General features: G+C 42.2%; 2 protein-coding genes across 2 annotated transcripts; one reads left to right on the forward strand and one right to left on the reverse strand.

Moving 5' to 3' along the window:
* Positions 1 to 13,762: 13,762 nt before the first annotated feature.
* Positions 13,763 to 17,523, forward strand: LOC108718596 (dendritic cell-specific transmembrane protein). Its single transcript, XM_018266925.2, has 3 exons — positions 13,763 to 15,052; positions 15,823 to 16,152; positions 17,007 to 17,523. The coding sequence occupies exons 1-3, from the start codon at positions 14,054 to 14,056 to the stop codon at positions 17,157 to 17,159; spliced, it is 1,482 nt and encodes a 493-aa protein (XP_018122414.1). The 5' UTR covers positions 13,763 to 14,053; the 3' UTR covers positions 17,160 to 17,523.
* Positions 17,524 to 25,507: 7,984 nt separating this feature from the next.
* dpys.L (dihydropyrimidinase L homeolog) lies at positions 25,508 to 57,902 on the reverse strand. Its single transcript, NM_001094978.1, is given in 10 exon segments — positions 25,508 to 25,651; positions 26,108 to 26,206; positions 33,210 to 33,417; positions 40,535 to 40,677; positions 42,031 to 42,172; positions 42,279 to 42,435; positions 46,746 to 46,935; positions 50,352 to 50,531; positions 50,673 to 50,831; positions 57,503 to 57,902. Coding segments are annotated over 9 exon segments (1,494 nt in total). The 5' UTR covers positions 57,758 to 57,902; the 3' UTR covers positions 25,508 to 25,651; positions 26,108 to 26,146.
* Between the last annotated feature and the right edge of the window lie 6,363 nt (positions 57,903 to 64,265).

Below are 64,265 nucleotides of genomic sequence, written 5' to 3' on the forward strand. Positions count from 1 at the left end.
CTTAGAATCAAAGTTCAACACAGGAAAATGACATTCTGCAAATTTCGATTCCAGAGCTGAAACGGAAAATTAGGTTGAGTTTTAAAATAAATCTCCCTTTGACTTTCAAATAAACTCATCAGCTTTAGCCACTTTTTTCAAATTCTGTTTTTTTGCGTGAAATAAGCCTGGAATATTGGAGTTTAGGGAAATTGAAATTTGCAGTTTTGCTGAAAGAAACTGAAAATCTTGTATGTGCACCCATTTATGAAAATAATTGAAACTCAAAAACTTGATTGCTTGGAATCAAAGTTGAACGCAGGAAAATGACATTCTGCAAATTTCGATTCCAGAGCTCAAACGGAAAATTAGGTTGAGTTTTAAAATAAATCTCCCTTTGACTTTCAAATAAAATCATAAGGTTTTAGCTGCTTTTTTACATCCTGTTTTTTTGCATGTAATAAGCCTGGAATATTGGAGTTTCTGGAAATTAAAATTTGCAGTTTTTGCAGAAAAAAATGGAAAATCTTGGATTCGCACCTATTTATGAAAATAATTGAAACTCAAAAACTTGATTGCTTAGAATCTAAGTTGAATGCAGGATAGAAACTTTTTTACATTCTGTTTTTTTGCATCTAATAAGCCTGGAATATTGGAGTTTCTAGAAATTTACATTTGCAGTTTATGCAGATAGAAACCGAAAATCTTGGATGTGCACCTATTTATGAAAATAATTGAAACTCAAAAACGTGATTGCTTAGAATCAAAGTTCAACACAGGAAAATGACATTCTGCAAATTTCCATTCCAGAGCTCAAATGGAAAATTAGTTTGAATTTTAAAATAAATCTTCCTTTGACTTTCAAATAAACTCATAAGCTTTTAGCCACTTTTTTACATTCTGTGTTTTTGCATGTAATAAGCCTGGAATATTGGAGTTTCTGGAAATTAAAATTTGCAGTTTTTGCAGAAAGAAACGGAAAATCTTGGATGTGCACCTATTTGTGAAAGTAATTGATGCTCAAAAACTTGATTGCTTAGAATCAAAGTTGAACGCAGGAAAATGACATTCTGCAAATTGGAAACTGATAATTAGGTTGAATTTTAAAATAAATCTCCCATTGACTTTCAAATAAACTCATCAGCTTTTAGCCACTTATTCTGTTTTTTTTGCGTGAAATAAGCCTGGAATATTGGAGTTTAGGGAAATTTAAATTTGCAGTGTTTGCTTGCCAACACTTAAAAAATGTACATTTGATTTTTTAAATAAATTTGCTTAATGTGTTATATTTTAAATTTCTATTCCAAGGGTCAAGGTATAACTTGCTCAGTTTTTGGCTGTTGCTGTCTGTATGGACACAAGTATAACCTCCAAATAGGCTTTCTATTCTGTGATACCCGTATTCAAAGAAATGGTTTGACCATCTGTCCAATGTGTAAAAAGGAGAAAGACCCAGTCAATGTGATGGTCCACATCCTCCTCTCTATGACCTGATGATACATCAATAACTTAATTTCTTATACACCGTAAGATTCGCTTGTTTGGTGAGGTGTCCAGATATTCGATTGGGAAGGCTTGTAGGAGGACCCCATTCACAGGCAGATAAGCTGCCAAATTGGTCTAAAGGACCTGAATCTGCAGCTTAAAGAAGAAGTAAAGCTTAACTAAAGAAGAAGCTAGAAATGTTGTACATTATGTTTTGTGCTTCTGTACCAGCCCAAGGCAACCACAGCCCTTTAGCAGTAAAGATCTGTATCTCCAAAGATGCCCCAGTAGCTCCCCATCTTCTTTTCTGCTGATTCACTGCACATGCTCTGTGCTGCTGTCACTTACTGAGCTTAGGGACCCACTCACAATATACAGTACACATAGAATAGAAATGTCACAATATAAGGCGGATTAGTAATTAATACAGATAATTAATACATGGCAGCACAGAAACCAGTGCAATTAGCATCAGAATTTAATAATCAGTCCTGTAGCATCAGCTTATATTACAGACAAACCTCATTTTCTGCTGGATAATTAGTGACGAGCCCTAAGCTTAGCTTCTCAACAGCTGCTCAGAGCCCACTGAGCATGTGAGTGTCACAGACACTTTCCAAGATGGTGACCCCCTGTGACAAGTTTGAAGTCCTGGATCATTGCTGCTATTGAGAAGCTGAAACTTTAGGCTGATGCAATAAGTGCAGCATATAAAAAATGACGTTTTTAGCCATATTCATTTTTAGAGTTTAGTTTTCCTTTAAATCTTCCTGTGTTTGGGCCTTCAAAGGTTGCCTTCACTGAAACAACATAACTTTGCCATACACCAAACATTACATTCTGCATTACCCACTGAGGCATTTACTAAGTCTTGATTCGTCCGTCAGACTGCTACATGTTGAAGCACAGTTCATTGTTCCAGAAAACATATTTCCACTGCTCCAGAATAGACCGCAACCTTCACACCCCTAGAACCGACACTTTGCATAATTCCCAGTGTTATGGTGTATGAAACTATGCTCCTGCCAAGTCATTCTACTAACGTTGCTTCCGGTGACAGTTTGGAAGTCAACAGTGAGTTTTCCTATAGAACACGTTTCACTTTCAAAGGGGCATCCAGATAAATTTGGCCCCAAAAAACGTGTCTAGGCCAAACCCATTGACTAATGATTGACCAGTTCATACCAGTAAACCCCCGATTCTCTAAAGAATCGTTAATGAAAGAATGGTAACAACAGTGAGGCAGCAAAATGCGATGGGTGCTGATTCACTCGGCATCCCCAGGCAGCAACTGGCGACGCTAATTTGTGGGGATGTAGAGTGAATCTGTGCCTATTGCTTGTTATTACCTATCTGCTATTAGAATTCTTAAATTTTGAGTTTATTGGTAGTAAAGTGTTACTGAAAAATTTCTTTATAAACAACATTTTTTGTGAAAATGTTCTCCTGTCCTTGAATGAGTTCTCCCTGGTGAGCTGTACTTAAAATCTTGACTTTAACATCAGATGAACGCTGCACTCTTGAAAATGCAACATAAAGTTGACCATGACCAAACACAGGCTCAGATAGGTAAATGCCGACTTTATCCAATGTTTGTCCTTGTGATTTGTTGATTGTCATGGCAAATGCAGCCTTAATGGGGAATTGTCGTCGTTTAAGTTTAAAAGGTAATTCCTGGTCAGAACTGGTAAGGTCAATTCTGGGAATCAAAACAGTATCACCGCTATGGGATCCTGTAAGCACTTCTGCCTTGATAACATTTTGTCTCATGCTCTTCACAACCAACCGTGTACCGTTACATAAACCTTGCTTAGTGTTAGGGTAGGGGCACACGGCGCGATTTCGCCGCGATTCTGCGCTGGGCGAGTTGTCGCTGCGTTTTTTAAGCCGAAATAGCTTTGCTAACTTTGGCGCTGGCGTCAATGCAAATCGCGGCGAAATCGCTGCGCTAATTCACACGCGGCGATTCTTTTTCTACTGTCGCCCGGAAACGCTCAGCGAGGCAACTTCGGACGACAATAGAAAACGAATCGCCGCGTGTGAATTAGCGCAGCGATTTCGCCGCGATTTGCATTGACGCCAGCGCCAAAGTTAGCAAAGCTATTTCGGCTTAAAAAACGCAGCGACAACTCGCTTAGCGCAGAATCGCGGCGAAATCGCGCCGTGTGCCCCTACCCTTAAGGTTTCTTAACAGCATGACTATTGTTCCTACTTTGAGTATAAGATTGTGTTGTGGTAATCCAGCATTGTTGATAGTGTTTAAATATTCTAATGGGAAGTTAAGTTTCTCACTTTCGTCTTCAGAATCAATACAGTCAGTACTCAGAAAGACACAGCTTTGTCCAGGAAGTAATGCAATCACTTGGTTGTTTATCATGTCAACATCAATATTTTTTGGAGATAATATAGCCCGTTTTGCTAAAAATGGCCACCCACGCAGGTACGCAACCGGTTCCCCTCCTAGAGTGACGCTAGCGCCGCCATTAGACAAACTTGCAAAGGAGTAGCAAGATGGCCGACGCTTATACAGACTTTAGTGGGCGGATGACAAACTCGCAGAGGAGTAGCAAGATGGCCGACGCTTATACAGACTTTAGTGGGCGGATTTGGCAGTGGGCGGATGACAAAGTCGCAGAGGAGTAGCAAGATGGCCGACGCTTATACAGACTTTCGTGCAGGTACGCAACCGGTTCCCCTCCTAGAGTGACGCTAGCGCCGCCATTAGACAAACTTGCAAAGGAGTAGCAAGATGGCCGATGCTTATACAGACTTTAGTGGGCGGATGACAAACTCGCAGAGGAGTAGCAAGATGGCCGACGCTTATACAGACTTTAGTGGGCGGATTTGGCAGTGGGCGGATGACAAAGTCGCAGAGGAGTAGCAAGATGGCCGACGCTTATACAGACTTTCGTGCAGGTACGCAACCGGTTCCCCTAGTGTGACGGTGAGCGCATCTGCCTCCCTAGATCCTAACCTTCCAGCGGTCGCCGCCTGAGTGAGCAGGAAAGAAGAGGCGGCGGGAGGCAGAAGGAGACGGTGAGCGCATCTGCCTCCCTAGATCCTAACCTTCCAGCGCATCTGCCTCCCCAATCCTAACCTGTTCTGATCCTAACCTTCCAGCACATCTGCTAATCGAAGGCCGCATCTATGTCTTTCGGCTGAAGTTGCGCGCGCATCTCATAGATCCTAACCGAAGTTGCGTGCGCATCTGCCTCCCCTCCACTCGGGACATAGATAGGCCTTCGGTTAGTATATAGGATGAATAAGATTGAACTGATTATTGTGGTTTTTGAGTTATTTATCCTTGAACTCCGATGCCTGAATCTGCACCAAGGAGTAAGTAAAACGTTAGGGGCATTTGCCCAGGGTAGGGAGAAGGAGGGAGGGGTTTTTGAACTTTAGGGTTTAGTTCTCCTCTAAGCAATCTGGTTGCTAGGGTCCAAATTACCCTAGCAACCATGCACTGATTTGAATAAGAGACTGGAATATGAATAGGGGAGGACCTGAATAGAAAGATGAGTAATAAAAAAAGAGCAATAATGGAACATTTGCAGCTTTACAAAGCATTTGTTTTTAGATGGGGTCAGTGACCCCCCATTAGAAAACTGGAACGAATCAGAAGAAAACAGCAAAGAATTTAAAAAAAAAAACATAAAAAAATAAATAAAGAAGATCAATTGAAAAGTTGCTTAGAATTGGCTATTCTATAATATTATTTAATACTCTGTATTGTAATACTCTGTATTAACGTATACCTCAAATAAAGCTGTCTGGTTAATTTCCTGAGAGAATCTGTTTGGTTCAAGTAAGGCCCAGGGGGAACTTCGGGGCCAGGTTCGCTTTGAGTAAGTATTTATTCAAATCCAAGAGGGACTTACTCATCGTGGCTGAGAATCTTATATTCCTGGAGGACTATAGGAGCATAAATCCGACATTTTGGCCAAGTGATTATTTTAGTCTCCTAATACTCATGCTGCAAATGCAATAAGAACCAAATCACAAACTGATTTTTGTCAGTATACGGCCACCATCCCAATCTACAACTTTCGGAACCCGACAGTTAGGCTGACGCTGTTTCTGGTATTCTGGGAGTTAAATTGCAGCAACAGATGAAGACAATTTATCCTGGGGCTCAGAATATTAAATGTATGGGACCTGTTATCCAGAACGCTCGGGCCTGGGGTTTTCTGGATAAGGGATATTTCTATAGTTTTGATCTCCACACCTTAAGTCTACTAGAAAATCATTTATAAAATTAAGGACACTAGGAGGGGGGTCCCTGAGATTGCAAGGGGGACTTCAGATTGCAGCCCCGGTGGACACAGGAGGCCCCAGTCCTACCCTGTCTATAGGCAACTTCTACTTCTTGCCACATTGGCAAAACGCAATTAAAAGTCTCCACATTCAATATAATCCAAGGAAATACGTAAAAAGGGATTCATTTGCATTTATTAACACTCAATCATGTTAATGTTACATTACTCTCAACCTAAGATTATTAGTTTCATAAATATAAATCCTATTTGCTCGGATGTGTCAGGCAGATTTCCCATCAGCACATCCTTTGTGCAGTTGCCTGGCAACCAATAACAGCATCTGTTGATTGATGCAGTTTTCCATGGAAACAGAGACTCTCATTCACAGTGATAAGCTTTTTGCACTATTATATTATTTTTAAACACACCATTGTGCCTGGAACCAACATTATTCCTTCCAACTACAAGAATAGTATATTGACTCCACTGACTATCTCTACTACTGCAAATCTTGTATCATTTCTCCTCCTGACAACACATGATATATGTATTAGTATGAAGAATATATGAAACCTTAATAATTTTCTAGAAATGTACATTGTCAATGTTTATGTAGCAGAGCAGATTATATGGGAAAGCAGGTATACTAAGGCAAGATGGCATAGTAGGGAGAGATGGTGTCTATAGTAACAGTGGGATAATAGTCTCTGGGAAGGGAGTGTGACTGTGGGATAGCAGGTATAGTAGGGAGAGATGGTGCCTATAGTAACAGTGGATAATAGTCTCTGGGAAGGGAGTGTGACTGTGGGATAGCAGGTATAGTAGGGAGAGATGGTGCCTATAGTAACAGTGGGATAATAGTCTCTGGGAAGGAAGTGTGACTGTGGGATAGCAGGTATAGTAGGGAGAGATTGTTCCTATAGTAACAGTGGATAATAGTCTCTGGGAAGGAAGTGTGACTGTGGGATAGCAGGTATAGTAGGGAGAGATGGTGTCTATAGTAACAGTGGATAATAGTCTCTGGGAAGGGAGTGTGGCTGTGGGATAGCAGGTATAGTAGGGAGAGATGGTGCCTATAGTAACAGTGGATAATAGTCTCTGGGAAGGGAGTGCGACTGTGGGATAGCAGGTATAGTAGGGAGAGATGGTGCCTATAGTAACAGTGGGATAATAGTCTCTGGGAAGGGAGTGCGACTGTGGGATAGCAGGTATAGTAGGGAGAGATGGTGCCTATAGTAACAGTGGGATAATAGTCTCTGGGAAGGAAGTGTGACTGTGGGATAGCAGGTATAGTAGGGAGAGATTGTTCCTATAGTAACAGTGGATAATAGTCTCTGGGAAGGAAGTGTGACTGTGGGATAGCAGGTATAGTAGGGAGAGATGGTGTCTATAGTAACAGTGGATAATAGTCTCTGGGAAGGGAGTGTGGCTGTGGGATAGCAGGTATAGTAGGGAGAGATGGTGCCTATAGTAACAGTGGATAATAGTCTCTGGGAAGGGAGTGCGACTGTGGGATAGCAGGTATAGTAGGGAGAGATGGTGCCTATAGTAACAGTGGGATAATAGTCTCTGGAAGGGAGTGCGACTGTGGGATAGCAAGGTATAGTAGGGAGAGATGGTGGGCCTAATAGTAACAGTGGGATAATAGTCTCTGGGAAGGAAGTGTGACTGTGGGATAGCAGGTATAGTAGGGAAGAGATGGTTCCTATAGTAAACGTGGATAATAGTCTCTGGGAAGGAAGTGTGACTGTGGGATTAGCAGGTATGTAGGAGAGATGTGTTCTATAGTAACAGTGGATAATAGTCTCTGGGAAGGGAGTGGTGGCTGTGGGATAGCAGGTATAGTAGGGGAGAGATGGTGCCTATAGTAACAGTGGATAATAGTCCTCTGGGAAGGGAGTGCGACTGTGGGATAGCAGGTATAGTAGGAGAGATGGTGCCTATAGTAACAGTGGGATAATAGTCTCTGGAAGGGAGTGCGACTGTGGGATAGCAGGTATAGTAGGGAGAGATGGTGCCTATAGTAACAGTGGGATAATAGTCTCTGGGAAGGGAGTGTGACTGTGGGATATATAGTATGGGATAGAGGCCTATAGTAACAGTGGGATAATAGTCTCTGGGAAGGGAGTGTGACTGTGGGATAGCAGGTATAGTAGGGAGAGATGGTGCTATAGTAACAGTGGATAATAGTCTCTGGGAAGGGAGTGTGACTGTGGGATAGCAGGTATAGTAGGGGGAGATGATGCCTATAATAACTCTGGGAAGGTAGTGTGACTGTGGGATAGCAGGTATAGTAGGGAGAGATGGTGCCTATAGTAACAGTGGATAATAGTCTCTGGGAAGGGAGTGTGACTGTGGGATAGCAGGTATAGTAGGGGGAGATGATGCCTATAGTAACAGTGGGATAATAGTCTCTGGGAAGGGAGTGTGACTGTGGGATAGCAGGTATAGTAGGGAGAGATGGTGTCTATAGTAACAGTGTGATAATAGTCTCTGGGAAGGGAGTGTGGCTGTGGGATAGCAGGTATAGTAGGGGGAGATGATGCCTATAGTAACAGTGGGATAATAGTCTCTGGGAAGGGAGTGTGACTGTGGGATAGCAGGTATAGTAGGGAGAGATGGTGCCTATAGTAACAGTGGGATAATAGTCTCTGGGAAGGGAGTGTGACTGTGGGATAGCAGGTATAGTAGGGAGAGATGGTGCCTATAGTAACAGTGGGATAATAGTCTCTGGGAAGGGAGTGTGACTGTGGGATAGCAGGTATAGTAGGGAGAGATGGTGCCTATAGTAACAGTGGATAATAGTCTCTGGGAAGGGAGTGTGACTGTGGGATAGCAGGTATAGTAGGGAGAGATGGTGCCTATAGTAACAGTGGATAATAGTCTCTGGGAAGGGAGTGTGACTGTGGGATAGCAGGTATAGTAGGGGGAGATGATGCCTATAATAACTCTGGGAAGGTAGTGTGACTGTGGGATAGCAGGTATAGTAGGGAGAGATGGTGCCTATAGTAACAGTGGATAATAGTCTCTGGGAAGGGAGTGTGGCTGTGGGATAGCAGGTATAGTAGGGGGAGATGATGCCTATAGTAACAGTGGGATAATAGTCTCTGGGAAGGGAGTGTGACTGTGGGATAGCAGGTATAGTAGGGAGAGATGGTGTCTATAGTAACAGTGGGATAATAGTCTCTGGGAAGGGAGTGTGACTGTGGGATAGCAGGTATAGTAGGGAGAGATGGTGCCTATAGTAACAGTGGGATAATAGTCTCTGGGAAGGGAGTGTGACTGTGGGATAGCAGGTATAGTAGGGAGAGATGGTGCCTATAGTAACAGTGGGATAATAGTCTCTGGGAAGGGAGTGTGACTGTGGGATAGCAGGTATAGTAGGGAGAGATGGTGTCTATAGTAACAGTGGGGATAATAGTCTCTGGGAAGGGAGTGTGGCTGTGGGATAGCAGGTATAGTAGGGAGAGAATTTTATTAAAATATTAAACAATTACAAAAGAAATACAATTACATTTCAATCAGATCAGAAGTAAGCAATAAATCAATAATACATCAAAAAGGAAAATAAACATTCCTGCAAAGCATCATGTTTCCGCCATCAGCCCATAAACAAGATTTAACATTCTGGTTATGTTCATATAATGCATATCAGGAGCCATCTTTATGTTTTTTTATTTAAAGACTTGTCAGAACTTTTGCCTCCTGATCTTTTCACCTGAATCCTTATACCTGTCTCATGGCTCTCAATCCCTCCTTCCTCCTCCTCCTCCTCCTCCAGTGACTCCCAATCTGCCTCCTGGGATTCAGAAATCTCTTCCCTCTTACTCTTTTTCCTACTGGAAATAACGGAAGGGAGACTTTTCCTTTTCTCAGGTGTTTCCTCTATTCTCGCCTCTTCTTCCTCTGCCAATTCCCCCCATGATTTCCCCCCTGGCAAAACAAACCTATTTTCAGTTTCAATGGGAATTACACCAGGGCACTTATTCTCTTTAACTTTCTTCTTTGATTTGCTGCCCACCACTTTCCACTCATCCCTTCGTCTCCCCTTCTCATGGGACATCAGTACCTTTGTCTTTTTATTCCCTTCACTCTTCCCTGTGTCACTCTTCCTTCCATCTTTCTCTGCCACCTTCCCTCTCACCTCTGTTTGGGGCCCTCTAGCTGTTTCTCTTACCCCTTCTGCTCTCTCCTCCCTCCTTGTCTCAGTCTGTGGCAGGTTCTCCCCTGGCATTGGGTTGCTCATCTCCTGTGCCAAATTGGGACAAGCTCGCTGAATGTTGCGCCAGGCTTCGGGGCATGATCTATAAACATGGCCTGACTTCATGCACAGGTTACACTTTATTGCCTGGACACATTCTTTGCTCGGGTGCCCAGTCTCCCCACACAAAGCACATTTCTGTACATTACATTTCATGGCATAATGCCTGTTGGACCCACATTTATAGCATAGTCTGGGCTGACCCACATAGAAGCAGACACCCCTTGTTTTCCCAATGAAAAACGAATTTGGGAGATGACTCTGAACATTGTGCTCTACATGCAGTTTAACTTGGACTTTATATCCCCCCGTCCAGAAACCCTCCTCATCAAACAGTCGCACCAGGGGGGATAAGACAGTGCACTGGCGCCTGAGCCATATGAGGACGTCCTGCTCATGTACCGTCTCATTCTTCATCATTATAGTCACTACTTTAGTTTCAGGTTTGGAGACAGGTATTACCCTAAACCCCTCCCACTCCTTGGCCTCTTTCTTCAGATGATACCTCCTCCAGAATTCCTCTAACCCTTGGGATAATTTAAAACTGACGTCAAATTCAATATCTGTGACACTTGTTAGAGCATAAATATCTTGTGGGGTGAAATCCAACAACTGTTTAATTATGTTTCTGGCAACAAACCTGCGCCCCGGGAAATCCTCTCTCTCATTCTCCCACTTAATTTTAACTACATTTATTCTCTTATCAATCTGATCATCAGAGTCATCTTCCCTCTCACGTGCGAAGAACCTCCTCCCTTCCCAAACATTACCACCAGCAGCCCTCTCACTCCCACCTTGCACATTGCTCTCCCCAGCAGAATAAACACCATTTTTCTCCTCCCCTCCCCCACTCACTTGCATTGCATCAACCACATGCACCTCAGCTGCACCTCTCTCTGCAACTTGCTCCACACTGCCCCCAGCACTCACCGCATTCATTGCACTCACTCCCCCTTCAGCCAAGCAGCCTCATCGCTCACATGCATTGTATTAATTGCATTTATTGCATTCATCTGCACCTCACTGCCCCCAGCAGCTGCACACACATTATCAGTATGGTTCTCAGGATTATGTCCAACACTATTATATTGTGTAATGTCTGTAGCACTGCTACATTCAGCAACAGTTTTTGAACCCTCTGTTTCATTAAGCAGTTCAGCAACTTTAAGCAGAGTCTCAGCAGTCACTTTGCCTTCCTGCATCTCCTTAAACCTCTGCCGGTTGCCATAAAGCTCCTTCCATGGCTCAATAACATTCAGAATGTCTTTAATGTAAGTCTCGGTCTCCTTCAAATCCTTATCAAGGAAAGTCAACTCCCGTATAACCTGGTTTCTCCTCTCTCCTTTCAGCGACTGCAGTTCATCTATCAGATTATCAATGTCTCTGTTTAAACAGTTTTGTTTATCTTCCAAACTCCTCAGGTCCTCCAATGCTTTAATAATAGTGTCATATTGTATCACAGTCTCACTCACTTTGGGAAAATTCCCTTCACTCACTTCTGCTTTCCCCATGGGGGTCACAGTCATTACCTGCTCAGTGTCCAGGGCCACACGGTTTCCATGTTCCTCACTGGCAACCGCCATTTCCAGGTCACCCAGAGCACTTTCTGCAACCTCTAGGGCCATACTGCACTCAGGCTCCATGTTGTCTGTAGCCATCTCCTGGTTGGTCAGAGCACTTTCTGCAACCTCCAGGGCCACACTGCTCCTAGGCGCCTCACTGTCAGCAGCCATCTTGCAGCCATCAGACTCCACTCTCTCCTCCTGGCTTGCCTCTGTTGTAGCTCCGCAGCTCCCTGCAGTCACTCCAACACCAGCCTCCAGTTCCACAGAGTCAGAGTCACTCTCCATGCCGCTTCTTTTCTTTTTCTTTCCTTTAATGGAGCAGGAAACCTTGCCCTTTGTTGTGCGTTCCACGGTCACCTCTATATTAGGATCAGTAGCCCTCCTGCTACTGCCCAAACGGGTCTTCACTGAATAACTTGCAGGCATAATCTCCTTCTTCCCCATGGAGTGGGGAAAGGCAATAAAAACAAAGCAGAAGTGTCTACAATACTAACCCCCAGACCCAGCCGGGCCTAGGAAAAAGCCACAACTCCACAGAGCTCTCCAAACACCTCCTCACAGTAGCAGTAGTGATTAGAAAATGGCCTCTGGGAAGGGGGTGTGGCTGTGGGATAGTAGGGAGAGATTGTTCCTATAGTAACAGTGGATAATAGTCTCTGGGAAGGGAGTGTGGCTGTGGGATAGCAGGTATAGTAGGGAGAGATGGTGCCTATAGTAACAGTGGATAATAGTCTCTGGGAAGGGAGTGTGACTGTGGGATAGCAGGTATAGTAGGGAGAGATGGTGTCTATAGTAACAGTGGGGATAATAGTCCTGGGAAGGGAGTGTGACTGTGGGATAGCAGGTATAGTAGGGAGAGATGGTGCCTATAGTAACAGTGGATAATAGTCTCTGGGAAGGGAGTGTTACTGTGGGATAGCAGGTATAGTAGGGAGAGATGGTGCCTATAGTAACAGTGGATAATAGTCTCTGGGAAGGGAGTGTGGCTGTGGGATAGCAGGTATAGTAGGGAGAGATGGTGTCTATAGTAACAGTGGGATAATAGTCTCTGGGAAGGGAGTGTGACTGTGGGATAGCAGGTATAGTAGGGAGAGATGGTGCCTATAGTAACAGTGGGATAATAGTCTCTGGGAAGGGAGTGTGGCTGTGGGATAGCAGGTATAGTAGGGAGAGATGGTGTCTATAGTAACAGTGGGATAATAGTCTCTGGGAAGGGAGTGTGACTGTGGGATAGCAGGTATAGTAGGGAGAGATGGTGTCTATAGTAACAGTGGGATAATAGTCTCTGGGAAGGGAGTGTGACTGTGGGATAGCAGGTATAGTAGGGAGAGATGGTGCCTATAGTAACAGTGGATAATAGTCTCTGGGAAGGGAGTGTGGCTGTGGGATAGCAGGTATAGTAGGGTAAATGAAGCCTATTTCTGCACTTTTTTGTATGGAGTGGTTTCAGGGAAAATTAATTGAATATTGTTGAGAGACCAGATACACTCTATCTATAAAGAGCTGGATTTCCTTTTTGTTTTGTTTTTAGGCTGCTTCTGGTAAAGTGCTGCCCAATCTTGCACCTTTGTCACCTTGCCTCATGGCTAAAAAGGAAGGTGGCTGCTTGTGTGCAGCATAGGGGCCTTGGCCGGCAATAAGTGTAGAGGCCCCACTGCTCCTTGTAATGACAGGTGCCCCTTCTGGTGCCTAAGGAATGAATATGGCTAAAAATGTGATATTTTAATTACTGAACTTATTGCACCAGTCTAAAGTTTCAGCTTCTCAATAGCAGCAATGATCTAGGACAATCAGAAAATGAGGTTTGTCTGTATTATAAACTGATACTACAAGGCTGATTATTAAATTCTGATGCTAATTGCACTGGTTTCTGTGCTGCCATGTAGTAATTATCTGTATTAATTACTAATCAGCCTTATATTGTGACATTTCTATTCTATGTGTACTGTATATTGTGAGCGGGTCCCTAAGCTCAGTAAGTGACAACAGCACAGAGCATGTGCAGTGAATCAGCAGAAAAGAAGATGGGGAGCTACTGGGGCATCTTTAGAGACACAGATCTTTACTGCTAAAGGGCTGTGGTTGCCTTGGGCTGGTACAGAAGCACAAAACATAATGGACAACATTTCTCTTTAGTTAAGCTTTAGTTCTCCTTTAACACTTTTGTGAATTCCCCTCTTAGCGTTTTTGCCGTGACATCGGAGGAACGATGGGAAGTAGCCATTGACTTCCTTATAAGTGTCCACGGGGCACATGTACAATCAATGACTAAATATGGCTGGTTCCTCTTTCATTAAAATAAATATGCAAATGTGCCTTGTCATGGTTACAAGACGTATGCAGTCAGAAGTTATCTAATGCTGAACAGGACAACGCATAGAAGGGATTCCGACTCTTGATGACCCTAAAAAGAACCATCTCACTCACCATTACCATTGCAGCAAGTGGCTGGAGGAATAACTGCCTGGGATATCACTGGCTACACCCAGTCCTGGTTTCCTGGAATCATGGGAGTATTTGCCAGTGGAAGAGGATCTGGATGGAAGAGCACAGTGGGTTTCTGTTGTCTTTGTATAGCTCTTGGGTTCACTATTGGTTCCATCATTTTTTTACTTTTGCACCTTTCTGGAACATTTACCCCTACTGTGTCTTTGATTGTTTCCGGCCTATTCGCAGTTCTTCTGTCCATTCTCTTCTTCTTCTATAAGACATTGCGCTGCATGGGAGTCATCTTCCTGCTCTCCTGCGGGATGAGAGAGGGTAGGAAAGGTGTGATCACTGCTGGTGCTGGAATTGTGGTCTTTTATAACATCAAGAACATTATTGACAATCTCAGAATCCTGGCGGACAGCATCACCTGTGACTTGGAATCAAAGCGCCTCTCCTTGAGGGTGATGCCTTTCGAATTCTACAGAGATGCCATTGTAAGGGTTTACAAGGAGGGTAAAAATTTTTTCGAACCATTTGGAAATTTTGTAACTGACCAATTCCAATGCCGTCTTTCCATTTTAGACAAAGACCTGGAAACCATGGTCAATGAAACGAGGCACCAAATTGATGATGTGGTGGCCAGCATAAAGCATCTGATTGATATTGCTTCTTATGCAGGTCACATAGTCATCCTTCTGCTTGGCATCTCCATTGTTCTCGTTGGAACTAGGCTCTTTGTAAGGAGGTTCTTGAGCCAAGACAGTAAATACTTTGAAAACACGTACATTACAAAAACCTTTGTGAGCTATGATAACGCTATGAAGGAGCAGAATGAGGCAGGCGTCTTGCCCCTCAACAAGAAGGAAAGACTTAAATACATCAAGATCCCATGTCTAAGGATTCCAAAGAAGGAGCGCAAAAGGATGACCCTTTTTCTTGTGCCGGTCTTTATTAATATCACAGTGTGGGCTTTAATCACGTTTATAGATCTTATGCTCTACTGGCTTATTGTAACCGGAAGCACCCATCTGCAAGAGATGCCTCCTGTCACTGTTCCAATAAACGTATCTCTGAATGTAAGTACTCAATCCTTGCGGCCATGTATGAACAATGAAGTGCTTAGATACAGGGCTGTGTTAATTTGTTCTGGTGCTGGGGGCAAAACATGCTTTGTTGGGTCCCATTATTTATATAAAGCAGGATCCCCAAATGACGATCATTAGGGCAAATGGTCTGATGCCTCTGAGATTTTGGCATTAGGTAGAATATAGCATTGCATGTCTATAATGGTCCTCTCAGGATATTAGTGAATTGCTTTAAATGAAAAACGAAGCGTTCCGAGTGCCATCCCACCGGCTATTTACATTCTAGCTGACGAGAAGGAATTTCAGGGGCATTTGTTGTTAGGCGACTAATCTAGTAGCAGCTCGTGCCACCACCCATAGCTTTCAAGGGCTTGTGTAAACTTGATGGCTTTCTAGTGCCTTGTGTCCCTTAACTCTCCTGGCTTGTAACATGGTTTGCAGGTTAGGTGCGTGTCAGGGGACACCTATGTGCATAACAACTCTTATCCCCTGGAGATAAAAATGCTATGTGTAGTAAGTCATGTAATACTGTGTTTGGGAGCATACAGTCATCCTACAAAGAAGCCATCCATTCTCTTCTTTGATGGTATCATGAATATTGGTAGACAACTAATCTTTAAAATGTCCTTAGGGAATGTGGGTCCAGTGAAGGCCCATAAAGCCTGGAGTCTGGTGACCAATCGGAAATAATACATATAAATATGTTTATTTATTTGTAATTGGGTTATTACACCTGTTTTCTCTAACTTTCTGGTTTACAGAATAAGGGGACGATCTCCATTATTACAATTAGCAAGGATTCCTCAAATATCCAGAATAGCTCCTTTCAGATTCATCTCTTTGACACCAAGTGCTCTCCAAAGCCTGGAATCTCTCTCTTGAATTCATGGATCTCCCTTAGCATCATAATTCTTATTTTGTTTCTCTTCGGATTCCTGTCTTCTTTTCTTACTCAAATCAAATTGCTGCTTATAGCGTCTTTTTACCCAAGCAAAGATCTAGAACGGGTAAAGTATCTTCATCGCAAAATACTCAAGAAAAGGGTAGGGTCCTCAGCAAGGAGGCAAGCACTGAGAGATATTGTATTAAAGGTAAGAAACAATGGCATTATTTATCATTCTGTAGCCTTATGTCCTTCTGTTAGCTTTTCTCTAAGTGCTATAGAAATGAAAAACTTGTTTCTTCAGGTTCCTAGGGTAGGACATGGTGGGCAGATTATTGAGAGGGACTAAATGTCGGGACTGGGCATACCTCCAGAGTAGGGGTGCACTGAATCCACTATTTTGGATTTAGCATAACCCCCTGAATCCTTCATGAAAGATTTAGCCGAAACTAATCTGAATCCTAATTTGCATATGCAAATTAGGGGTGGGAAGGGGAATCTATTTTTACTTCAGTGTTTTGTGACAAAAAGTCACGCCATTTCCCTCCCCCGCCCACAATTTGCATATGCAAATTAGGATTTGGTTCAGCCAAATCCGAATCCTGCTGAAAAAGGCCGAATCCTGTCTGAATCCCGAACCGAATCCTGGATTCAGTGCATCTCTACTCCAGAGTGGCATCAATGATCAGGATGCAAGGTGTAAAACCAAATATGAGTAATGGATCATGTTTTAAATTTTCAACTCTATCACCTGGATTGTGCCCAAATGTGCAGCACTTAGAGCTCCCAGTATGGAGGGCAAGAAATTGTAGCAGAGCCTTTGATCTGCAGATCTGTATTCATAGGATGAGAGTGGTTGGTGGCTTGTAGGCAAGAGCTGTCTGGATACATGGCAGTATGGGTTCCTACAAGAATGAGTAAATAAACTTTATTACACCAGAATTCAACCACATTATCCTGATTCGGCCCATAATGTTGGTGGCCAAATGTGCTGTCTTGGTAATCTAGCCCAACAAGTGGATCTTACAGTGCACGTCCACCTGAAACCACTTTCTTTTGCAGGCAAGCTTCTGGATTCCAATACTAGCAAGTGAGCAGTTAACCCATGAGAACTTACAATGGCAGGTGGAAAAATGTGATCATCAGAACATAGACCATGGGACTCACTCCAATCAGGGATTTGTAAATCCAGTATTTGAAATGGAGACCACATGACACGGCTCATCTTCTCCCACTTTTCACATAAACAAAGTCATACTCTACCTGACATGAAGATGAGAGTGAAGCATCAGAAGAAGATGATGATACATGATTCATAATGTTCTCCTGTCTGTCTGCCATTATCCATTCTATTGCCGTTTATTTCAGCTGTTACTTAACATACTGTACAATGAATATTAAAACAAAGTATATATAAGCCATAACGCTCTGAATCACCGCTAGTGTTCTTTAAGATACAGGCCTATGCTTATGATTAAGGGTGCCTGTGCTCGAAACGCGTCAAGCTAGATGTGATCCGTGCCTTTTAACATGGATTAATAAAGTTTCTGGATTTTAAAGAACTCCAGCGCGTGGAAATTCCAATTTTTTCCTCTTCCTGCTTCCGAGGATGACAGAGGTAGGGCACCTGTATCAATTCATGGATTACTATTGATGTTGACATGATAATGGCTTTTCTCAGTGCTTTCTAGACTTTAAAGGAGAAGGAAAAGTTGAGTTTACTTGGGGGGTGCCAAAAGTTAGGCACCCCAAATGATTGTATTGACTTACTTGAAACCCCGGGCTGGTGCTCCTATCAGCAGAAAACTGCACCGGTCCGGAGGTTCTTCCAGTGAGCACCATGGAGAGATCACTTCCTTCTTCTTCTTCTTCATTCAAGCCGGTGCTCATGGGCAGTAGCGGGAACTGCTTTTGCCCCAAGAAATTTGAAGAAAGAAGAAGCAGGAAGAGGATCGATCCGTGGGGATCACTGGAAGAATCCTGGGCCGGTGCAGTTTTCCACTGATAGGAGCACTGGCCCGGGGCTTCAGGTAAATATATATATATATTGTATTTAGCAGCATCCTCAAAATAAATCTGCACGCACTCCTGCAACCATGGCCATGGAGGTTAAAAATGTAACTTTATTCCATATTAGTTAAAAGGTATGCGTCCTAACGCGTTTCGTATCGACAGATACGTAGTCATAGGCACTTGTTAACAAAATAACCGTTACAACAATTTAAACCTAATTAGAGGAAATGACGTCCTGGTTGACCCTGCTTAGGGTACTCCCATCGGACTCAATACTTAAAAGCAATTAACTCTTAACAAATTGGAATGTTACTACTACAAAAAGTCATCATTTGAAAAAATGTACAATTGGAAAAGATTACAATCTAGAAAAAATTACAAATAATTCATTCCTACTTTATACAAAGCATGCAAGTCTTAATAAAACATTTCTGTGTGAATTTTAAATTCTAAACTTTAATTATAATTTTTAATTTATAATTTAGCATTCTAGCCAAACTTAATACATTTTAAATTTCATGGTTAAAAACGACTTCATGCTTTTTGATTCTACAGAAAACTCTACATCGAACAAGCTGAAGGTCTAAATCTATCACTTAAACACATACATTATTACTTTTTAACTTTTTAACAGATACATTGTTACTTCCTAACACAGACTCATATTGAAACCTTGTTACATGATCTCTAGTCATGTCTGTTGACTAAAGTGTCACAAATCCATACATATTCGACAGTTCATATTCCTGCCTGCTACTTATGGTTGATACAAAATTGGGGACCTACCAACTTTAAAGTGATGTTTAAATTAATTCCAAAACCCCTAGTGTCTCCAGGTAGGTATCATCATGGCGGATGCTGCTAAGGACAAGGCTGTAATACAAAATGGATGCATTTTTTTGCATGAGCCCTAAAGGGTGTGCTCTCTCATCTTACCTGATACCTAAGTTAAGGTACTTGTCAATATTGTACTTGTCTTTTGCAAATTGTACTTTTGTCTCTTGCAACCCCCTGAATCCTATTGAATTTAGGTGCAATCATAGCAAAAAACAAAAACAAGGGGAATTAGAATCTATAGGGATCTTAGAGGTGAGGAATGGATGAAGTTTCCACATACTGTAATGAGAATCTGTAGGGTGTTGCCTAGAGAAGGTCAAATTCTGTCACCTAGGACACAATGGTGGTGACCCCCCTATGCCCCCAACAAGCCTTGAAATGGAACTCTGTTTAACATTACAAAGGCTTGACTCATTTCTCATCCTACAAATCTCATGCTATAAATATCTAAAAACTGCTTATATGCACTACATGGAAAAAAGTATGTGGACACTATCATACAATGACAATCTTGGCAATTCCTCATTATTAGCAACCTTTTGAGGGAGGCTCTTTCTTGTTCCAGCAGGATAGTAACCCCATTTACAATGTAATGTCCATACAAAATTGGTTGGTTGAGATGGGAGAGGAAGAACTTGACCAGCCTGCACAACCCAATCAAACATCTGTGGGATGAATTGGAATGCTGATGTGATCATTGTCCAACCTCTTACTTATGAATGGAAGCAAATCCTATCCATCAAGGTTCAAAAATCTAGTGGAAAGTCTTTCCAGAACAGTAGAGGGAGGACTAAATTCATATTAATACCCTTGGTTTTAGAACGAGAAGTTGGAAAATCAGGTGTCCACATACCTTTGGCCATGCAGTGTACTTACAGCCTTTGGATTTTTAACCATGTTTTCCCAATAAGGTACTCTCTGATCCTGAAGGCTCAATGTAAATGGCCACTCTGCCCCAATACAAAACTGTCCCAGGAGTTGACCTGCAACAATTGGTTCTGCTTTGGTCCTGATATTACTATATGAATAACAAAGCAAAGCAAGTGAGTATGTGCAACATAAAGATGAAATGATGCATGTCAGCAAAAGACTCAAATTTGGAATCACATACCAATCAATACTGGCATCCAGAGCCAAGGAGCAGTACAAGCCAAAAAGAACATAACTAAGGGATACATCACAAATTAGTGTAATTAATTTCTCTACTTTTATTATTGTGCAGGCAGTGACCTCCTCCTATTATCTATATCCAAAGAAAACATTTAAATAGAAGGGCCACTTAGCTAATGAATTAAGAAATATTGGAATCTGCTAATCAAATAACTGAACAAATAAACATTTTAGGAAAACTAGTTTAATGTGGCTAAGGAAGGTAGAAACAGTATAGACTAGTTCATTGTCCTCCAGCCTAACATGAGAGGAGTTTATAAAAGGATAAGGGGGATATAAGGAGTTGAATTCCTGTTTGTAAACTATGCCCAGTGGGGGGGATGTGTTATGGCCATCCCTTAGACCAGGGGTCCCCAACCTTTTTTTTCCCGTGGCCACATTTAAATGTAAAAAGAGTTGGGGAGCAAGACAAACATGAAAAAGTCCCTTGCGGTGCCAAATAAGGGCTGTGATTGGTCATATAGTAGCCTCTAAGTGGACTGGCAACCTACAGGAGGCTCTACTTGGCAGTATACTACGTTTTTATGCAATTAAAACTTGCTTCCAACCCTGAAATTAAAAAAAAATAAGCACCTGCTTTGAGGCCACTGAGAGCAACATCCAAGGGGTTGGTGAGCAACATGTTGTTCACAAGCTACTGGTTGGGGATCACTGCTGTAGTCTATAAAAGTGAATGGATCCAATAGTTCTTTTTCTTAGGACTCCACTGCTGAAGGGTGCGGATGCTGGTGGATGGCCTCAAGCAGTAGGCCTTAGTAGAAGCCTGAGTTAGAAGACCTCAATAGAGAGAAGCCTGGATGGTAGGTCAGCCAGAATGGAGGTAGAGAAGGAATGTCATGAATGAGGGCTTGTAGTAAGTGTCAGTGTTATAGCACACTCCAAATGTGAGGCATGCTTAATTAGTTAGAGCAGTTGTGTGCTCCACCAAGGATATTGTAGTGTAGAATTGTTACCCAGACGGCACTTACCAGATTGTGGGGCTTCCTGTGGGTAGGGCCTTGGGTGCTCCTTAAAATCCCTTGGAGGGAGACATGTGTGAGTCAGTTTGGAGACACTTGGAGATACTTTACCTCCAATATTCCAGCAAGGGTCCCAACTTTGGGGCATATTTACTTACGTGTGAATTTTTTCGCTTCTGAAGGCGGCTCTGCCTAACTTTGTACAACTACATCAGCGAATACGCGTATTTATCAATATGCAAAACTTGTCTCGGCAAATGAATGATGGCGTACTTTGGCCAGCAAAAATTCGCCAGCACAAAAGTTACTTTCTTCCTAGCAAAAATTTGTTACTTACGCTTATGCAGTGGCGTAACTATTGGGAGAGCAGAATTGCACCAGGGCCAGCTCCACCTCGGGGCCCCTCTGAGATAATGCCGTAGCACGGTGGTAAGTAAACTGTGTATTTAGAGGGGTGGGGGTGCATATCCTGTGCCCTGACCCGCAAGACATTGGTTACGTTACTGCACTTAAGTCACTTTAAATAGGGCGGGTACATATAGATCAGATATGCGTCTTTATTAGTGATGTTCTTGATATTGCTGGAAGTGGCCAGTTATTAAAAGCAAAATAAAGACAAAAGATATCCTCTATTGTCCTAGACATAAGCCCACCCAATGTGTCATGAGCTTCAAATGGTTAAAAAAGTGTCAATAACATATATTTAACAGTTGCCACATAATCCCTCATTAAAATATGAAAAAACACTAGCGTTTTTTCTTTTTTAATGACTTTTTTTTGAGTACAGGACTGACATAATAATGTTGAGGACGTAGCTTCATCTTATCAATTCGCCAAGTAGAACCTGGGGAAATAGACTTTGACAAAAAGGGTAACGTTATTGGAAAGTTCACACTTTGATATATTTGCAGATTAACGATCATTTGCCTGGCGAAACATCCAGGCCCGGATTTGCGGAAAGGCCACCAAGGCCCAGGCCTAGTTCGGCAGGATTTTAGGGGGCGGCATGAAACCCAACCACACCCTCTTTGATTCAGAAGCTCTGGGGCTGATCATGAGATACAATCGTTTTTTTAAAATTTCCCATGCACCAATCCCCATGCTCCCAACTTGATGATGAAAATTTGTGCACGTGCCCAAATAAGGGGAGGAGACAGGAGTGATGAGCGGCAGTGGGCCTAGGGGTGCCCGCTATGTAAATCCGGCCATGGAAACATCTCTAGCTCTGAGCTTTTTCTCTAGCCAGTTGTCTTATTCGCCGTTTATTAAATTGCCAATGTCCCTGAGAATTGTCAATTTGCCGAATTTTCACAAAAAAAAAAAAAAAGAGATTCGCTCTATACTAAATTTGCCTACAGAAAGACTCACATGTAGCAGTGCTCCACCTGGAGATACCCTAAACATTCCCCCCATTTAAACACCAAACCCTGGAGGTTGCAGAAGGGTTTCTGTTTTTTTTATGGACTTGTTTTCATTTGGAAACATATAAACCGCCAGCATTGGGAAATGGCAGGGTAAAATATGAAGGCAAAGTCATGGGCTCCTCCTGTGCTGCAGAACTGAACTCAGCTGCACAATGCAAGTCTGTATACGGGAATATTATTGAGCCATTTTTGCTCCAAACAAATATAGCTGCTTCCCACAGACCCAAAACACACAAATCTACTTCCCTCTGTGTTATAAATGTAACCCACTGACTAAGTTCATCCTTGGAGGCTGCAGTTGTGCAACCGTGAGTCACCCACTGATTGGGAAACTTCAGTTAGTGGCTAAACTGCAAATATCTCTTTTATTCTACAGTCGGCTCATCTCATCTCAGAATCAAGTCTGAATCAGTGTGAAACAAGTGCCAACTGGGATCTGACTCTGACAATTAATGGATGAAAACATTTGGCACAAAATGTGACCAGCGGTTCTGTCTAAGATTCTAGCAAAGTTAATAAGCTCAATGTTGGCACTGAATTATTATTGAAAGGGGTTGTTCACCTTTCATTAACTTTAAGTATGATATAGAGAGTGATATTCTGAGACATTTTGCAATTAGTTTTCATGTTTTATTATTTGTGGTTTCTGAGATATTTAGCTTTTTATTCAGCAGCTTTCCAGATGGTAATTTCAGCCATCTGGTTGCTAGGGTCCAAATTATCCTAAAAATCATACCATATGGATTTTACTAAGAGACTGGAATAAGAATAGGAGAGGCCTGAATAAAAAGATAAAAAATAAAAAGTAGCAATAACAATACATTTGTAGCTTTCCAGAGCATTTGTTTTTTGGAGTGTGCTGCAGGTAGGGGGGCTAGGTGAGTCTTTAACTGCTCTTAAAAGGGAAGGAAACCTAGTCGGCGCAAACCCCCCACCCCCCCTCCCATTTGTTGCCCACCCTCCCTACTCCCCCCTGGCCTACCCGTCCCGCTGGGCAAATGCCCCTAACTTGTTACTTACCCTTCTGCGCAGGTCCAGTCCAGGGAGTTCACAGATGACATCTTCTTCCACGCAATCTTCTTCCTGCTTTGAACGGCGCATGCGCAGTAGGAGCATTTCGCCGGTATGATCTACTGCGCATGTGCGTGACTTTTGGCGCATGCGCAGTAGATCCGTACCGGCGAAATGCTCCTACTGCGCATGCGCCAAAACGCCGGTCAAAGCAGGAAGAAGATCGGTGAACTCCCTGGACTGGACCTGCGCAGAAGGGTAAGTAACAAGCAGGACGGGTAGACCAGGGTGGAGGAGGGAGGGTGGGCAACAAATGGGAGGGGGGTGGGGGTTTGCGTCGACTAAGTTTCCTTCCCCTTCAAGGGTGGTGGCACATGCTGCTACTGGGGGAGATTAGGCCAGCGACAAATCTCTTCTTCGGGCGACTAATCTCCCCGAACTGCCTTCCCATCGGCTAACATGTAAATGGCCGGTGGGATGGCACTCGGATCACTTCTGCTTTCCAAAGTCGCCCGAAGTTTCCTCGTGAGGCAATTTTGGGTGACATCAGAAAACTTGAGTGCCAGTGTCAGACTGGCCCGGCGGGACACCGGGAAAAAACCCGGTGGGCCCCGACCCTCATGTGCCCGGGCCAGATCCCCCTCTCCCGATGCTCGGTGTGCATTCGCGCCAATGGGGTGCCGTTTCTGTATGCGCAAGGGGGATGAGGGGGTCGGAGGGGGGCCCTGGTCAGCAGTCCCAGTGGGCCCAGGGTCCCCCAGTCCGACCCTGCTGAGTGCCATCCTGCCAACGATTTACATTTCTGCCAGTGGGAAGGCATTTACGGGAGATTAGTCGCCAGAAGAAGAGGAGATTTTTCGCTGGGCGACTAATCTCCCCCAGTAGCCTTGTGTGCCCTGGCCCTTACATATCAGGGCTATAGAGGAGCACAGGGCTGGCCTTAAGCTGTTTTGTGCCCAATCAGGCCCCACACCAGGGGGCAGCGCAGGTAGCACATACAGCTGCCCAGCCAACCCTGATAGGCCCATTCCTCCCTCTCTGGTTACTTGCATACCTCCCAACTGTCCTGTTTTGAGTGGGACAGTCCCGCTTTTAACAGCTCAACCTGCAGTCATTTGCACTGAAATGTCCCGACTTTGTATTTGATCTCGTGCGCTGAACAGTCAGAAAAAGATACAATGTTTCTAAATTAATTGGCTTTTGGCAGAGAGCCCGGAATAGATACTTAAGATACTTTTGCAACAGTTTTAAATAAGCAGGTCTCTTGGGGAAACTGTGGGCAATTTACCTTCATTAGCAAAACTATAATAACACATAAAAACAACAGAAATGCGTTCAAACTTTCATAACCTGCCAAATTTTGTAAAATGGACATGGTAATTGGGGGGCGTGACCACAAAAATCAGCATGTTCTGTGCGCCCTCTTTCTGTTTCTGAAATGTTGGGAGGTATGTACTTGTGTCCTGCTAATTCCTCTCCTTCTCCCCTGTCTCTTTGTGCTCCTCTATCCTCCCTTCTCTCTCTCTCTCTCTCTCTCTCTCTCTCTCTCTCTCTCTCTCTCTCTTCCCCTGTGTACCCCTAATTCCTCCCCCTCGATCTCTCCATGTACCCCTATGTCCCCCCTGCTCTCTCTCTTTCAATGTGCCCCTATTTCCTCCCTTTCTGCTATCTCTCTGTGCTCCTCTATCCTCCCTTCTCTCTCTCTCTCTCTCTCTCTCTCTCTCTCTCTCTCTCTCTCTCTCTTCCCCTGTGTACCCCTAATTCCTCTCTCTCTCTCTCTCTCTCTCCCCTTGTGTGCCCCTATTTTATTCTTCTCTTCTATCTCTGTGTGCTCTTATTTCCTCACTTCTCTCTCTCTCTCCCCATGTGTGCCCCTATACCCTCCCTCCTTGCCCACCCAGCCAGCCTTGAAACCCCCTGCCAGCCAGAAGCACTTTGTCTAAGGGGCTCCGCCAAAATGGTCCCAATTGGGCCCCGCAGTTGATAAGCCCAGCCCTGGAGGTCCACTGGGGGATCCTCATCAATGGAAAACTTCTGGATATGGCTTCAAAACAACCATCTTTCCCACAATTTTGGAAGTCCCACTGTGCACATTTATCACCTGGGCAAAAACCTTGTGCTTTATTCAAATGTAAAATGCGACACATAATTAAAAATATTGTATAGTATTTATTATTTAAATGTAGAATAATACTGATGGTCCTGTCTTATATAGCTGAGTGAATCCTTTTTACATTAGTACACATTTTATTTGCTTGCTCTTCATCTGCGCTGTGTTAGATGTGACGTTTCCCTAGAGAGGAATGAAAAACAAACTTGTCACATATACAGACATCATATACAGACATGCAATACGATAGCTGTTTCTGATTACCAATAAGCCCCATGTACAGTATCCCTTCATACTACAGACCTTGCAGAATAACACAATTTAATGCAACACCTTACTGTGACATTATTCACAGCGTGTGGAGCAGGAATACAGTATAAAATGCCCAAATAGAAGTGTATTTGTTGGGAATTTCCTGATCTGCCCTTATGAACCCTTCCTAAATCTGAGATAGAACAACCCATGCCCAAGCCTAATGGTATAATGATGTCAGATAGGGACAGGCTCTTTGTCTATAATGTTACTGGAAAACCCTGTCCCCACATTGTTCTGACCCACTTAGAAAGAATAGTCAAAAGTACAAATGGTCACGTAATTCAGTTGATCATGGAGTTTTAGCTCCGGTATCTCATACTCTACCTTGTTCACAGTATGTAGAGCATCGAGGTAGATTTCACATTATAGTTGAATCACTTCTCCTTTGTATGGCTCTCGCTGTACTGCCGCTGGCTGGCAGACCTGCACCAAAATATCATCATCATTATTATTATATAGGAGTAGTTTAAAAGCAGGGTTTGAACACGTGACATCAGAAGCTCATTATGCGCATACGCTACAACATGGCTGCTCGCAATGGGAGCTCCCAGTGCTGGTTTCCTAGCTCTAGGGGGCAATTTTTTAAAAAAAAAAAAAAACTACTTTTACCACCAAAGAGAGTGCGGGCTTTATAATCCCGCACCTTTTGTTGGAGATAATATTTTTCCCAACAGGTGCCTTTTAAGCAGGAACTGCAGTGAGGGATTGGCTCTGCTTGGCAGTCCCCCGCCAGTCTAAATGTGAGCGCGCCTAACTGCAACTTGTGCACGCATGCGCATTAACAGAGAGGAATGAGGGGAGAGCGTCTGATTGGAGGGCAGTGTCTGATGGGCAAGGAGACCATCGGATGGGAGGGGAGAGAAGAGAGCGCAACACAGGGCAGTGAGCAGGAACTAAACAGACAGAAGATGGTTTTAGAGGTTCATGCCTGGCGCCCCTATGTTGTTTCTCCCTATGCAGGTGCCTCTCCTGCCTTTCACTCCTAGTTCTGGCCCTGCCACTTGGGGATATTTCCTGAGGAAAAATGACTTGTTGATGCTCTCAGTCCTCACTCTCACAGTCACTGATTTTACAGGGAGGCCTACTGATTTACAAAATTAGCGCTGGGCGAATTTATTCGACAGGCATAGATTTGCGGTGAATTTCTGCATTTTGCCGTCCACGAATGTTTTCACAAAGCTGCGGCGAAAATTTACCATGGAAAATTTGCCACAACAAAAATAAATTGTCACATGTCAAAATTGGCGCGAGCATAAAAATTGTTGTGCGTCAAAATTATTCAGACGCCCATTGACTTTAATGCATTTGGACAAAAGAGTTGCATGTATTAAAATTGTCGCTCGTGTCATTGTTGCACGTCAAAATTATTTTGAAGCCCATTGACTTCAATGCGTTTCGAACATTTTTGCTGTTTCGCAAATTTTTTCGGGGTTTCGTGAATTTTTTGGCAAAGCGAAATGGGACAGATTCGCCCATCACTAATCAAAATTCATATTTGTGCCAGAAGTAGCGCGATTGTGCTTATCATATACAAACCTTCCACGTATCCACTGAAGCTACTCTCTCAAATACTGGCCGCGGCACGATGGGTTGTGGCTTTATACTGGTTGGCCCCCAAATTATCTTTACTACAATTGGGGGCCCATTTACTTAGCTCGAGTGAAGGAATAGAATAAAAAAAGTTTTTTTGGCTACTTCGACCATCGAATTGGCTACTTCGACTCGAACTAAAAATTGTTTGAATATTCGACCATTCGATAATCGAAGTACTGTCTCTTTAAAAAAAACTTCGACCCCCTACTTCACCACCTAAAACCTACCGAGGTGCAATGTTAGCCTATGGGGAAGGTCCCCATAGGCTTTCTAATGTTTTTTTGGTCGTAGAAAAATCGTTCCATCGATTGACTAAAATCCTTCGAATCATTCGATTCAAAGGATTTAATGGATTTTTCGTTCGATCGAACTAATTGCGGATTTATTTATTTATTTTTGAAAAGACTGTTAAAACGCATAAATGAAAAGATATAAAAAAAATGCAATTCTTTGTGCAGAGGGGGTGGTGGTGATCATGGATGGTGAAGTAGAAGGAGTCACATCTTGGACTCATGTTCAAGAGAGACTGTAGTAAGTATTGCAGACTTAGTCATAATGGGGCCCCAGAATCGAGGGGCCCTGGGCAAATGTCCCTTTTAATAAAGAGCCTTTAAATGTACTTTTAGTATGATGTAGAGAGTGAAATTCTGAGACAATTTGCAATTGGTTTTCATTTTTTATTATTTATGGTTTTTGAGTTATTTCGCTTTTTATTCAGCAGCTCTCCAGTTTGCAATTTCAACAATTTTCTGATTGCTAGGGCCCAAATTACCCTAGCAACCATGCACCGAATTGAATAAGAAACTGGAATATGAATAGGAGAGGACTTGAATAGATAGGTGAGTCATAAAAAGGAGCAATAGTCATATATTTGTTGCTTTACAGAGCATTAGTTTTTAGATGGGGTCATTTGAAAGCTGGAAAGATTCAGAAGAAGGCAAATACTTAAAAAACTATAAAAAAATAAAATAATGAAGACCAATTGATTAGAATGGGTCATGCTAGAAGATGCTTTAACTTAAAGGTGAACCACCCCTTTAAAGGAGAAGGAAAGGTTAAAATTAATTAAGCTTTATCAGAAAGGTCTATATAAATACACCAGTAAACCCTCAAAGTAATGCTGCTCTGAGTCCTCTGTCAAAAGAAACACTGACTTTCTATTGTGTACACATGGGCTTCTGTATCAGACTTCCTGTTTTCAGCTTAAACCTCCAGGGCTAGGGCTTGAGCATGCTCAGTTTGCTCTTCTCTCCCTCCTCCCTACGGTAATCTGAGCCCACAGCTATGAGTGAGCAGGGAGAGACTCAGGCAGGAAGTGATGTCACACCAAGCTAATACTGCAGCTCCTATCCTAAACAAACAGAGAGCTTCTAGAGCTTTATACTCAGGTATGGTAAAACATTCTACAGAATAAATATAGCATTCTAGCTTGCACTATTGCAGCTAATCTATTGGCAATAAAATGCCTCCATAGCTTTCCTTCTCTTTTAAGATGACCCTGCCCTCACCAGCAACACATGACATTGGCACAGGCTACAAAGATAATTTATATGGACAAATAAAAGTATACGATGATATGCCTGTGCCCTTTAAATCAAGCGTATGATGAAGCGGTTTTCTCTTCGTGGTTAGAATTTAGGAATGAAAATAATCAGTGGCATGAACAGGTGGTTAAATGCTGGCAGCGAAGTGAATACATATTGGCTGTTTAATTAGGTTAATGCCAAATGATTACAGTAGGAAGCAGAATAAATATATTCATTGTAACACTGGCAGTGCTGCAGCAATTGCCGTTTATTGAGAAGCGATCACAGACCAGGCCTGATGGTATGACATGCTGATCTATTTATTAACACACACACAGGGCTGATGAACATGAGGTGCTCTGTTTGTTACAGACATCTGCCCATCAAACGAAAACGACAGCCCTCGTTCCCAGCATCAGATGTAGAGGCGTCTGTTACCTATTCACATTATTGTAACTGCGAGAGGATGGGAAATAAATGCTAATGGCAAACCCAATGGCTGGTAATATGACACCTACTTCCACATGCGACGGCCCTGCTTTAGCAAAGATCCATTGTATGTGTATTTATTTTATACAGGTATGGGATCTGTTATCCAGAAACCCGTCATCCAGAAAGCTCCGAATTACGGAAAGGCCGTCTCTCATAGACTCCATTATAATTAAATTTTTTAAAATGATTTCCTTTTTCTTTGTAATAATAAAACAGGACCTTGTACTTGAACCAGACTTAATCCTTATTGGAAGCAAAATCAGCCTATGGAGTTTTAGGGGCAGATTTATCAAGGGTCGAATTTCGAAGTACAACAAACTTCAAAATTCGACCATCGAAGTAAAAAAATTTGAATTCGAATATCGAATTCAAAGTTTTTTCAGCAAATTTGGCAATCCTGCGGTCGAATAAAAATCGTTCAATTCGATTGATTTTAGCGTACGATAGAAGGATTTTTATTCCATGTGTAAAGACTTAGAAAAAATGTTGTAGAAGGTCCCCATAGGCTAACATAGCACTTCGGCAGGTTTAATTTGGCGAAGCATTGAAGTCGAAGTTTTTTTAAAGAGACAGTACTTCGATTATCGAATGGTCGAATATTCGAACGGTTTTTACTTCGAATCGAAGTCGAAGTACATTTGAAGTCGTAGTATCCTATTTGATGGTCGAAGTATCTAAAAAATTACTTTGGAAATCTAACTTTTTGTACTTCGAAAATTCATTCGAAGCTTAGTAAATCTGCCCCTTAATGTTTACATGATTTTCTCGTAGACTTAAGGTATGAAGATCCGAATTATGGAAAGTTCAGTTATCCAGAACCACCCAGGTCCTAAACATTCTGGATAACAGGTCCCATAACTGTACTGGTTTATTTGTACTACCAAGGGAGGTTTAAAGGTAAGACAGAGAGGGCATTTGTGTACAGACCCCAGTTTCAGAGGGGCTATTATTAGTGATGGGCAAATTTCTCTTGAAAAATTAACGAAAAAACTGTGATAATCGAAAAATTTACGCTCGTGTCAATTTTGACACTGACGCTAAAGTCAATGGGCGTCTGAATAGTGTTGAAGCGCAGTGATTTAGACGGAATCGGCTTTTCAGATACACTTCCAACATTTTTTGACGTCTGCGAATTTTTGTGGGAGATTCACGGGTTTATTCGCGAAACACAGAAATTAGAATTCATGCCTGGCGAATATATTCACACATCACTAGCTATGATATTTAACCCCTCTGATGCCTAATATTGCCATTATCTTAAATATATACATCAGGATGTTCAAGACTACTACTACTACTACTACTACTACTACGTGGAGCTGAACTTTCACAATAGCCATAGGCTACAGGCCCTCAACATAATATAAAATCAGTTATTCAGGACATGACTACACCTGTCACGTGGTTCACCTTTAATTTAATTGTGTGTTTGCTATAGAATGGCTAATCCTAAGCAACGTTTTAACTAGTCTTCATTATTAGTTTTATATAGTTTTTGAATTATTTGCCGCCTTCTGATTCTTTCCAAATTTCAAATAGGAGTCACTGACTCAACCAAAAAAACTCTGTAAAGCTACAGATTTATCGGTATTGCTACTTTTTTATCTTTCTATTCAGAGCCTCTCCTGTTCATATTACAGTCTCGTAATCAAATCGATGCGTGGTTGCTAGGGTAAACTCAAAAATCACAAATAATAAAAAATGAAAACCAATTGCAAATTGTCTCACAATATCCCTCTCTGAATCATACTAAAACAACCCCTTTAAACAACTGTTTGCTTCTGCGGGCTGTGGCAGTTGCAGGCTGAACTTTTCCCCGTGTGCTTTCCACCATGACCCCTCCATTTTCCTCTTCCACCTCCAGCACTTGCTTTTTAAAAATGTGCTTTGTGGGAGGGCGGGCACAGGCCTATAAATAAATACGCCGGGTTAGGGTTGAATGTGGGTAGCAAATGGGTGGGTAAGGGTTGGATGGGGGTAGCAAAGGGGTGGGTTAGGGTTGGATGGGGGTAGCAAAGGGGTGGGTTAGGGTTGGATGGGGGTAGCAAAGGGGTGGGTTAGGGTTGGATGCGGGTAGCAAATGGGTGGGTTAGGGTTGGATGGGGGTAGCAAATGGATGGGTTAGGGTTGGATGCGGGTAGCAAATGGGTGGGTTAGGGTTGGATGCGGGTAGCAAATGGGTGGGTTAGGGTTGGATGCGGGTAGCAAATGGGTGGGTTAGGGTTGGATGCGGGTAGCAAATGGGTGGGTTAGGGTTGGATGTGGGTAGCAAATGGGTGGGTTAGGGTTGGATGGGGGTAGTAAATGGGTGGGTTAGGGTTGGATGCGGGTAGCAAATGGGTGGGTTAGGGTTGGATGCAGGTAGCAAATTGGTGGGTTAGGGTTGGATGGGGGTAGCAAATGGGTGGGTTAGGGTTGGATGGGGGTAGCAAATGGGTGGGTTAGGGTTGGATGGGGGTAGCAAATGGGTTGGATGGGGGTAGTAAATGGGTGGGTTAGGGTTGGATGTGGGTAGCAAATGGGTGGGTTAGGGTTGTATGGGGGTAGCAAATGGGTTAGGGTTGTATGGGGGTAGCAAATGGGTGGTTTAGGGTTGGATGCAGGTAGCAAATGGGTGGGTTAGGGTTGAATGCGGGTAGGAAATGGGTGGTTTAGTGTTGGATGTGGGTAGCAAATGGGTGGGTTAGGGTTGGATGGGGGTAGCAAATGGGTGGGTTAGGGTTGGATGCGGGTAGCAAATGGGTTGGATGGGGGTAGTAAATGGGTGGGTTAGGGTTGGATGCGGGTAGCAAATTGTTGGGTTAGGGTTGGATGGGGGTAGCAAATGGGTGGGTTAGGGTTGGATGCGGGTAGCAAATGGGTTGGATGGGGGTAGTAAATGGGTGGGTTAGGGTTGGATGTGGGTAGCAAATGGGTGGGTTAGGGTTGTATGGGGGTAGCAAATGGGTTAGGGTTGTATGGGGGTAGCAAATGGGTGGTTTAGGGTTGGATGCAGGTAGCAAATGGGTGGGTTAGGGTTGAATGCGGGTAGGAAATGGGTGGTTTAGTGTTGGATGTGGGTAGCAAATGGGTGGGTTAGGGTTGGATGCGGGTTGTCAATTTGTCAATCCGCATATGAGGAGCGCTCAGTCCTTCAAGCCACACGTTCCAAATCAGGCGCTGCCTATCGTTACAGGGGAAGTCTGGCGCTACCACCACCTCCTGACCAGGCCATAACAAAAAATGGTCACTTTGCACCTTGATGTGTGTTTTGTCCACTGAAGCAAATCTCCTAGAATGGAGCACCCATCTGTGTGTAGCACTGCCAGCAGATCAAGCTAGGAAGTACCAGTGGATAGAAGGTGCTAGGGAGTAGAGGGCTTCCTTGGGCCAGATGTTGAATTCCATGTTCTGCTCAGGGGTGTAACTACAGAGGAAGCAGACCCTACGGCTGCTGGGGGGCCCAGTAAGTACAGGGGCCCCGTTAAGCCCTAATTTATATACAATTTCAATACATATTGGTCAATACAGGTCAACCTCTAGACATTTTAGGGGTCTGAAAAATAATTTGCTTTGGGGCCCAGTAATATCTAGTTCAGTAGCGTCACTAGAGGGGGGCGGGCCCTGGTGCGTGACGAACAGCCAGGCCCCGCCCCCCTCTGTACAGCCGCATTTGCCCGCATTTGTCAGTGGCGCGTGAGCTGCCGGGGGGCCTTGGCCCGCTCGCACCCCCTGCTCCCCCGGTAGTTCCACCACTGATCTAGTTCCACCACTGGTTCTGCTCCACTTATCGCTCCAGCATGTGCACCTGGGCATTAGTAAATGATCCCACTCACGGCATCTCTCTGGTGTATCCGGCCATAGACGTAATCAGCGAATGGCTTCCGAGGAATGTACTTTCCATGTCCTTCCACAGTATTCAGAATTCCATTCTCATACACCACTCTGCCTCCGGCGATGGTCACCAAAGGGACCCCGTGACACTCCATCCCTTCAAATATGTTGAAGTTCACAGCTTGATGGTGAGTTTTGGCAGAAATGGTCCTGCAAAGAAAAGGCGACCAGTTTTGGTTATTAATTTTTTTTAACTTTTACAAGATGATAGCATATATATAGATATATAGATAAAAGACTTGAGGGCTTGCAAAGCAATTTCAGGATACACAGTATTTGGCAGGTTTGATATACAAGCAAGCTGGATGTTTGTATGAACCAAACTTAAAAGGAAATTATATTTATATTTTTTTTAAAACTATTTGCCATTTCTAAAACTGACGTACACTGTATAGAATATAAATAGGTAAGTTGCTGCATCATTACATAATGAATTTGGATTCAAAAGGCAAAAGTTCATCAAGTTCAGTCCCTCCAAATTACCCCAGTGTGCACATATATATCTACATACACATAAATATACAGACCTGTCGTGTCACATAAATGATGGCACAGATGACATTTTATATATAATTGTGTTATTGAACAATGACATCACATATTTTCTTGTTTCAAATGTCAGATGGTGATGGCCACTATATATCCAATAGGGAAATTTATAGGGAGGTACCGAATCCACTATTTTGTATTCGGCTGAACCCCCAAATCCTTCGAGAAAGATTCGGCCGCATACCGAACAGAATCCTAATTTGCCTATGCAAATTAGGGGTGGGAAGGGAAAACATTTTTTACTTTCATGTTTTGCATATGCAAATTAGGATTTGGATACGGTTCAGCTGGGCAGAAGGATTCGGCAGAAATGAATCTTAGATGGGGGACGTTTGGCCCTGTAGAGAGTGCTACAGAGATGCTCTATCGCTTCCACAAATTCCAGAAAGAGTGTATGACCTCAGTATACCACCAGAAATCACAGTGTTGACTTTAAAAGGTAAATGTAGGGACTGCACACTCAAAATTTTATAAGGCAAAAGTTTATTACAAAAAACTGGGCCATAGCTGAATATGTGAGTGTAATTTTGTAAATGTAATAAACTTTTGCCTTTTTAAATTTTGAGTGTACAGTCCCTACATTTATCTTTTGATGAATTATTTTTGGAGACTCTACTTGGGCGGTCTTCATGGGACATGCACCTCACTATTAAATTGAAATTGGGTGTGCGCCTTCTAAAAATCTAATTTGTTGACTTTAAAAGGGTCTCCTCTACCCTTGAATCCCTAAAGTTTGGCAATTGTAGCACTATCCTACTCCTTGGTGGAGCACAGAGTTGCTTCTTCTAGCTACCCTATCTAACACTCCTAAAGTGACTAACTAATCCCTCATTAATGGAGGGCACTCCTACTTTCCACAGGGGTGCATCACTCACCTCAGGGTGTGTCTTCCTTAATAACACATTCCACTTCAGGCTCCCTAGCACCATTCACTCTTTTCATAGTATGATTCCAAAGAGGCTAAAACTTGGGGTTGTCTCCCCATCCTAAACTAGAGAATACCCCTTGGTCAAAATTGATTTCTCCCTTCCACAGGGCAGGTCTGCAGTTGGGGCTAACTCACAGTAGGAACATAGTCCCCTTACACAATGGAATAAAAGAAGTATACTTGGTTTGTATATACCTCGCACAATTAGAAACATTTACCCTTCTCTCTTGTGGAAAATGCTAAGTAATGAGAAGTTGCTATCTGAATAGTAAGAATGACAGGACATGAGGCAATCGGATCTATTCTAGACATCTTTAGGCACAATTCTCGGGGTAGCGAATGTGCTGAAAGAAAAACATTGATACTCTGAAGTTCACTCAATTCTGCTCAGCAAATATTACCATACAAAGGGACCTATTACAGTTTAAAATTGTAATCCATATACCAGCGGGTTACAAAGGAGCCAATAATTTTATATTTTTCTGTTACGGGCATTTTAAAATTTTCCTGAAAGTAGAAAGGTACTTGCAGTTGCTTTAAATGGATTGCGCCGAGTTGGATTCTATAGTATTGAAGCTCAGGATTGATGCCTGCGGGAAATTCTTCAGCAAACACTGTCACTTCAAGACTAACCTTGTTGATGCAAAGAGACAATCTTTAGTGGCCCTTGAAAACGCTTGGAACTAGCCATCAGAGCATGAAATGACTTACATCTCTTCTCAAGAATCGGACTCAATAAAGAGGACAATTAAAAAGGTTCTGAAGTAACAGCAACATATTTCACCAATGTATATATATCATCAATGCTACGCAATATGTTGGCGCTATATAAATACATGTTAATAATCAATGATAATATTGTAGTAGTTACATCCAATGCTCCTTCTGTTTTTTCACAGGCTTCACATGAAATCTATGTGCTAAACCTCTGAAAATACAATGGATTGGGGTAATGGCCCAATGCTGACAGAAGCACCGGTAATAGTAATGGTAAAGAGTAGGGGAAGGCAGACACAACTGCCTAGATTTATTCCATTTATCTTCAGAAAACGAACTTCTTTACATGGAAGCCTCCCTCTATACTGGATCTCCTTTCTCTATTAGTACACCATATGGAGAGAACAAAAGCATAATGATTTTCCTGCACTTATTTCTAATGGATCAAATGTGCAATATTCCCTGCTCTTTTTTCAGATAAGTGCAGACAGCAATAATTGCAAACGTATCCAACCTTGCAAAGTACCATGTGCTTGGTCTGAGTTGACGCTAGAAGAGCCTGAGGTGGAGGTAGACCTCTGCAGGAGAAGTTAGTGTCAGGAAAGATCTTTACTAGCTTATTCTAGGAGTGACAGCTAGGATCAGGGTAGTTAGTAGAGCAGCCAGAGGCTCCACTGAAGAGACCAGAAAGGTAACTAACCTATGGTGTCATGAGCCAGTATAGGGACTCAAGCGGCTGGGCTAAGGAATAGTAGATTCCTGGAGTAATTCTCCACCGTGAGAATCCCCTAGCTTTGGGGACCTGTTCACCTATAAATGAGAGACTTCTTCCGGACTAGGGGGAAACGACATATAAGGTACATGCTCGGTACCCCGTGACCATTGCACTCTAGGCACAAGCCTGCTTCTGCCTAACCCTAGCCAGCCTTGTATTGTACTTCCAGCCATGGATGTCGGAAGTCGCAGGAGCAGGAATTCCAACTTAATGTTGATTCTTTTTGTCTATATAGGTTATTTACATAACAAACAACATGCACATGTCCAGGGGCAGAAGTTGGGCATGAGGGATGGTGGTTTAATTGATGTGATGACTTCAGAATTGAGTCCTGGATTCAGAATATAAACTTTGTACCCAGCATCTATCAGAGCAAATAACATTCACTTGTTCAGCAGTCGTTGTGAATCCATCACTGGGAGCATCCGAGATACCAAAAAAAAACCGCCAAGAATTTCTCAATGCAAAACGCTCAGAACCTGCTCTCGCCGACTGTGCGGTGACATGGAAGATCACAGAGCCATCCTTCCGACTTATTTCAGATTTTTACATTTTTTGCCTATACAAGACGACTGACGTTCCATTTCAGTCCCTTGTAGTCGAGCTGATTGTTCGGGTTTATCTGGGCTGTATTTACATGACAATAACGCTCATTACACCGCCCCAGTGTATGAAGTTCCAATGTGATGATTTTCAATATTTAAACATCTCGTAAGTGAGGCAGCTGTGAGGCGGCAGCATTAATAATGCTAATAAAGTGACTTGAATTGGAACAAGGACAGAAAGGTTCTGCTGAGCAGCATTGTGCCTAATGACATAATACAGGGATGCACCTTTTTATGTAAAAAATAGACTTTCACCCAAAGATTATTATGTATGTACACAATAAAGGAGTACTTCCATATCTAGTAAAGGCAAAAAAGTGCTTGGGTTCTGTTTACAGGTATGGGATCTGTTATAAGGAAACCCAAGGTCTAAATTACACAGCGGCCATTTCCCATAGACTCCAATTTATCCAAATACTCCAAATCTTTAAAAATGATTTCCTTTATCTCTGTAATACTAAAACAGTACCTTGTACTTGATCAAATCTAAGATATAATATGTCCTTATTAGGTATGGACATCCACAGGTATCCGGAAAACCTCAGGTCCCCAGCATTCTGGATAACAGGTCCCATACCTTTACTAATGTCACATAAATTTGAGGGGACAAATTGAGTTTGTTATTGGATTTAGCACAAATCATTGCTAATGGGGCTGCTGAACATCTGCTCTTGGGAAACCAGGAATTTGCGATTGACAAAGCTATAAATACGAAGACGCAGATTCTCTAACCGGCGAATTTTCACCAGCGTCCGTTTTTCCCACCCATCGCAACAATTCGCCAGGCGAAAATGCAACCAGACTATGCCAATTCACTAATATGTGGAGTTTCGTCCTGGGCACCGAATGCTGGCGACACTTCGCTAGCGTTATTTCGGCAGTGCGAGCAGAGAAGATGTGCTAGCGTTCATTTCTGCCTAGCGAAAATTCACTAGTGATCTTGAGCTCAGGCCAATTTGCATATGGCGGGAAATTTAAAGTTGTCTTTATTATAAATGTTGCTGCAAATGGTTTAAGTTTATATTACACATGTCAAGGGAACCTTAATAAAGACAAGAGAGTTAATATAATGCCCTACACATGAGCCCACTGTAAAATGAATGTTCCATATGTTGGGAAATGTCTGGAAAAAAATGGTTCCCCATAAAAAAGGTTCGTAAGAACTTTTGCAGGCAATTTCACTGAAAAAATGAAAATTCGCCAGTGTTTTTTGAACTTTGATGCATTTTTGCTCACAGGATATAATGTGAGTGACAGAAGATTGAGGAAGATGTAGCTGCTTTATAGGACTTCGTCTGATCTGAGGTGGCGAAGGCAAATCTGGCAAAAGAGGTAACGTTCAATAAAATCCGCACTTTAGTAAATTTGCGGAGTAGCATCCGTTCGCCAAAGCGAAAAGTCGCCTGGCGGTAGACCGATCACAATGGTCTATTTTGTTAGCGAATTGGCGATATCCCTGCGGATGGCAACCCTGGAGAGAAGTCGCTAGCGTTAACCACTTCTCTCTTTAATAAATCTACTCCTAATTTCCAGTTGTAACTATTACTGATTTATGAAGCAGCTGTCAGATACACAGCAGACCTGGACATTTAAAGGACCATATTTACAGTTTTCTGTACATATTTTTGGCAAAATTTCCATAGGTTATTTTGCACATTACATTTGTAGCCTTAAAGAGCATTTGTTTTTTAGATGGGGTCAGTGACCCCCATTTGAAAGTAAAAAAGAGTCAGAAAAAGAAGGCAAATAATTAAACACCTAGAAAAAAATAAATAATGACCAGTTGAAAAGTTGCTTAGAATTGGCCATTCTATAACATACTAAAGTCAATCACCTCTTTAACCTATGAGTCTGGAAGCAAAAATTGATCCACAAATGTCTCCACGAACCCTTTTAATAATGTGAAATTAATTCCTACAGTAGAAATGAGACATTGTAAAGCAATTTTTGTTTCAAAAAGCGAATTTCCTCAAATCATTTTGGTCTCCTAAAGGCTAAAGGCTAAGGAGCTCTGTCCTAGTATATTACAAGTAGACATACATTAGGTTTAGCAAGTTGGGTTGTGCTCCCAGTTTGGCTGCCAGTTAATCAGATCGGTGCATTGTGGCCCTGTGTGACATTACCTATAACAGGCAGTTATACAGTGACCAGGCTGAAGAGGAGCTCAGAGTAATTTTAGTTCAGAAGCTATAAGGCTGAAAGGGCAGGGATTACCCAGGCAGCTAAGGCTCATACTAAGAAGCTCAGGAAAGGATTTAGAGTAAGGTTACTGGATCATGGGAGAAATCAGAGGACACTTCTAGAAACCCCTTGGAAGGGCTGTACCCATTGCCTTTAATTAACATGCAATTATTTTGCAATCAATGCAGCCCAGCCCCCTTAGCTTAGGCCTGGGGTCCCCAACCTTTTGATACCCTTTGAATAGGGTTGCCACCTTTCCTATATTCGGAATCCGGACAGGAGGCGGGCCTGTGGTGCAAAGGGGCGGGCCTGTGATGCAAAGGGGCGGGTCTGTGATGCAATAGTGATGCATAGTGGGTGCCCCTAGGCCCACTGCCGTTCGTCGCCCCGTCCCCTCCCTTTTATTCGTGCAAATTTTCATCAGCAATGGGGAAATTTAAAAAATGATTGTATCTCCAGCGCTTTCCCACTGTTTTTGAACCAATGTGGGTGTGGATTTTATACAACCAAAACTTGCCTCCAAACCTGGAATTCAAAAAATAAGCACCTGTTTTGAGGCCACTGGGAGCAACATCCGAGGGGTTGGAGAGTAACATGTTGCTTGTGAGTCACTGGTTGGGGATCACTGCCTTAGACAGTGTTATTTCTTTACTTTATTCCCTTGTGAGACCCCAATCCTGCAAGTCCTACTCTACTCTTATAAACTCACAGTCTATCTACTAGTAAGTGACTAATCAAGGCTACTTGCACATTATCAGTGGATTATTATATTGCCGTACTGTATGCCGACCTGTTGGCACATTGCTGCTCTGAGAGCTTTTTGCTGAGTCGGAAACTTTTTGGCCGGCTGATACAGCGGTGCTGCTGTCTTTCCAACTTGAACATTTCCAGCACTTTAATTAAGTGGGATTTATGACACCGACTCAAAGAAACACTTTGAGTGGATTAGATATTGGCTCTGAAACTCTTGGGCAGAATGTCACTATATGTATTGTCATTTCAAGCTGGACAAAATAAAGAGACATATTCTCATGATGCAGAGACAAAACATAAACTGCATCTATAACAATGAGGGGTTAAACACTAGTGCTTTCCAAACCACTGTATTAGGATTAGTGATTTTAGTAAAAAAAAGTTTTGACACCCATAGATTTTAATGCATTTTGGTGAATTTTCGCCGTTTCTCGAATTTTTGCCAAAGCAATACGGGTCAAATTTAACCCATCACTCGTGAGGCAACTTCGGGCGACTTCGGAAAACGAAGTGCCGCGTGTGCTTTAGCGCAGGCGACTTTTCATCATAGCGGACAGGAAGACACGCAAAGGCAGTTCAGGGAGACAATGCCACAAAAATGCCCAGTTAGAGAATATTTTGGATTTGGAAAGGATCATCATCAATGTTGTTTCTGCCCTGAGACATTGGGAGAACCTTGCTTAATAATGCCCTCCTCTACAATCGTTGATTTTTCTTGGCTAATTACATGTGCAGCAGTAAGTATAAACTAGTATATACCTTGTGGCTTTAGGGTCCCAAATGACAATATCAGCATCGGATCCTATGGCAATCTTTCCCTTCCTTGGATAAATGTTGAAAATCTTTGCTGCGTTGGAGCTGGTGACGGCCACAAACCTGTTCTCGTCCATTTTGCCGCTGTGCTGAATACACAAAAGTATAAAGAGAAAACCATGAGCCCCCCGATTAGAATAGAAGCTGCATACTGTTTATTCTGAGCATCAGATCACGATTAAAGATATAATTAATTGTATTATCTAGATCAGTGGTCCCCAACCAGTGGCTCATTAGCAATATGTTCCTTACCAACCACTCAGATGTTGCTTTTTAAAAGTAGGAGCTTATTTGTGATTTCCTGGCTTGGAGGCAAGTTTTAGTTGCATAAAAACCAGGTGTACTGTCAAATGATTAAGTGTCCCTGTGACATGAAACGCGTCAAGTGAGAGATGATGATATAAATAAAGTATTCATTTTTTATCCATGATCAATATGAGTTACCAGTGTGCCCTGCACCAACATGCTTTGTACTGCCAAACAGAGCCTCCTGTAGGCTGTCAGTCAACATAAGGGCTACCAAATGGCCAATCATAGAACTTATTGGCACCCTCAGGAACATTTTTCATGCTTGTGTCTCTCCCCAACTCTTTTTACAATTGAATGTGGCTTACAGGTAAAATAGATTGAGAACCTAGAGCTCTGCAACATCAGTGAAGTTGGAGGAATCTCTAAGCCAGGGATCCCCAACCTTTTGAACCCTTGAGCAACATCGAGAAGTTAAAGGAGTTGGGGAGCAACACAAGCATGAAAACTGTTCTTGGGGTGTCAAATAAGTACTGTGATTGGCCATTTGGTAGCCCCTATGTGGATTATCAGCCTACATTGAGACTCTGTATGGCAGTACACCTGGTTTTTATACAACCAAAACTTGCCTCCAAGCCTGGAATTCAAAAATAAGCACCTGCTTTGAGGCCACTGGGAGCAACATCCAAGGGGTTGGAGAGCAACATGTTACCCACGAGCTACTGGTTGGGGATCACTGCTAAGCTATAATGAATTAAATTCCCCTTAGTCAGGGTAAGTAACATTTGCTGTGTCCGTGAATATACCTGTATAATATAATGTGACATAGGGACAGTCTATCCTTATGGGCCAAATTCCCTCCAGAACATCTGGGACTCGGAGACTAGGTGCTTCTATATCTGAAAGAGTGATCTATATCATCATTATAATAGTTTGGGTTTGTGGGGTTCTTTGTAAATAACACAAAATACTATTAAATGTTACAGTTACATTGTAGAGTCTTTGAAGAAATGAAGGTCATCACTATGAAACACTGAGCTTATCATAGGCCTTGGGTTCCCTTGACTAGGAATTTCCGTGGCAGTTGAAGGCTATGCACTCTCAGTGGGGGTCTGGATCCTAATCCTGTTATAATCCTAATGGAGTCCTGGGTTTTTACTGTGTTCATTATAATTGTTCTTCTGGAATTTTCTTACCACTCCCTTTTCCCAAATAACAGACATGCGATCCTCTACTCCATTGACTCCATTGGGGATCTTGGTGAAGTCATCCTTTCCTAGGGCTTTCTGGCATGTATTAAACGTACAGTTGTCTGTTCCTGTTGTGCTCAGATCATCACTAGAATCCAAGGGTTTTAGTAAAATATTAATATTAAATATTAATTCACTGTATTAATTGTTATGAAATATTAAAATATAAAACCCCAGATTATTTCTGGACTTACTTGGCCAACAGGTTCATGAGATACTCTGGGGTGGAAGGATCTGGGCGCAGTGGAGGTCCCATCACAAATGCTGCCGCGTGACTCCATTCATTGTGCCAGTAATTAGTTCCGTCCGTCCCAAGGCTGGCTGCTATAGGCTCCCCAAATACCACTTTGCCTGGAAAAACAAAGTATTCTACATTTCCCTTGCCTTATTTTACTGTATATTACCTTGTCCATCCATTTCTGCACTGCTGGTTATGACTCTAGTCACACAATCCATTTCATGCATATTCACAGGTCTGCTAATGAGATGGAGTCAGAACCAGCAGTGCATAACCAGTGGGGAAAGTGTTAATGTTTCCAGAATGTACCCATAAAATATTGCAGTTATTTGACTGTGAGATGATAATGCACTTCATATTAAATAGCCTTTTGTGTATTTTTTTTACAATGTGGCAAATATTTCAATACACAATATATATATTTTAAAGGCACTTGCATGGGAGCTGCTGCCAGTCCTGCTGCCAAGAGGCGATGAGATTTATAATTTACTTGGCTGCGATGTTTCAGTTATAAAGAAATCGTGTTAATGGGCTGACAAGCTGAGAATCAATCCATTACTTTATTAAGGATTTAATAAGTGTAGATGTGGCTCCTTGTTAATTCTATTATATCATTTCTATAATAAAATGCTTTGTGGGTGAATCTCAAGTTCTCCCTTAATGCCTTCTCCTAATTAGGGGACCCATAATAAAACAATATGTTCAGCAATTAGCATGGATCAGTGTGCCGCAAGATAGAGATTGACAGAAACTACTGGTAGCAATGGGCAACTAACTACACCGTTGCACCCACCCTACATTTAGTTTTTAGGATTTTGTTGCATTTTTTACCCAGGCAGTTCCCCTATAGTTTGGATACCTTAGGTGGTCCTTTGTTACACCCTGACTGGGTAGTTATTTACTATTCCAGGGTAATTCTCAAAGATATTTAAGAATAGTGCTCAGTAGGTGGAAGTATATTTCCATATTAAAGGGAGAGTACCCACGCGCTCAGGGTCTTTTTCGTGGATCAGACCTGGAGGGGAGGTGGGTGCAGAAATAGGCCGGGCAACTAGCAATAGGGTAGCCCTATAACAATCACTTCAGGAGTAAGATACAGGCTCAGGACTTACCTAACCAAGCTGCTCAAGGCTCCAACAAGGAGGATAGTGGGGTTGGTACCCTGCAATGACCAGACCACCAGTATAGGGATTCAAGTGGTTGAGCTGAGGGACACAATGAGTAGGATCAGGGCAGCCATCAGGGGGGGACAGGGGGGAGAGTTGTAGGGGGCCCTGAGGATAAGGGGGCACGGCCACGCCACACTTTCTTAATTAGCCCCCCCATCTTTCTGAGAGCTGCTGACTTCGGGAAGGCATGGACGTTTAAGGGGCCCTGGCCACCAATTTTCTCATAATGTGGGGGGGGGGGCCCTGGCCACCAATTTTGGCCACCAAATGTTTTTTCTAATATGGGGTCCTAGCCACCAATATTTTTTAATGGGGGGGACCCTGACCACAAAAGTTTTTTTTATGGGGGCCCTGACCACCAATATCTTTTTATTAACATGTGGGAACCCTAGCCACCAATATTTTATTTTGTTTTTTTACTGTGAGGTGGGGGGCGGACCTGTGGGGTGGGGAGGGCGGACCTGTAAGTGGGGCTTGCGGTGGGTGCAGCCCAGGGGGCCCAGGAAATTTTGTCGTATGGGGCCCTGCGATTTCTGATGGCGGTCCTGAGTTTGATTCCTGGAACAAGGGACTATAGTGGAACCAGACCTCACTGGATATTGGCAATACCACTTCCAGAGAGGACAGAGCGTGAGTGTCAGTCCAGCTGTCAAATTTTACGATGACTGAGAGAATAACTATGCTGCGTTTATATGCTTCTCATTTATGAGCAAAGTTCTGATATCACCAGAAATAACATGCCTGGGCTCAATAAAGAGGTTTACTGGTTTTGAAGAAATCCCTAGTCCTCTATTTATTTGCTCAAATTGTACGTAGGCAGACTCTTAAAGGAGAAGGAAAGATTAAAATTAAGTAAGCTTTATCAGAAAGGTTCACCTAAATATACCAGTAAACCCTCAAAGTAATGCTGCTCTGAGTCCTCTGTCAAAAGAAACACTGCATTTCTTTCCTTCTATTGTGTACACATGGGCTTCTGTATCAGACTTCCTGCCTTCAGCTTAAACATCCTTGCCCCGGGCTTGAGCATGCTCAGTTTGCTCCTCTCCCCCTCCCTTCTCTGCTGTAATCTGAGCCCAGAGCTATAAGTGAGCAGAGAGAGACTTAGGCAGGAAGTGATATCACACCAATCTAATACTGCAGCTGCTATCCTAAACAAACAGAGAGAGCTTTTTACTTGCCAAAAAAAAAAACATTCTACACAATATATATGTCATTCTAGCTTGCACTATTGCAGCTAATCTATTGGCAATAAAATGCCTCAGTAGCTTTCCTTCTCCTTTAAGGTGGCTGATCTTTTTTCATTGGCCAGAGGAAACCTGTCATGGGGGAGAAGAAGCACACGTGATGCACTTTGTTTGGAGTTGCCGGGAGTTGTCTTCTAACTATTGGGCAAAGAAGACACACTATAAGCAGCACATACTTTTAGCACACTTACATGTGTGCTACATACACACTCCATGGCATCGGTGTATTTATCATATAGGGTGAAAATGACCATTGTTTATACTAAACAATGACTGCCGGTTGGACAATCATTGTGTACATATTGCACAGAGATAATGTCCATTGTTGGATTTTTTTCCTTCCCCAAGGCTTGCCATCTCTGCTCCACCACAGAACCATCCATGTGCCTAGGAGTGAACCCCTGTAATTCCAACCTTTAGAAAGGGATTAAGGTCTCAGTCTGGCAGTTAGAGGTCTGTAAGTTTGGCACCTGTAGTGGGCAAGTTATTTAAAGGTAAAGCAGTTATGCCATGGAGCATGCTATTATATGTTGAAAGCAGCATCTGCCAGGGCTTCCTGTTACTGGCTCTGCAGCCTATGAGATTGTGATTGGGTATTAGTGCCAAGGGGTATAGATTTATGAGTGGAAAGAGTCAATCGTCCCCTTTACAATGCACTGGCGAGGGCCCATCTAGCATATACAGTTACACTTTGGTCTCCAGTGCTTAAATGCTACAGTAACTGAATTGAAATCTAAAGAAGAGTAACAAATGTTGGGAACTTGGCAAGTCAGCTTGTTTTAAAATAATAGAAGGTATTGTTCTATGCTAAGAAAATAATTGCAATAGCATGGATGGGTCCCCAACCGCCCACAGTGCAAAACTGGATAACGCTGGTGAATCAGAATCTGCCTCTCATTAAGCTCACCTTACTAGCTAGAGGTTCACTGAAAAGATTTGAGAAAATATGGAGTCCATGGTGGGAAGCGGGGCTTGGGGGTCAGGGCTCCCGAACATGAAAGGAAACGTTTCTTATGCTGTAAAAGGCAGAAACCCTTAATTCTATCTAGAACGTGGTATTACTGTCTGGTATGTTGATGATAGGAATTTTAAGAGGCGACATTCACATCTTACTATATGACTTACTATATGTTTGAACTGTGTTTTAGATCTCGAGTGTATCTATCAAATTACTGAACGATTCTGTACGTACATCTTTTATTCCAAGCTCTGTATTAATAACTCAACTGCATCTACGGCATATATTTTGTTGTATGTTTAATGTGTTATAAAACAATAAAATTTCACCTAAAAAAAATAGAAGGTATTGTTAAAGGGATACTGTCATGGGAAAACATGTTTTTTTCAAAACGCATCAGTTAATAGTGCTGCTCCAGCAGAATTCTGCACTGAAATCCAATTCTCAAAAGAGCAAACAGATTTTTTTTATATTTAATTTTTAAATCTGACATGGGGCTAGACATATTTTCAGTTTCCCAGCTGCCTGCAGTCATGTGACTTGTGCTCTGATAAACTTCAGTCACTCTTTACTGCTGTACTGCAAGTTGGAGTGATATCACCCCCTCCCTCCCCCACAGCACCTAACAAAAGAACAATGGGAAGGAAACCATAGCAGCTCCCTAACACAAGATAACAGCTCCCTGATAGATCTAATAACAGCACTCAATAGTAAAATCCAGGTCCCACTGAGACTGATTCAGTTACCATAAGTAGGAGAAATAGCCTGCCAGAAAGTAGTTCCATCCTAAAGTGCAGGCACAAGTCACATGACTGGGGCAGCTGGGAAACTGACAGTATATCTAGCCCCGTGTCAGAATTCAAAATTGAATATAAAAAAATCTGTTTGCTCTTTTGAGAAATGGATTTTAGTGTGGAATTCTGCTGGAGCAGCACTATTAACTGATGTGTTTTGAAAAAAACATGTTTTCCCATGAAAGTATCCCTTTAAGGCTGAACCAAATGGACATTTGGTTCAACCTAAATTTCTGAGTTCCTACTGGGGCTTATTACCTTCTCTCCGCGCATTAGCAATGACCTTGCCGGAGGATTTGCTCATCACGTGCACCACATACAGAGGGCAGTTGACAGAGTTAGCGATGGTGACTGCTCTTTGAGTGGCTTCGGCCTCGACTTCCTCTGGTCGGCAAAGCTCATGCCCCTCAGGCCCCGTGATCCCCAAGGAGAGCATTTTCTTGGCACCCTGGCAAAGAATCAAACCAGTTGTTCATTAGCAAGTTACAAGCCGGAATGTAGATATGTGCAGTTCAACTGACTGTAATAGAACATACCCTAGGACATTCAATCCAAACAGTCGTCATCTACTGACCTAATAATGAACAGGGCCTGGAAATGTGAGGCCTTCAAGTCATTGTTTAACTCCTATCACAGCTGACTGTAAGCGAATAGAGAGCTGCAACTTAACTGTTCTGTATGTTAACTGTTGGTGGGTTACACCAGGCAATGCTTTCTATAATTGATAAAAGTTGTAAGCAGAATTAACGTTGAAAACAAAATCCTGCTTGTGTTTTAACATGTTGTAAAGGTGAAGTCCCCTCCACAACCATAAACTTTGACCCTGATTGTTGGTTTTGTCTAATGGAATACAGAACAGTGCTGACACTATGTTTGCCTGCCTCACTTACTTACATTCCCAGCCTGGACTGTGACCATGACCATGATCCTGCTCACCAATCAGCACAGTTCGGACAGGAAACCAAAGTCAGACGGGCGAATACAGTGACTGCGCCAACCCTACTGTGCTGCTCTGAATTTGGCTAGGTCAAATGGCAAGTTAAGGATGGAGAAGCTGAGCGGATGTGGTTGGGGAAGGGGCCCGGGGTCCTGTACTCTCCTCTGCACTGATCCAGTCAGTTAAAAACCAACGTGAGGTTTAGTTACCCTTTAAAAGAGAACTAAAGCTTAACCAATGAAGTATCTAGAAATGTTGTACATTATGTTTTGTGCTTCTGTACCAGCCCAAGGCAACCACAGCCCTTTAGCAGTAAAGATCTGTGTCTCCAAAGATGCCCCAGTAGCTCCCCATCTTCTTTTCTGCTGATTCACTGCACATGCTCTGTGCTGCTGTCACTTACTGAGCTTAGGGACCCACTCACAATATACAGTACACATAGAATAGAAATGTCACAATATAAGGCTGATTAGTAATTAATACAGATAATTACTACATGGCAGCACAGAAACCAGTGCAATTAGCTTCAGAATTTAATAATCGGTCCTGTAGCATCAGCTTATATTACAGGGGAAGCTCATTTTCTGCTGGATAATTAGTGACGAGCCCTAAGCTTAGCTTCTCAACAGCTGCTCAGAGCCCACTGAGCATGTGAGTGTCACAGACACTTTCCAAGATGGTGACCCCCTGTGACAAGTTTGAAGTCCTGGATCATTGCTGCTATTGACAAGCTGAAACTTTAGGCTGATGCAATAAGCTCAGTATATAAAATATGGTATTTTTAGCCACATTCATTTTTAGGGTTTAGTTCTCCTTTAAGAAAGAAAATGTATTCCTCCATTACATTTGAAAATTTTGTACAATGATCTGTAGGACCTACTGAAAAGCTTTTTTATTGCTGTATAATTATGACTATTCTTGCATGAAGTGTTATTGCACAGTTTCTCATATATATATATATATATATATATATATATATATATATATATATATATATATATATATATATATATATATTTATTTATTTATTTTTTCATTTCTTTTTTTCTTGGTACTTGCATGGAGTGTGTATATGAAGGTGCCATTGTGCTACACGCAGTCACATTCTGTCCCAGGCTCTTATAACTAGTACAGTAAGGGAGGAGAGTGAGGATGTAAAAGCAAAGGGGAAATAAGGACAAAGTGATCAGAGAAGACAGAATGCAAATGTATCTGTGTTCTTTCCACTGAACATTTCCCAGAATGCTGAGCAGCTCAACGTGTCCCCTGCACTGCATAGCACAAGTGAAATATTGCTTCTGAAAACAATAAACGGGCTGGATAAATTAATGGGTCTCTGCTTTTTTATGAGCAATGTTTTATCTCTTATGGTATGTTTAACCATTTAATACCAGGGAGCAGTAACAAGATACCATTGGCCAGTTTCAATGTACTAGAAATAGCAGAGAAACAATCAGTACAATCACTAGCTCATAGGAATTAGCACAAAATTATGTTTTTTGTATGGTACTATAGCTTTAATAGACTTAAAGGAGAACTAAAGCCTAAATAAAGAAATAGCTAGAAATGTTGTACATTATGGGGCAGATTTATCAAGGGTCGAATTTCGATGTAAAAAATACTTCGAAATTCGACCATTGAATTAAAATATTTCGTCTTCGAATATCGAAGTCGAAGTATTTTTCACTGAATTTGGCCATGGAACGATTGAAGTAAAATAGTTCGATTGAACGATTCGAACGATTTTAGCGTACGATCGAACGATTTTACTTCGATGTGTGAAGACTTCAAAAAATGGTCTAGAAGGTCCCCATAGGCTAAACATAGCACTTCGACAGGTTTAATTTGGCGAAGTATTGAAGTCAAAGTTTTTCTAAAGAGACAGTACTTAGATTATCGAATGGTCGAATATTCAAACAATTTTTACTTCGAATCGAAGTCAAAGTAAATTCGAAGTCGTAGTATCCTATTCGATGGTCGAAGTATCCAAAAAATTACTTCGAATTTTGAAATTTTTTACTTTGAAAAATTCCCTCGAATTCACTTCGACCCTTGAAAAATCTGCCCCCAAGTTTTGGGCTACTGTACAGCCCTTTAGCAGTAAAGATCTGTGTCTCCAAAGATGCCCACTGAGCATGTGAGTGTCGCAGACACTTTCCAAGATGGTGACCCCCTGTGACAAGTTTGAAGTCCTGGACCATTGCTGCTATTGACAAGCTGAAACTTTACGCTGGTGCAATAAATTCAGTGTATACAATATGGCATTTTTAGCCATATTCGTTTTTAGATTTTTAAGTTTAAGGGCTAGTGTAAGGAAAGCTCTACATTTTGCACCAGGTCTAATAACCCATAGCAACCAACAAGATGCTTGCTAGATTGCAGACCTATAGCAAAATGAACACCTGTTTTTACATTGCCCCCTTAGTAGATATAGTGAATAAAGTACCCCGTATTATAATACATAAGGATATTATAAGTTACCAAGGAGTTTCATGACCATATAAAAGCAACGAGGCCGAAGGCATGGCATGGTCATGGAATTCCGAGGTGACTTCTAATATCCTCACATTTTGCAACAGGGGGTAATTTATTTATTATAATACACAAGTTTCAGTGAGTCATGTGACATAAATGACATCACTAAGCCCCGATTATAACCGATGACATCACTAAGCAACGTTTATAAGGATATAATTACAGGTTATTCATGGCACTTATGCTTTATATGTAGATATTGTTAAAGCACAATTAGCGGCTCTGATTGGCTGACAATAATTCTGCTCCTATGATGGTTGCTTTTAGATAAAAAAAAGCAGAACTGATAATAAATCATTCTGAAGATAACCACTAGATGGCAGCCTTTTGCCAGTGCTTGCAGCCTATGCTTCCTTACAATGAATGAGTTTGAAACAGGGAACATACTGTACCTCTACAATGAGATCTCCATTTTCCGCATGCACTTGAGCAATTGCCCCGATATCCTTACAGCAGGAAAAGGCCTGATAGAGCTCGTGATCATTAACCATGTACAAGTCTTTGTACGCCATGAACATCTTAAAGGAATTAACACCTTTATCTCTCACGAGGATTCCCATTTCTTCCTTGACCTGTAAACAGACCGTAAATAGACTGTAAGCGTTACTGTAGGGGAGAGTTTTTCAACCAATGAGGCGTTACCATCAGGTGATGTTGAGTGTGTATAATTAACTTTTTATTTTTCTTTTGTTAGATACAGTTTCCTCCTTTACCTTATCACTCCACCAGGTGACAGCCACGTGCAGGGAGTAGTCACAGCAAACCTTGGTATCTGCCCAGCTCTTCCATTTCTCATAGGCTTCAATTAGTGACTCTCCTTTCTTTGGAATGGCAAAGTCTAGAATCATGGTCGTGCCCCCGGCCACAGCCGCCTGGAATCACAAAAGGGAACATAAAATAATTGACAAACACAGTGCAGGGGTATCAGGGGTAAGGGAATGACGGCCTCAGAGTTGTTCCAGCAGTAGCAGCACTTACCTACACTTAGGCCCATAAATATTTGGACAGACAACGGGTTTTTTTCGAAATTTTGGTTCGGTACATTGAATTTTAAATGAAACAACTCAGATGCAGTTGAACTGCAGACTTTCAGCTTTAATTCAGTGGGTTGAACAAAAAGATTGCATAAAAATGTGAGGAACTAAAGCCTTTTTTTTAACACAATCACTTCATTTCAGGGGCTCAAAAGTAATCGGACAAATTAAAAAACAGAAAATTAAGGGGCACATTTACTAAGCTCGAGTGAAGGATTAGAATAAAAAATACTTTAAATTTCGAAGTATTTTTTTGGCTACTTCGACCTTCAACTACGACTTCGAATCGAACGAATCGAACTAAAAATCGTTCGACTATTCGACCATTCGATAGTCGAAGTACTGTCTCTTTAAAAAAAAACTTCGACCACCAACTTCTCCACCCAAAACCTACCGGGCACCAATGTTAGCCTATGGGGAAGGTCCCCAAAGGCTTTCCTAGCAATTTCTGATCAAAGGAAAATCGTTCGATCGATCGATTCAAATCCTTCGGATCGTTCGAACGATTTTTCCATGAAATAGCCTTTGACTCAATGGTCCAATTACTTTTGAGTAGGGATGCACTGAATCCAGGATTCGGTTCGGGATACGGCCAGGATTCGGCCTTTTTCAGCAGGATTTGGATTTGGCCAAATCCTTGTGCCCGGCTGAACCGAATCCGAGTAAATAAGACAAAAATCACAAATAATAAAAAAGGAAAACTAAATGCAAATTGTCTCAGAATATCACTCTCTATATCATACTAGTTCAAGGTACCTTTGTACCTTGGGAGAAATCATCGACAGACTGGGAGCCCATGAATGTGGGAAGTGTGTGTGTAGGTATCAATACCAGCAGGAAGGAACAGTTTCCCAGTGGCATCTACCACTCTGATTCTAGCTTGTAGGGGAGCAAATGAATTCCAACGTCCCTCACTAAGCCATCTGCAATGTACTTATCAGCTACAAAGGAGTGCTCCCCATTCACTACTGTCCCCCCTTGAATTAACATGCGGCTGGCCATTGGTTCAACTGAAAGAATTAAAGTCTTCTCTATAGAGTTTCCGAATGATTCTCAGAGCTCCAGGAGTAGGAATAAAGTTTGCCTCCTATTTCTTAGCCACTTACTGTAAAATCTAATTGTAAAAGTCTGGGAATGGCTACAGGGAAATCAACAGCATGCAAGCCCTTCATGTGGGACGATCTGTCAGACATTAGCAGTACTCCTCCTCTTTCGCTTCACTCATAAATTCATCTTTTCTTCATTACAAATTAAAAAAGGAATGTTCTTGGGGATGCCACTGTGCCTGAAAACAGGATTACATTTTCTGCTTTTATGCGACGTTGAACAGAGGTTATAGGGCTGCCGCTATTCCAAGAACAGTTATGGGACCTATTAAATATCCAGAATGCTCGGGACCTGGGGGTTTTCTGGATAATCGATCTTTCTGTAATTTGGATCTTCATACCTTGTCTACTAGAAAATCATGTAAACATTAAATAAACCCAATAGGCTGGTTTTGCTTCCAATAAGGATTAATTATATCTTAGTTGGGATCAAGTACAGGTTTGGGACCTGTTATCCAGAATCCTTGGGAGTCGGGATCTGGGGTTTTCCAGATAACAGCTCTTTCCGTAGTTTGGAATTTACTAGAAAATCATGTAAACATTAAATAAGCCCAATAGGCTGGTTTTGCTTCCAATAAGGATTAATTATAGTCGGGATCAAGTACAAGCTACTGTTTTATTATTACTACAGAGAAAAGGGAAATCATCTTTAAAATTTTAAATTATTTCACTATACTGGAGTCTATGGGAGACAGCCTTTCCGTAATTTGGAGCATTCTGGATAATGAGTTTCCGGATAAAGGATCCTGTACCTGTACTGTATTTTGTTTTTTGATGTACTTTTCCTTTTATGACGATATGGAAATTTTTTATACAGGTATGGGACATGTTATCCAGAAGGCTCAGAACCTGGGGTTTTCCAGATAATTAATCTTTCTGTAATTTGGATCTTCATGCCTTAAGTCTACTAGAAAATCATGTAAACATTAAATAAACCCAATAGGCTGGTTTTGCTTCCAATAAGGATTAATTATATCTTAGTTGGGATCAAGTACAAGGTACTGTTTTATTATAACAGAGAAAATCAAAATCAGTTTTAATAATGTGGATTATTTGGCTAAAAAGGAGTATATGACCACCTTTCTGTAATTAGAGCTTTCTGGATAACAGGTTTCTGTATAATGGATCCCATACCTGTACAGTTAGATATTGAAAGACAACACTGTTGTAGAGTCGGTTCCTCTGTCCGGCTAAGTTTTCTTATCTAATACAGTTCAGTTAGGGTTAGGGCATACACAGACAAATGATGTCTTCCGCCCTTTCATTTTCCAACCATCATTTTCTGTGCTTGTGCGACCCCTTTATGTGATAGTTTTGGTTGTTCGACGTCACGTATGTTAGCACCAAACTGATCATCCAAAATAGAAAAGGGCCATTTTGATTCATGTGTAGGGTCATTGCTTGGTCTTGAATTGCCAAGGGCTGATACACTGTATTTAGTATTATTTTCCTCTCCATGTGAGTAGGGCTGATAATGCCCATCGTGCATCACAGTTTGCTCAGATCACATAGATAAACACGTTCACATTCTATAGCTGAACACACAACAGTGTCTCTTAATGCCAATTAATCCTGGGAGATCAGTGACCTGGAGTCCCTATTTACACGTGAATGAAGCATTGACTTCGCCCAACTTTCCCATCCTTCAACATCAGTGCCTGACTCTGTTTGACCACACTAAAGAACCTCAGTCGTTCTGGGTGGTGACATCAATCCAGCCACCAACTCTTTCTACAGTACATACAATTATGGGGTTGAGTGGAAAGTATAGATTTATTCTGTGCACTAATAGTAGTACCTTGTAGGCAGGCTCCTGAGAACCCCACTAGGCTCCATGTCCTCCCATCACACCCAACTATTCTAAAAACCAATGGATTTCTCTACCTATTATTATGCCCAGCCTGTGTCTATATGTCAAGCTGAAACGTCTGAGAGTCACTACAGGGGAATACCCATGCTGGCAAATAGTAAGGGTATTTCTCTGTACAGGCTATGAGGAACCCTAGCTATGGGCAACAGGAGTGACTCCATGACACCCTCAGTGTGACTCATAGGTCCCACTGATTTCTTGTAATGGGATTATAGCACAATGGGAGGCCTGTGGGAATTGATAAGGAGCTGGTGGGAAGTCCCTCAGAGAGGCAATATCTGCATAGACCAAGCTAAAAGTACAACCTGAGCCACTGATACCATCATAGAACCCTGGAAAAATAAATCAAATGGAACTGAAAACATTCGGCTATCAATATTTCCGTTTGACAAATCCATCAGGCAAATACAAAGATGAAGGAATAGTGGCAAATGTCTGTGTCTCCAAACCCAGTCTAAATAAAGCAAATTTGATACCAGAGATATACAAAAATACAAATGCCTGCTTGTGTCCCAGAACAATAAATGGTAGGAGAGACATTTGTATTGCTGTAATGCAGCTTCCCTTTAATAACTTCCACATGTGACTCTTGTAGCATGGCTTTGGGAAATCCACAGCCCTCCTGGCTAGTGAGAACCAACACTCCCAACATCTCCAGTGCTACAAGAACTCTTTAAAAGTGATCCCCAACCAGTAGCTCGTGAGTAACATGTTGCTCTCCAACCCCATGGATGTTACTCCCAGAGGCCTCAAAGCAGGAGCTTATTTTTAAATTCCAGGCTTGTTTTGGCTGCTGAAAAACCAAGTGAACTGCTGAACAGAGACTCAATGTAGGCTGACAATCCACATAGGGGCTACTAAATGGCCAATCACAGCCCTTATTTGGCACCCCAGGAACATTTTCCATGCTACTGTTGCTCCCCCAACTCCTTTACTTTGCTCACAGGTTCTAAAGGTTGGAGATCCCTACTTTAAAGGATAAATATGAGTTCTTATTACCCATAAGGCTGGGCAGCATGGTAATATCTTATATACCTGGCTATAATATATTTAATTCCCCAAACACAGACCAAATAGGTGAGACGGATATGAATGCTTCAGTGAAGGAGGCTAGAATGAAGGAGGCTACAATGATATGATTCCAGTAGAGCAATATCTTCATGCTGAAGATTATGGGTCACAGGGCATGCAAGAGAATTATTCTAGTACAGGTATAAGATCTTTTATCCAGAAACCCCTTATCCAGAAAGTTCTGAATACGGGAAGGCCATCTCTTATAGACTCCATTATATAGTGAATAAAGTACCCCCTCTTGTAAAATATAAGGATATTATTAGTCACCGAGGAGCTCCATAACCATATAAAAACACAAGTCAGAAGCAAAACAATCCTATTGAGTTTAACACATTTTTTAATTACTTTTTAGTAGACTTCAAGTAACGGAAAGATCCCTTATGTGGAAAAGGAACCCAGGTCCTGAGCATTCTGTATATCAGGTCCCATACCTGTATAATATCATCAACAAGGAAAACTGGAAGGACATACTAAACACTATAGCAGTGTATAATGCACAGGACAAGCTACAATAGACGGGTCAACTGTGAGTCTTTGAATATGTTAAAACTGGGACATCATTTGATGGGATAGTTTACACCCTGATGTTCTTCATGAGAGGATGTATTAACAGGTAGACATGCTAATGAAGTGATACAGTGTGATAGTAGCACCCTATGATAAAAAGGAAGCACTTAGAAAACTGGCTGGGGAAAGGATCCAGAAGGAGCTCTCGGATCACAGGGGCAGTTTGTTAGTAAACTGATGGTGCTGTGCCAAGGCAGTTTATTTATAAGAGAGGCTTCACTGCATTCATGTGGCAGCACTGTTGGTGGTGGTAGAATTGATTAGAAGTAAAAACTAGGATTATATATATTGAGACATGGCCCTCAAGATTCAGGTATGTCTTGGGTGGGGGTGGAGTCACCAACCTTTTTTTACCCATGAGCCACATTCAGATGTAAAAAGAGTTGGGGAGCAACAAAAGCATTAAACATGTTCCTGGGTGGTACAAAATAAGCACTGTGATTGGCTATTAATTAGTCCCTGATGGCAGACTACAGGAGGCTCTGTTTGGCACTACACATGGTTATTACGCAACCAAAACTCCATAGCAGGAATTCAAAAATAAGCACCTGCTTTGAGGCCATTGGGAGCAACATCTAAGGGGTTGGTAAGAAACATGTTGCTCAAGGGCCGTGGTCTTGTTGTTGTGACGATGTGTTGGGCAGCCATGGGGGAGGGGGGTCTTGATCAACATCATCTGGACCCTTGGTAGTCAGAATTGAGGGACATTCCCTAAAGCAGAACTATTGTAGTATCAGTTTGGCCTGCAGAATGAAAAGCTATATGGCTTGTTTCCATACATTGTTCCATTACTTGCAGAGTTGTAGTAAATATTGCATGGGGTCTTGACCCAGCTTTACTAAGCAGTTTTAGTTGGTTCACCCACATGCAAACAATGTCACAGGGCTATGTCACCACCATAGGAGCAATTCGGTTTGTTGGCAGGGAACTGTGATAGTATGGAATTCCTGCCTCACTACATTCTTTAGGAAACACATTGGTTTACCTCTCACTAGGTAGAGACACCATCCATTGGTTCCAGGAACCTAGTCTCCCACTTACACCATTACTACAGTAGGCCTTCTATCTGTGACCTTGAGCGATCTCAACTCAAACAAGACAAGTAGAGCCAGCTAATCATTTGCACCCAACCATTTGCTGGCACAGTGGAAGTATTTTGCTCTTCACACTTGCTACAGTAGGGATTGTTGACCCAAAGCCAATGATTCCCTTGTGATCTCATGCGAATAAAGATCATGAAGTAGAAGTTAAACATTCATAAATTTAACTTCTGACACAGAATGCAGTGTTTGGCATCGAAGCAGTGGGGAACAGGGCTGAAATAACCAAACTGTGCAGTGTCGGACTGGCCCACAGGGATACCAGGAAAAGTCCCGGTGGGTCCAGGTGTCAGTGGGCCTTCATGCTGCTAAACATTTGGCCTGTTTCATGGACATTCCCTATTTCTTTGAGAACAAAGAGGCAAAATAGATGGAATAATAGATTATAATATGTAAAGAAAAGAGACTAGGAGAATAGAGGTTGAGTGAGAAGAGGAAGAATAATAGAGAGTGGGCCCCTGGTTAAAGGTTTTTGGGTGGGCCTCTGGTGTCCCAGTCCGACACTCAATCTGTGCCCCTGTCAGGACTCCCCAAGGGGCCCCTATATACTCTTAGGGTTGCCTCCTGGCCAGTATTTTACCGGCGTGGCCGGTAAAAATGATGGTTGATCCCAATGTTATTAATAGGGAAAAAAGATAAATATATAGGAAAGCCGGTATTTTTCCAGAAAAGATGGCAACCCTATATACTCTTTGACCTCCAAGTTGAAACTGGGGCTGCTGTCTTTTCAGTGTGCACACTGTAATTGGGTTTTCTCAGAATTAATACATTTCGACACATTAAGGACAGTACCTGGGTTCCAATAAAGAAGTCATCGACGGAATGGGTGCCCATGAAAGGAAACTGCATGTGCGTGTGGGTGTCAATCCCCCCAGGAATAACCAGTTTTCCAGTAGCATCAATAACTTTCGGAACAGTGCAGTTATCCGGCTGCAGATTCTCTCCGATGTCCTTGATCAACCCATTCTCTATGTAGACGTCCGACAGAACCGAGCAATCAGAATTCACGACCTTACCGCCTTTAATCAAAATGCTCGATGAAGCCATTGAGATGAAAACTCCTTACTTAATGCTTCCTTGGTGCTGTGTTATTTTAAAAATGTAAAAAGTCCAGGCACATGGGAAGAAGAAGAAGAAATCCTGAATGTGTTTCAGTTGGAGTTTCTTGCTTTTTGTCCTTGGTGTAATGCAGGTTTGTGTGCCCCCTGCTCAGGGAAAGAATATACTCTGTGTTATATGGTGTTACATACCAAAGTGTCATTTAAGGGGGTGAGTTGTGCAGCCCCTCCCCTGCATACGACTCTCTAAACAGAACTATGTATCATTAACTACCCAGCCAAAATCCTCTAGCTCCTTATGTAAGGCGCAGAATTTTAACAAACACACGCAAATGAACTTTTCGTTTGCTCCCCCTGTGAAATGAGGAGTGCTTAGAAAGTAAAGCATTAATGAACTCTGGGAAAACTGGGAAAGATTCACCCGAGAAGCAGTGTTGGAACGCAGGGGGCCGACGCTAAATATAGTAATATATAAACAGCCACTGATTGAGGATCAGTAGTGATGGAAGCCAAAGGTATGCAGGAAATGTTGCAGCACATGCTCCAGCAGCACCCTGACACTTTAACTTGGCAGTTTGTATGATTGAAGAAGCACACAGGAAACAAAACAGGAGGGCTATGAGCAAAGGGAACTTTCTCCATGTATTTAGAATTAGATTATGGGGCTGATTTATTACAACTGGAACTGGGGAAACCCAGAAGAGTTAATGTAAGAGAGAGAAGGAGATTAATAATTAAAGGGGTTGTTCACCTTCCAAACACTTTTTCGGATTGTTCCCCAAAAATAAAAAACTTTTTCAATGACTTTCCTTTTTCAAGTTTAATGTCCCTGTTTCTGGTTGAGTCTGGCAGCTCAGTATTTCAGGTACTGACTCTAAACTGTTAAAATTTTGCAACATTTAGTTGATACATGTCTCAGCAGCATCTGTAGAGTATCAGCAACTATTGTATCAATTCTGACAGCTGCCTGTAATGAAACGCAGGGAGTCTGCTCAGCAGGGACAAAGATAAGAAATGTATAAAGCAAATGCATCAATTTGGACAGTTTACAGGGTCGGCGACCCCCCTCCCAGGGCTGCTGTAGAAGGTTAAAAATGAAACTCTACACTTCAATATTAGAAAAACAGTCACACATAGAAAATAGAAAGTCATTGGAAAAAGTCTTTATTTCTGGTGAACAATCTGAAACCATCTGAACTGAAAAAAGTGTTGCAACGTGAACAACCCCTTTAATGGAGACATTTATCAAAGCAAATAAAAGTATCAGCACATCAGAAAGTGCCTGGCCCGCTCCATTGTCGGCCTGGGACCCAACAGGAACCTCACCCGAGGGCCCCATCAAAAGAACATCTACTGCTGCGACAACCACAGTTACATATATGGCAACATTAGTCCATGGCAGGTTATTGGAGTTTACTGGATTTTTAGTGCAGGACTTTAAAAATGTGGAATATTTTATCACAGATGGAAGCCCGATAGCAGATAGAGATTTCATCTAATGGAGTCAAACTGCTCCAAATAATTGGCAGTCCTTCCTGGGAATAGGGAAATATTTAATTTCCTTCACAAATTCTAACCTTCTCTTTTTATTGCAGGACAGAGAACACTACAGTATGTTGGATAATTTTTTATTGGAACATTTTCTCTACTGTAATGCCACTGGAAGGTTTTGGGTGCTGGAATTCCTAAATTTACATATAAACTTGTGTCTATTGTTTTTATTTATAGCTATAGCTCCCCTCCAAACAAATAGAGGGTTTGCTAGCACCAAATGATACAAAACAGATATATTTAAGAGATGATACCAAGGCAATTATTCATAAGCCTGTTGTAGGCCAGTAGGGATACCCGCTGGTCGGTCGGGGTCGGGCCAACCTCGCACCCCCGTTTGCGGGTGGCAGGCAGGTCTGGGTCGAGCTCCTCCTCCTGCTCTCCCCGCCTGACTTCGACTGCCGGCTTTATGGCCACCGCCTGCTTGCCCCGCCCCTTTTGAGACATCATCGGCAGGAGGCATGGGTCTATAAAAGGAAGCCAGAAGTCGGGCTCGGGTGGAGGGAGGGCTGGTGCAGATGGGGAAAAACCCAACCTGCACATCACAATAGGCCAGGGCTGTCTAACTGTAGGCCCCTGTATGTCACATGGCCAAAAAGTATGTGGGAACCCCCCCTTAATTATTGGAACTGGCTATTTAAAGCCACACCCATCACTGGCAACACAAGCACCACTCCATCATACAATGATATTCTTGATGGTTCCATATTTCTTTTTTTTTATTGCAACAGTTTGGGGAAGGCCCTTAACTGTTTCAGTAGGATAAGGTAAGGACCATACAGAATGGCTTTGCAGAGATGGGAGTGGAAGAACTGGACTGGTCCAAACAGAGTCCTGACCTCAACTCAACTGAAAACCTGTGGAATGAATTGGAACCCTGACTGTGAGCCAGACCTGATCCTCAACATCAGTGCCCAGTTTCACAAACACTCTTGTGGCTGAATGGAAGCAAATCCCACCAACAATGTTTCAACGTCCAGATGAAACCTTCACAGAGGAGAAGAATCTGGTATAGCAGCAAATACCCTTTGTTTGGGAATGAGATGTTGGACAGGCAGGTGTCCACATACTTTTGGTCTATACGGGGGTTATTTATCAACAGTCGAGTTTTAGAGGTTTGTGAAGTTTTATATATCTCAAATGAACTCACAACTTGCATGTTTTCTGATTTAAGAAAAAACTCAAATGGAAAAAAATTCAATCAGTGAATTTGAGGTGAAAAATCCAAAAACTCGAATTAATCAATTTTTCGAGCGAAACCCACTGAAAAAAACCCCAAGCTTCAAGAAGGCTACAAACATCTTCAGATGGTTGAAGGACCTCTGCCATTGACTTTTAAGTGACCTCGAGTGAGTATTTTCAAATTTAAGCTATTTCCAGGGTTTATTAAATCTTGAAAATTCAAGTTTTTTGTTAGGTAAAAATCAACTCGAACTTTGATAAATAACACCAAAGGGTCAGGGCACACAGGCAGATTCAGTGAGATTACTTGCCTGGCAACAAAATGTCCTCTTCTTCGGGGCAACTTATCTCCCAGAACTGCCTCCCCGCCGGCTAAAATGTAAATCGCCAGCGGGATTGGAGCGATTCTTTTTCCGAAGTTGCCTTCTCACGCAACTGATTTACGTGATTTACAGTTTAGCCGGTGGGAAGGCAGTTCGGTGAGATTAGTCGCCCCGAAGAAGAGGAGATTTGTCACCAGGTGAATAATCTCCCTGAACAGTGGCGTAACTAGATATTACTGGGCCCCACAGCAAATTATTTTTCAGGCCCCCAAAATGTTTAGAGGTTGACTTGTTTCTCCAATATTTATTGAAATTGTATATGAATTAGGGCCTCGTGGGGCCCCTATACCTCCTGGGCCCCCCTGCAGCCGCAGGGTCTGCTTCCTCTATAGTTACGCCCCTGTCCCTGAATCAGCCTGTGTGCCCTGACCCTTTGGTGTGATTTATCAAAATTCTAGTTGATTTTTACCTAACAAAAACTTGAATTTTTTTAAGATTTAATAAGCCCCAAAGTGTTGTTCATTGTACTACTACATTGAGGAAGTTGTACATCAGTATTAGAGAGACTAGTCATACATACACAGCCATTTTGGACACTCTCATTACATCTGACTTGTGCATGTACAACCATGTGAGTGGAGACCAACATTGAGCTTTCAGAACTGGTTGGTGCTTGCTCCACTGAATACAGTCCCATGGATCAAAATCAAACTTATAGTCTTAGGGGGTAAATTTATCAAAAAAAGTGAAGCTAGAGATCGCCACAGTCCTCTAGAGTGAAATTCCGCCACTCTCCATTCATTTCTATGGGATTTTTAAAAGCGTATTTATCAATGGGTGAAAGAGAAAGTTCATCCTTTGATAAATACGCCTTTCAAAATCCCATAGAAATGATCGGAGAGGACTGGCGATTTTTAACTTCACTTTTTGATAAATATACCCCTTAGTCATCATAATATCAATCACACCTGGCGTGAATTTACCAAAATGGCAAAACCCAAGACTGAAAGGAGAAGGAAAGGTTAAAACTAAGTAAGCCTTATCAGAAAGGTCCATCTAAATATACCAGTAAACCCCCAAAGTAATGCTGCTCTGAGTCCCCTGTCAAAAGAAACACTGCATTTCTTTCCTACTATTGTGTACTCATGGGCTTCTGTATCACACTTCCTGCCTACAGCTTAAACCTCATTGCCCTGGGCAAGAGCATGCTCAGTTTGCTCCTCTTTCCCTGCCCCCTCCCTTCTCTGCTGTAATCTGAGCCCAGAGCAGGGAGAGACTCAGGCAGGAAGTGATGTCACACCACGTTAATACTGCAGCTCCTATCCTAAACAAACAGAGAGTTTCTAGAGCTTTTTACTCAGGTATGGTAAAACATTCTACAGAATAAATATAGCATTCTAGCTTGCACTATTGCAGTTAATCTATTGGCAATAAAATGCCTCCATAGCTTTCCTTCTCCTTGAAGGCAGGTAAAATGGTAGGCTTTCTAAGCATGAATTCCAATGATCAGTGAATACAGTTGCCTTTCTCTCAGCTTCATCCAGTAAGAGTCCTTGCTGTGTCCCTTTCCTCAAGGCCCAAAACCTTCTGTGGCACCTTAATGGAGCAGAGCATGCTTTAGTCGGGATCTTTCATGTCCAAATCCATGCGTTGTTTTTCCTTTATAAAATTCTAATGCACTTAAAATGGAATCTATTAAATGGAATTGTTCAGTGTAAAAATAAAAACTAGGTCAATAGTGTGCAAAATATATATTTTTTCAATACAGTTACCGGTAGTTAGCCAAATATGTAATAATGTAATGTATAAAGGCTGGAGTAACTGGATGTGTAACATAATAGCCTGAACACTACTTCCTGCTTTGCAGCTCTCTTGGTTTCCACTGGTTGGTTACCAGGCAGTGACCAATCAGTGATTTGAAGGGTGGGCACGTGGGTCATAACTGTTGCTTTTGAATCTGAGCTGAATGCTGAGGATCAATTGCAAACTCACTGAACAGTTATGTCCCATGTGGCCCCCCTCAAGTCACTGATTGGTTACTGCCTGTTGACCAACCAGTGGAAACCAAGAGAGCTGCAAAGCAGGAAGTAGTGTTCTGGCTATTATGTTACACATCCAGTCACTCCAGCCTTTATACATTTTTGGCTAACTAAATATATTAGAAATATTTTTTATTTTGCACAGCCTATCTATTTACCCAGTTTTTATTTTTATACTGAACTGTTCCTTTAATGAAATTGAACAGAAAACGTAACATTCCCACCTCCTTCCTGTGCTATTCTCATTGCTCTGCCAATCTGGGACTGTACCACCTCTAGTCCATCTCTACTCCATATTCTGGCAGGTCTTGTTTAGAGGGCAGCTCCCTTCTCACATTCTATAGCGAATAGCGATATCACCAGTGAGAGAGGTTATATGAGCATTTGGTTTCTCTTGCTGTACAGTGTGAGGCTATAGATTCCCTTCCTGATCATTGTATCACTGTGTGATCTCTAGCAGTAGAGAAATATATTATAAAGGGCTGGTTGGAAATGTTATCCCCTGTACAGAAGCCTTTATTTGCTTTCATTATACACAAACCAGTCATTATTTATACTAACCAGCAACGAATACCCTCCCTCCGACACTTTGGGGCAGTTCTATCAAAGGTCCAGTTTTTTCCATGAAAAATTCAAGTTTTCAAGGGTATTTGTGTCAAAAATGTATTTTTCGGTTTAAAAAAAAAAAAAAATCATACCCTGACCCTGGAAATAGCTTGAATCCAAAAATACACCATCTAAAAACTCTCGAGGTCATGTAAGAGTCAATGGCCCCTTGAAACATCTCATGACGTTAATAGCCTTCTTGATGTTTGAGGTTTTATTGGAAGGTTTTGCAGGTATAATTCGATCAATTCGAGCGAATCAAGTTATTTCCCTCTGAAAACTCGATTAATTTCGAGTTTTCACATTGGTAACCCTGAACTCGATGTTTGGAGTTTTTTTTCCCATTTGAGCTTTTTCGTAATTAGAAACCATTTGAGTTGTGAGTTCATTCGAGGTCTTAAAAAAGTTTACATAACTTAAAGGGATACTGTCATGGGAAAAAACATTTTTTTCAAAATTAATCGCTGCTCCAGCAGAATTCTGCGGCGAAATCCATTTCTCAAAAGAGCAAACAGATTTTTTTATATTCAATTTTAAAATCTGACATGGGGCTATACATTTTGTAAATTTCCCAGCTGCCCCCAGTCATGTGACTTGTGCCTTCACTTTAGGAGAGAAATGCTTTCTGGCAGGCTGCTGTTTTTCCTTCTCAATGTAACTGAATGTGTCTCAGTGGGACATGGGTTTTTACTATTGTTGTTCTTAGATCTACCAGGCAGTTGTTATCTTGTGTTAGGGAGCTGTTATCTGGTTACCTTCCCATTGTTCTTTTGTTTGGCTGCTGGGGGGGGAAAAG

Source organism: Xenopus laevis, chromosome 6L (genome assembly GCF_017654675.1).
Source record: "Xenopus laevis strain J_2021 chromosome 6L, Xenopus_laevis_v10.1, whole genome shotgun sequence".
Taxonomy (NCBI): Eukaryota; Metazoa; Chordata; class Amphibia; order Anura; family Pipidae; genus Xenopus; species Xenopus laevis.

Bases quoted from the DNA above. Each gene is read 5' to 3' on its own strand.
- LOC108718596 (XM_018266925.2), top strand. From the start codon at position 14,054: ATGGGAGTATTTGCCAGTGGAAGAGGATCTGGATGGAAGAGCACAGTG. The intron at 15,053-15,822 runs GTAAGTACTCAA...TCTGGTTTACAG, and splicing joins CAATAAACGTATCTCTGAAT to AATAAGGGGACGATCTCCAT. The intron at 16,153-17,006 runs GTAAGAAACAAT...TTTCTTTTGCAG, and splicing joins TGAGAGATATTGTATTAAAG to GCAAGCTTCTGGATTCCAAT.